The sequence below is a fragment of the Anarhichas minor genome, unplaced genomic scaffold, assembly GCF_050575085.1.
Source record: "Anarhichas minor isolate MPS153535 unplaced genomic scaffold, ASM5057508v1 ptg000003l, whole genome shotgun sequence".
Taxonomy (NCBI): Eukaryota; Metazoa; Chordata; class Actinopteri; order Perciformes; family Anarhichadidae; genus Anarhichas; species Anarhichas minor.
Window position 1 is genome coordinate 8943505 of NW_027466449.1, and position 71394 is coordinate 9014898.

Sequence of the window (71394 nt, forward strand, 5' to 3'; positions counted from 1 at the left end):
TCCTATTTGGTTTTTTATCCCAAATCCAAGGAAATTGACTTGTTGAAAATACTTTTTTTTAATTGTTGATTACATTATTTTTGTGTAATTTTGCATCTTCGCCTCGTAAGGCTTTCTGTGCCACAGTCACATGTCAGTCAAGCATTTTAAGTCACATATTTTTCAAAATATCTTTTCAAATTCAACAGCCACTTTGTATTTGCTATTATCTTGTGTTATACACGTTAAATGCATGCTTTTACCTTCAGAACAACACGTATTATCAGGGAAAAAATTATCTATTTGTGAGAAAGAGGTGATGTTTAAACGTCCCGAACAAAACTTCTCTTTTTGGGAAAAATGAGGAGATGATGATTCATGGTTCAAATTGTAAACCCAGACCCTGCTTCGGTTATCTTTTGGGTCACTAGAGCTGTGGTCTGGTACAGGCCAGTGCACAGACTTGGCTGACAACATCTGGTGTAAAGTGAACCAGCTGAAGTGTTCTGTCTGAAACCAGTGGGAGAGGTAAGAGGTCAGAGTTTGGACTAGGGGGTTACGTCTGTGTTTGTGGAGGAAAACGGGGACCTGCAGGTCGCTGCAGGTCAGGATCCTAAACCGTGTGGCACTGGAGCAACGTGGAAAACAGAAACCTGACGTCACCCCCAGAGCTGCAGTAATTTTTGTTGATGTTTCCTTTACAAACATCTTCTCACAATGTTTGGGGGAAAATTTATTCAACAGAAATCACAACTAACTTTGTTTGACATTTGCAATTTACGGGGGTTTGAACAGAATTGTTGTCAGACATGAGCAGATTCTTTTGTCCCAGCACCTTTTCCCTCCATATGGACCTAGTTTTCAGCACTATACAAAATCAAGATAATGCACTCCTGTGTTTGGACTTCTCTATACATTGAAAACTGAATCCAGGACTGTTAATGCAAGTCAGTCTTTGTGTTGCAGATCTGATTTCCACAGGTGCTCCATCAAAGGGTTATGTTTGCCTGTGTCTGCCTGTTTCTATGTCTCCACTCGTGTGTGTGTGTGTGTGTGTACACTGTGTATAGATACAAAAAATTACAACTAAATGTACAGACATGCCTGCTCATTCCACATTAAATGCCTCTGTGACTTTCAGTTATGGCTCGCTTTCCTCTCATGCATGTGCACGCAGCCCAAACACACAGTAGCTGGTAAATCACCAAATTACCAGCGCTGTTCTTACAGTAAGAATAACAGTGTTGTGGTCTTAATCTGTTGATTTAGTGCCCGTCTGGTGTTTTGAACTGTTTCACTGAAACCACTTTTTATGTGCACGTGTGTGTACTTTTCGATGATGACACGTCTCACTCTCACTTTCCTTCCCCTTTATCCCCATTGGTAGGTTTGTCTATAGCTTGTCCGAACATGAAACTCTCCCTCGTTGCCATCAACAGAACAAGAATACTTGATCCTTTCAAATGTTTGAATTCACTCCAAAGCCTCACAATTAGCAGCTGCTATCAGATGCTTTGTTTTAAAAAAAACATTTGTTTCAGCCATGTAATAATCTGTACTTACAATTTCCCAGAGTGATCAAGTTTACTCCAACAAATAAATTATGTGTATATGTATACATGTGTTTATGTTGGATACTCAAACACCCACATGCCCCAAGGATACAAGCAAAATCACTTATTGGTATTTTGCTGCTTTGGGAATGCACAGTGTGCAGGAGAAAGAGCCACTGGCTAGTCATAACAGACTGGTCTCCCACACAATGAGCAGAAATTAATAAGGAGCCATTCTTCTTATAGTTGTTTTAGCCAAGACAGTATCTGAAAAACTAAGCAGTTTTCTACACCTCTGCTTTCAAACAATCTGATATATCTGTCATCGTGTTATTTTTTAAATCTCGAGGATTAATGGTGTGTCATGAGGAGTTTTGGGGAGGATGACGCCATAGGAAGCCATTTCTCTTTGCTGGATTAAGCCTGCGCATCCAACTCCACAGCAAATATTAATTCATATAAAGCCCCGCCGCAGGTCACATACACACAAACACACATGCAGTCTTGCTGGAAAGTAGCCTCTACATCTCTTTCACCATAACTCTGCTCACACGCTGAACATGGCATGCTGCTAACAGACAGAGGATGGGCCTGGGAGGTCCCAAGCAGACAGGTGGTTGACATCAGCTAGAGGGGTAAAAGAGGGAGGGGAGGGAGATATGGACTGAAGGAGATAGGGAGGCAGAGAGACACAGAAGCCGAGAGAGAGAGAAATGACGGAAGGATTTTTCAGACCACACAGAATATAAAAAAGGCCAAGGGGTCAAGTCTTCAGTGAGAGGGGTGAGACTGTAATCAAACAAATGCTAGAAGCGACGACAAGATCATATTTTTTCCACTCTTTAGAGGATTCAGTACAGTCCTGACAAGGCCCTCTATAGCAAGAAGTGGATTGCACTAGTTTGATTAAATGGAGAACACAACTTCAGACTCCAAGTGGTTTCAGTAATGGTAGCATGCTCACCATGACAATGGTAACATGCAGATATGCTTACCATGTTAGCGTCAAGATATGAGCATGCTAAGAGTCCCTAATCAGCAGTAATCTCAAAGTGCAGCAGAGGCCAAAGGAAATGGCATTTATTTTACTGGCATTTAGTTATAAATTTTAGCATAGATATGTGTCACATAAAAGATCGTTCTTCCTCTGAATACCATACATGTCTGCTCAAAATGTTAAGGCAATCTAACCAATAGATGTTGAGATATTGTAGTCCCAACCAACACTGCTATTCACTGAGCCACGCATGGCTTAAATATAACGGTAAAATCAGGATTTGAGGTTACTGCAAAGAGGCTGACAGTTATGCATGATTGCTCTTTAAGGCCACATGGCAGCAGGATGTAGTCATGCAAGTGAGGTCTTTACCTATTTTACTTCGGTATCCTGGAGTGAGATACTTAATCTCTACATGCTTCAGAGACTCTTTGCCCCCAAACAACCGGGCCAAAAGAAAATTGAATTAAGTTTAACAAATCAAATCCATGTTACACCAATTTAAATTGAAAGGCAAAGCTCAACATTAGCCTGCAGCCGAGCACTTTAACTATTCCTCTCAAATACAGTCGAGACTTTCATCTTAAATTTAGCCCGTTATCGTCACAGAACTTCTCTCATTGATTAGCTCTCCACCCTAGCTACCCGTCAGATGTGGAGAATATTTATATGCTTATTGTGTAGCGCAAGACAATAGTAATACTGTACATGCGTATCTTAATGTCTGACGCAACATAAACCCAATTTGCGTCTATGGGCCAACACCCATGCTCATGGCATCACGCAAGTGGGGCGTAATGGAAAAATTTGGGTGTCTGAGTGAGTGCATCTGTCTATTTACGCCCACGTTTTACTTCATGTACTCCAGCGAATTTACCTGGGTGACTCACTCACAATCGCTTTGTTTTGCTGTTGTGACAGCGTGCAGTCAAAGTGTAAAATGAAAATCTATACGCTCGATTTTGTCGAGGTTACGAGCTGTGAAAGACGCATTCAGAGCATATACCAGATCGTAAAATGAGTCAAATTAAACTCAAGATGATGAATTTAATGACTCACTCTAACATTATTCAGTGATCTTTATCAGACACACAACTGAGATTTATTTCACCTGATCAGTGTTTCAATCACTTGCATGCTGATACTCTCCGTGTGGATTAGTATGAACATGAGTGAACCTCTGCTTGGACAACATAGAATCTTTTGAAGTTCTGCTTCGGTGGATGCCCTGGGAGAAAATAACCAACATGAGCTAAAAGACCTCTGAGACAGATGGTTTTCTGCCTGCTGGAGCAGAAAGGGGAGAAATGTCGGTTTCTGTTAAAGTTATTGAGAGTAAAGACACAGCAATGAAACTCCATGCGCCTCTTACTCCTCAACTCTTTGCAACTCCCCAGAGCCTTAATTCCTCCCTCCCTCCTTCCCAGTCCTTGAACTCCTCTTTGTCTCAATTTCTGCTCCCCGACAACCTTGTACTTCCATGCTCTGCTTCTTTGTATCACATCCTTCTTTATTTGCCAAATTCCCAAGGCATCTCATTGCCCATATGTGCCCCGCCCTCCATAACTTGTTGCCTCTCCCCATCCCTTGATGTCTCTGATTCCTTCCTCTCCATCCCCGCTCCCCTCTGTCTACATCTCCGTCCGTGGCCAGACAGGCATTCCTGCCTCTGGTCCTCCTCGTCTCAGTGCTCCACTGTGGGATGTTAGATTCTCACAAGGAAAGGGGAGTTATTACCACGGCCATGCCAAAAGATTAAACACTTGTCATGAGAAGATTGTTGAATGTCAAGGTCATAAAAAGTAGGGGTCTGGAAAACATGTAAATCATTGTGTTCAGCGTGCATTCAAGGCCTGGAGGACTGTCCTCCCACGTCTGTTGGTCCAAGACAGGGAGAGGGTGGGTTGACTGGGGATGGGCCCGGTTGTAGGATGGGGGGGGGGGGGGGGGGGTTCTGGCTGCGGTTTTGCCTTATTGCCAAAATAAGAAACCTCAGACAGAGTTAATTATAAAAGAAAATTATACAGCATCATACCACTAAAATTCATTGTTTGTGACAAACTTTTGAAAGTAGAATCAAGACACAAAGCTCAAAGTTCACATTATTGCAGAAAAACGCCTCCTCCAATATGTGGTGTGTTGCGATGGCTCTGCGGATGCACCAAAAGTTAAAATATGTTAGGCATTGACCTGAGTTGTGCTGACCTTTGTGTGGGCACAGCCAATCGTTGTTGACCACTACTTGGACTGAAAGATGGCCGAAAAACGTATTTGAATTTTCAGAACTGTACAAAGACAAAAGACCTCATATCAAGACTAGACAAAAATAAGCTTTTAGCTTGGCAAAATATTTGTTACAAAAACACTGAGTCTCTGAAACAGACTGATCTACTGCTAGCAACATTAGCATTGTAACATTAAAGCATCAATTAGTACAGCTGGGAGTACCGACCAACGTGGAACACGAAGTACAATATCCTTAATTTTCCACTGCAATGTGAATATATATCCACATTACAGAGAGGAAAGGGCTCATTCATATTGCCATTGAGCCTTTGTACTAAATAGTATGTACTTAATTATTTGCTATGCAAGCCACAACATATTGCCCCCCTGTTCATGAACATCTACAAAAAGATCTATATTACATAACAGGCAGTTTCTTTTTCTGGGAATGAGCTAGAAACCACATTATTAAACAAAACAAAACAAAAAACAGTGATATGTATCTATGTACAAATCACTGCATTGTCTTGTCCTGCATTGTTTAAATTTTATATCTGTTACTCATCCCTTTCTTCCAAATGCAATTATTGCTGAATTTCGCCATCAGCAAAAACGCTGTTTATTTTGGATTCCATTCACAAACACCACAAGGATTCAATCTTTCTATTATGATGAATCAGTGTTTGACTTACTGTCGGACAATGTGTGACAACTGGGAAAATACTGGGGTTACATTGTAGTCACGTCTCTGCTTTGTCTCAGGGTTGCCCTAGCAAATAAGAAAAAACTCTGGAACACATACTGTGCCAAGAGCCGACTTAAAGGTTTTACCACATGTAGCACTAATGCATATCTGAAGACGTGCAAAGTCTCAGCTGAAAAGAAGATAAAGCCCAGAGAGATACAGTATATGCCAAACTTAAAGCCTGTGGTTCCTGGAACTGTGGTTCAGTATCTTGGAAAGGAATCGGAGCCTCGTCAATGTTGAAGTTCCTCTGAGCCTTGCTACATCTAAGAGAAAGCAAGACATTAGGAGTGTATGTTGACTTAAAATACACATACGTACATGATGCATATTATTGCACCTATTGTCTGACAGGTATGTGGGACAAATTTAGAAGGCATATAATACCAAGCTAAACTGCATTGGCACAGTTTTCCCCTCTTGACTTTGTGCATTAGTGAAAAAAAAGAGTAAAAGTGGAGTCATGCAGACATCCAAGTCCAACAGTTTGAATTATGCCAAGACAAATTCCTTCTATGCTAATCGAAATCCCATTGTTTTGGTTTTTGGCATGTCTTTAGAGAAATTATTTTACAGCTTCTGAAGCAGTAGCTAATTATTTGTAGCCCACGACACAAAAAACAAACCCACACAGTCTTGGATTGATACGGCAAAGGTCGAATACCGGTTTTGTTGTGTAATTTTCCCAAAACACAAGGAAATGATAGTAGATAATCCACAAGAGCAGTGCTTTGCACCTGCACACAGTTGCAATACACAGACATGGCCATCCAGGAAGTTACCTCTGGCTTTTAAGCGTGAGAGAAAAGAAGAACAATAGGTCAGATTCCGGGAGCAGAAAGGGAGAGCCGGCATAAATGAGAGACAGACTGTCAGACAGAAAGAACCATAGAAAGTCACAAAACAGCAGGATGAAGACACTGGCTCATTGCCAAAGTCTGTTCCTTTTAGTTTCCACACCTTGGCTCCCTGCTTCCCTGATATTGTCAAGATGCCCTGAACACACATATATATATATATAGATATATATCTATAGATACCTATAGATATATATAATGTTTGTTAAAGTACCATACACCAGAAAAACTGCATTACAAACTCCCTGTAATTTGGGTGTTAAAGTTGATGATGGCATATTATTATATGCGAACGATGTAGTTTTACTTGCTGAACAGGAAAAAGATCTGCAGACTTTGCTGAACGTTGTTGTGGAGTGGTGCTGGAAATGGAGGCTAGTGGTAAATCAAGACAAAACACGAATAGTACATTTTATAGATGAAAATCATTAGAGAGAAGTTAAGTTGTTTTTAACTTTGGTTCAACAGTGCTATCATACACTGACCAGTATAAATATCTTGGCATTACTCTTGACGAGCACATGACATTTAATCGCTCAGTCAGTGGGAAGAGCACTTGGATCTGTACTGAACAAAGCTAAACATTGGGATTAATCTAGGACTCCACACAACTCTATAATTCATGTGTATGGCCTGTGTCTAGGTTTCTGGTGTTTGTGGTTTCCGCGACCACACAAGTTGTAACACTGTGCATCACAGAGCTATTAGATCCTTCTTGGGAGTTCACAAATCTACTTCGGTTTTGGAAATTATTGGGGAGATATAGGTTGAGAACCTCCAAACATCAGACATAAGTCCCAAATGCTTCGTCTTCGGAATAGACTTGTGAAGATGTTTGATCAGAGACTAACTGACAAAAAGATATTTCATTGGGATATATTATGCACGGTCATCCCTGGGCTAAAGGTTTGAAATCTCTGTTTAATATGAACAAGTCCTCATTCATTTTCCAGACCATATTACTTTGTGATATTCAGGAGATTAGGGCCAAACTGTTTGTTATGAATAGAGAAAAGCGGTCTGTTGATATATGGTGTAAACAAAAGTTACGAACTTTTTGTCTCATAAAGAATAACTATAGTGCAGAACTTTATGTAAAGTATAACTTAAACAAAAGACAAAGATCCCGATGTGCACAGTTATGCTCAGGAACATTACCTCGTGGGAAATTGAGAATGAGGTGCACTTTTTGTTTTACATAGGACATAAGGGACTAGTACTCTTTAGTAAAATTACTTCCATTTATGTTGATTTGTTTTGGCTGGATGACTATGAAAACTTTGAGTTGTGCTTCAGCAAAGGAACCTTTTTTGTAGCACATTGTATTTGCCAGGCCTGGGAGAGAAGGCAGAATGTGTGTATGTATGTATGCCAGTATCAGCCAGCTAAGTTTAATATAAGGTCAGTCTTTTGAAAGATTGTTCTTAGAGAAAGTTGGAAACACATTTTAGCTTTGTGTTGAACACGCCAGGCACATTTTATTGCAGCACCCAGTAAAAATATTGAGCTGAAGCTAATACAAGCTGATGTCAAAAACTGTACATGCGTTCTTTTTTCCCCCACATTGTAGGAGTTGGTTAGTTCATGCCATAACAGTTTGTACAGTAAATGTTATTTTATTCTGCATATCTTGCATCATTTGTCATTGCACTGTGGAGCCAAGTGCTTTAACAGGTTGTGTGTGCCCATCACTCTCTTCCTGTATCCTGAGGCCAGAGCAGCAGAGTTTTACTGTTTGAAATATCCTTGATGGACAACAGTTGCATTGGTTCTCACAGCAAATGTCTTTTAAACATGAAGACGAGGGGAAGGGACAGGGCAAAGGCTGATCTCCATCTCTGCTACTCACATTTCTAAAGTCTGATAGCTTTCACTTTTTGTAATTTTTCCGCCAGCCTGGAATTAAAACTACGGGCTGGTTTTGAACAGTACCACTTCATAGTAGCACTTTATCTGCCATGTTTTGATGTGATATGGAACAATACGTCGTTACCATCCTCACTTAAAGCCACACTCAGTTGCACCATGGCAAAGTGAAGTTGGATTTAAGGAAATATAAGAATAACCCATAGACTGTATATAAGAAGTGGACATAGTCATTGCGATGTCACCCATCGGTTTGTGGACTGGCGTTTTTGAAGCCTTGAGTTTACCGATTTGTTTGTCCCCATCTTGGATTACGGCCGTCGCCATCTTGGCTTTTTGCAACCAGTGAACAGAATTTACCATATTTGGACTGCGGAGGAATGACGTAGAGATGCTGTATATACGGCTCTGGTAGTGGCAGCGGGCATCAGGCGTCCTTGGTTTGATTTTCACAATTTGACTGCTGTGTATTTGTATTAAAAAATGCAATTATATTGAATTGTTCTTTTAACCACAGAATGACTGAAATGTACTGCTCATGGTGGCAAAGAAATACTTTTAAAAACTGTTTCTTTAAATGGTTATGTAATGGTTGCTTAACATAAAATCAAGCAGAATTATAAGCAACATTTAAATGTTGATATTTACAGATTTTTTAAAAGGTAGAATTTTCTGACTGTCCAACCGGTGCTGCGTATCAAACATACAAGACTTTTAAAGTGTTTCCAAGAATAGCCAGCCTCACTGACAGCTTCTCAAGAGTGTAACTTCATTGCACTTTTAACAGACGCCGCATGACATCATTTCACGTGACAAAAAAAAACTTGATTCATGGCAGTGTTTTGGCAGTTGTATTAGTAGGTGGCTTGTCTGACCTGTAACGAGCAGATTGTTTTTCAGTGGTTGACAAGCTTCAATTACAACAGTGAATGAAACAGTGACTAGATGACAAATGGAGGAAATTGCAATTATGAATATGGCTCTAATGTAAAAAGGAATCTGATACACACACGAGTTCTGTTGCAACCCTCAAGAGTTTCAATTCAAGTGAAACACTCTCCAAACGTAGGAGTTACTCAAAGACCGATCCTTTTAAGTCCTTGCAATGATCAAGCATTGATTAACGAGTTTACACACCATTTCATTAGAGGAAATAAATATCTTCAAACATTTGGATGCGGTTAAAAAGGAAAAGAGAGCAAGTTGACCTGGCAGTGCTCCGTCTTTGATAATCATTTCCCGTGGATGACAGCAGGAGGAACTGCACTACACTGACATGATGAGAGACACTGTTTACCTTGCTCTCTTTTCCTCTGCATCACCTTTCTCTCCATCTCTGCAGCTGTCAAGTCTCTCTTTCTCACCCCCTCATAATCTGATGCTGTTGTCATCGCTCCGATAGAGAGATGTGAGTTTGTTCGAGAGAACTGTTGACGTGCCGCTCCTGCACATCTTTTAACAAGGACTTGTATCTAATGATTCATGTGCCGCACAGACAGGAAGAAGCCCCCGCTAAATGTAAACTAATCTCGGATTGATGGCAGGCAACACTCTCCTGAACTGCTCATGATTTGTCCCACCTGCCTTGTTGTCATTGTATCACACTCAACACACTGCACTGTAACCACAGGCTGTAATTTGGCAGCTTGTAGGTACCAGAGTCTGATCAATGGAGCATCTTGTGGACTGGCACACTAAATGAAAATGTGTTACTGGCAAACACTGCTTTGTCAGTACCAGTAAATGTGTGGCTGGGCTCCACTGCCTTGGGCTAAGTAATTAGTCTCTGGCTGAGGTATTTTCCTCTCGTGCTGCCCAATGATTGGTTTTCCAGGTCACGACCTTGCAGCTGTGTGACGCATCTTTTCATTCCACATACTGTCATCAACTTTAGCAATCTTGTCCAGCAATCTTGTCCAGGTAGTGCCACGTGGTGCCTTGAACGCTCATGCCTTTGTAGCATTTGAAAGTGATGCATGACTCAACGGAGATGGTGTTGATTTACAGTTTGGCAAAGCTGGGGAATCAGCGGGTTGAAGGGAACCTTCTTAGAGCAGGGGGACGCTGCAGCAAGCCACATGAGGCCGTTTTACAAAGTCTGTTCTCATAAACATCCTCCTTGGTGCAAACTGTACAAGGCATGAATGATAAAAGGATATCCAACAACTGCTTTGTTTATGCCAGTGTGTATTAATACAGTATGTTCAGTGTCTGGAAATATGAACCATATTGTGTCTGTCATTTCTGTGGTATTTGCTTCAATAGTTTGGAATACCTTTGTCATTATTTGGCTGGTACATGTGAGCAGAACTGTCTCCAACTCATCAGGGCATCTCCCATGTGCATTTGTGAGATTCTTTTTTTTCTGCCCTGCACACTAAAGAGGAAAACAGCTTACTGTCCTGTGTACGTCAAAGTGCGGGGAGCCTCACACAGAACTCAGACTTCCTGTTTTATCAGTACCATATGGATTCCCCCCCCCCCCCCCCCCCCCCACTTTGATGTGGGATGTACGCTTGCATGTAAAATCCAGTGCACCATTTCATCTAACATTTCCTATTCCAGGCCTTCACCCGAAAAATGTGACTGAAATTTCTAACTTTTACACAATTTATGGAGCAGAAACCGCAAAACCATATGACAAACAAACAACATTCGGAGGATGTCTAAGCACTGTTCACTGAAAGCCACGGGAGCATCTCACAAGCTCGTAAGGCGGTGCGTGTGTGCGCATTTGTTATTTTGCATACAGTATTTGTGTGAGGGGGTCGGAGGGATAGCCAGACAGATTGTGATCCAGCGCTGAAGTAATCCCATAAGTCAAAAGGTTCTTTCTAAACCGCTCTGACCCCTGTGCTCCTACGCTGCAGTGTTTACGCTGGCTCCACTGGCATTAAACACAAGCCACATATTTTTAACATTAGGATCCTCCAGGCTCACCCTGGGCCATGTAAATAGTGAGCGGCCAGTCAGCCGGGATCAATCAACTCACTGCCTGTTTGGACCAGCTCCATATGTGTGTGTGAGTGTGTAGGCGTGCATGTGTACGATTGTGTTTATTGAAACCAAAAGATATCATTCGAAAGTCTAAAACGATGGCTTTCTCCATCTCCCAAAACTATTTTTGAGATACCCGTGCACATATATCACATACAGTATAATCACAATAGGATGTATGTGAAAATCTGAAGCCTGTCTTATATACCATAGTTATATTTAAATGTGGTGGTGTAAAAGTAAGGTATAGTGGAAAAGAAGCATAAACAAAAATACTCAAGTAGAAGTTTCTTAAAATACAATACTAGAGTATATGTAGACATTACTATAGTTTCTCTCTACCGCTGCCATATAGACTAACAAGTACTCTTGGTTTGTTGGAAAATAACTGAAAAGTGAGACAAGATAAATTTCTCTCATGCATCAGAGTTTCTATTTCGGATGGGAACGGTGACATCCTGTGACATCCTGATATTTCTCATCTGCCTGTCCGTTGTCTTTGATTTGTGGTCTATGCAGACAACACTGCCCTCTTCTGGTTGTTATATGCTACACTCTGAGGATTTCAATGCAAGTAAATCTAGAAGACCCAAGTGCCACAAAAGATTAAATAAAAAACTAGATGTTTCATCTTTGCAAACATAATCATGATTCACTTCTCCGATGTTTATATATATATATATATATATATATATATCCAGGACATCTTTTTCTCATAACAAGGTTGTAAAATTAAACATGTTAAACTAAACACCAATAAACTTGTTAGTATTCCAACAACGTACCAGCAAGGTGGGTTTTACAGAACATTGGAGATAAGTCACTGACATTCCAATTTCAACACCTCAGTAACCTTCTGAGTGTTTGTGAGAGAGCAGGTGTGTGTATTCATACACATCAATGCAAACTATTCATACAAACATCCTTACATGCATTCATACATGCGCATGCATGGCACGTGTGTCTGAGGAAGAAACTGTTTGCATGTGTTAACATCCCCCATTAAGGATCCATGTTGAAGGGCTATACGGTCAAAAAAAGTGTATATATATATATATATATATTTTTTTTTTATAAACGGAGGTGTGAAATGCCACACATTCCAATGTATGGCAAGTCTAAACTCTTAGAGTTAAACATGATGAGTGTGTGTGTACGAGATAAGGTCAGACAAAGGTAAATTCTGTATGCCTGTGAGAGCAGTGGTTGTCTATGAGTTTTGACAGGAGTGAGTACTTTACTCACTATTTTACTACTTGTTCTAACTGGTAACTGTATGTCAGTATAAAAAGAAAGCTTTACATATACTATATGTCCAATGGGCCATCTCAAGGATAGCAAATTTGTTACATTTTTGTTTTCTTGTCAGTAACCAGTTTCAGTAAAATATGGATCCCACAACATATAATTCACTGCTGCACATAAAAGGCTAAATCGTGAAGCAATGTGTTTAAGTTAAGTCTTTTGTCTGTATTTGTGTGTTACAGAACTGAAGCTCAGGGGGTCCAGATGGCAGGCATGAGGGGCCCGGCCTGCACTGGAGTCTGGCTCTAGAGTCCACAGGGGCTCCCACTTCAACTGGACACATTCCACAGGTAGGCTACACATAAACACTCAGCACAGCAACAAACAAAACAAGTCATGTTCTGTTACGAGGAACAAAGACGTCCCTGTGATGCAGAAAATGGACAAAAGGATTCAGCAGCTAATTTAGTTGTAACGAATACTCTTGTGATCATCAAAAACACGTGCTTTAAGTAAAAGACATCAACAGTAACAAACAATTACAAACCGCCAGGGAGAAATGTGCCCAAAACAAGTTGAGCCCATGCAGACGTAAACAAATGTATTTATTAGGACATTCACAGCAAGTCATTCACTTATTACGAATTGACTCTTGACCAGCACCAGCACCAACCAGCCAGCCAGCCAGGCTCAACTGAGAAATAACCAACAACGATGCAGCTGCATCTTATTGGCATCGCCAAGCAAACACAACCTGGCAACACATGCAATGTCACTGACCGGCTGTGAGTGAAAACACAAGAAGTGCAGCAGCAGGTACTTAGGTTAGGCCCCGGCATAATGGTGAGTGGAAATCCGACGAAGAGTCCCCTGACGGACACTGCCTCGGTCCGACAGCAAATCCAGGAAACTTCCCAGGGTTTTTATCCTGGTATCAAGTAATCCAATACGAGAAGCAGGACTGTGTCAGGCCATGAATGTAGGCTCAAACCAACAGACATTGATAGTAACAGGTTGTAATGCCCGCGCTGTGCACCTGCATGAACATGATTGGATGTCAGTAGTGTCTTAGTCGATGTGTGAATGAGCCAATCATTGAGACGCATATTGAAAACACCTGATGCTAATCAGCCAGTACAAGCACGACTGGATAAAGATAAATGACAGAGCCATAAGAAATGCCATCAAATTGCTTATTGTACCTGACAAAGTGTCAAAAATGTATATAGCAAATCCTCACATTTGAGCTTCCAAAAATGTTTGATATACTCACTTTTTAGTCAATGCGTAAAAACATAAACAAAAAAAACAAAAAACATTAAGATTTAGAGACAAATATATATTTTTTCTCCTTTCAATGTAAGCAAGACATATAGGCACAATATCTGAACTTTTTCTCCCCCTTGTGCTTGGCTCAGGACGTGTGCCCATGAGGTCGTCACCACTGGTCCTGCTCCTCCTGATCGGCGTCCAGGCTGTACAGAACATGGGAGGTGGATTGGCCCGGTGCGCCGGGGCAGCCAACCACAAAGTCGGACAGCAGACGGCAGCCAATCACAGAGCAGGACAGCAGCAGACCACAGCGGGGGACCACCTCTCTGAACACCATTCTTCACAAGAGCATCATAGGACCAGCCACCACAGGACCAAGAGGCCCCATCGGGCAGCTTCATACACCCAGGATAGGAGCCCTGTCGTCAGGCAATCTACGTCAGACTCCCCCTCAGACCCCTTCAACCCAGTAGTGGACCCCAAGCTCTTCTCCAAGAGACGTTACCGCTCCTCGCCCCGTGTTGTCTTCAGCGAGGTGGCCCCATCACATGATGCCCTGGAAGGTGAGGGCTATGACATTGAAGGGGTGAGTGGGGTGAGGGTAAGGCGCAGAGCAGGGTCGCATACCATGCACCGAGGAGAGTACTCAGTATGTGACAGCATGAATACCTGGGTGGGCAACCTGACACAAGCCACAGACATAGCTGGGTATGAGGTGACAGTGCTGCCCAACGTTACAATCAACAACGTGGTGAAGAAACAGTTCTTCTACCAGACTACATGCCGGTCCCCAACGCACAGAGGCTCCGGGACTGCAAACGGGGGAAGGCCAGGTGGACGGGGTGGCAAACAGGGCACCAGATCAGGCACCTCGGGCTGTCTCGGCATCGACAGTCGCCACTGGAACTCCTACTGCACCAACACACACATATTCGTGAGCGCCCTGACCATCTTCAAGGAACGGACAGCCTGGCGTTTCATCCGCATCAATGCTGCATGTGTGTGTGTTCTCAGCAGGAAGTCTTGGGCGGGACGACTGGGGCACTGACTGGGGACCGACGACTCCTGACCACTGAACTATGAACCAAGCACACACATTTCTACTAAACAGCCACTGCAGCTTTATTGCCAATACTGTAATCCTCTTCCCCACCTCCAAACATACACACACACTTACACACACACACACACACACACACACACACACACACACACACACACACACACACACACAGAAACAGCTTCATTTATCCAACCCTCTGGCCCCTGACCCTACCTCAGTCTGAGAAGTCCTGGTTGTTTTAAGTTATGAGGACTGCATGTCATATTTATAGTTTATACAGTCAAATATGAAAATATACTGTATACAGTATGTGTATATATACAAAATGAATTCAAGCTTTTAATGTTGTTGTTATTGTTGTGTTGTTCATCCTGTTATTTATTAAACACCTCAGTACTTGCCTGGTTTCTTGTGTCAGTTTAATGTTGATGTTCATATTTTGGTCTTATTCATATTTTCATATTAATAATGAATTAAATGACCATTTGAAATATGAAAAAGGGTCGGTCGCAGTGACAGTGAAAAGGTCTGATAGAGCCACTGTACAATACCTGAGCACCAAACAGCGTAAACAAAGTTAGCTACTAGCTGGTGAACATAGTGGAGCATTTAGCAGCTAAAGAGCCACATATTTCCCCAAAGTAGAGAGTAGAGTATTGGACTTACATTCATCAGAGACACAAATCAAGTTAATGCCAAGGCTGCTCTGTGTCTGCTCAATGTGTAAATGGGCAACTGCTTGTTCACAAGCTCTCCATGTCAACCTGATGAGGTGATAATATGTGATTGTGTTTCACGACCCCAAGAAACCAAAACAAAAAGGACTTTAAAGAATTGCACCAGAATACTAGCTAGTTAGTTATCTCTCAAGGGTTGCAAGTTTGCTTTTTAACATTTAACAAACACAAAAGGTTGTCAAATCTCACATAGGTGTTGAATTGGGTTGAGAACTGGTGACCAAATCCGGGTGAAAACACCTCCGCATCACTCCGCTGTTCTCCGCCAAAAATGCACTCTTCCAGGCCCAGTTATCAAGGCTGCTATACCTCCGCTAAGGGCTGTGAGCATATGATTCACATATTTATATATATATATATATATATATACTCCACTAGAGCGTCCCATTGACAACAATTAGCTGTGGGCCTCTATTGACTCCCTTTTAGTGGTAATTTAATAATCAACAGTACATTTAGGAACATGCACAAAATATGCCAATTCTAACACCAGGCTCCTCTGTATGACAGCAGAAGCTCTCACAAACCAACTGACACAGTGAATATGAGGCTCTCAGGGTCTCGTCTTTACCAACACACAATTCATCTCAGTTATATATCATATACATATTTTGGATGTCTGTGACAGGTTTCACAAGAATATGCTACCCTCTTGTGGTGAAGTTGAAAACTATACCTTATACATGTTGAAATGAACCGAAGACGAGGACTGATAAGACTGACAGAGCTCTCTCTCTCTCTCTCTCTCTCTCTCTCTCTCTCTCTCTCTCACACACATCATCACATTCCCCAGGTTCCTGGCTGTGCTCTCACCTTCACTAATGCTGCAGCTGAAGATGAAGCAAAATCTGCCTCCCATCTCTTATACTTTCTAAATTGTTTGCAGGTCAAGTAGGCAAACAGGGGCGTGGATATATAAACAGTGAATGCATAGCACTCACTGTCAAAGAGCCTTCAAACAAGTCACAGCTTCTCATTTGGAAAACCCTGCATTTGTACCACTCAGCTCTAAATGAACCAAGAGCACAACTGCTCAGACGACTTTCACTGAAAATAAATTGCCACACAGTCAATGTTTGCAGTGTGACCAGTAGATGGTGGTATGCTGCCACAGATAGAAACCTCTTCCACAGCTAAAGGCTCCTGCCACTTTGTTGTTGTATTAAGTAATCAAAGCAAAATGATCAAGGCATTATCAATATTATTTTCAACAACTAATATAGCGTAACAATTCTATTAAATTCCCCTCCTGACATAGTGAGACTATCACCGACCCTCGCAGCCAAAGGATATCGCAGTCTGTCATCAACAATGACCACAGAGCCGGGGAAAAGGGTCCAGGCCCTGACGGATGTATCAGACAAACAACACAATAACAAGAGCTGTTACTGATGCCACCCATTCGAGAGAGGAGTAAAACCAGGACTTTATTCAAATTCTTAACATGCTTAGAGTAGTAAATTTGTCCGGGTCACTAGTAAGAGCAGAGCTACCACGCCAGCCCCAAGATGAACCTGTTTAAACATCATGTTGAGCTGTAATTCAATCCAGGCAGCCGTTTACTGGCTTTCTTCATGGGGGTTATGACCTGCAGCAATTTTTCTTGTTCACATATGTTTGGAGCCACATAGCAACTGAGCCACCGGCGGCCAACAACAACCAACAAGCGGGGACACAGTGCTCTTGTCCCAGTCTTATCTGCCTTTCCTTTTATGGCACTGCTATGTTTAACGTCCTAACTAAACCTCATCTGTTTTCCCTCTGTCCCGCACAATTCCCTCAACAAGTGTCACAGCACAAACTTTGCTGTTCTGAGAGTCTAAGACGGCTCGGTTCATGTGTGTGAAAAGAGCCACATGTTGATGATTATTCACGTAAATTCATCATCTAAGCGTTTACACTAGTCCTTCTCTCCTTCTCTCTCTCTCTCTCTCTCTCTGTCGTGTCATTCCTGTCTGACTCTTTCTTCCCTCTAGCATTAAGCTTGCCAGCCCATTTTTTTCCTCTATATGGACATTTTCTAACCAGTGCCTAATTACCCGGTGATAAAATGAACTACTCTTTGGACGTTCCCCCTGCTCTCCATGGTTGTGGGGAAAATATTTATGTTGAACATGGCGTTGCTGCTGAGTTTCATGCTCCCAGTCACTGATGACACTGAGGGAAGACATCAGGGGCTACTCTTTCCATTCCACTAATAGTAGAATTAGGTTGTACTTAGCTGATGCTTTGCACAAGGTCGGGCAATGTATTTAAGAATAAGAGGTCAATTGTGCTTCAAATTAAGTGAAATGTAAATAATTCAAATGAGCGGGTCAAGTGATTTTTAGTGAGCTTTCTTGTAAACTTTGACTTCTGTTGTGATTCAAATTCTGACCTTTTCCAGCGCAGTTACTTATTCGAACCCATTTTCATTCGATTTTTAGAGATTTAGTTGAAAGAGGATGAAAGTGGATGAAAAACTCATCTTTTACTCATCACTCCAGGACTAAATTTAGTGCCACGGGGAGAAAAACAGAAAGAAGTGGAAACTACTGTAGCTCTCAATATTCATCCGTTGAGAATTGGTCAACTCTCTTATTGATGAATGATTAGGCAGCTTGCGTTTTTAAAGTCTTTGACACCTTTATAATGCAACACCGACACCCGGTTTGTAGGAACAGGAAAGGCTTGGGTAAGGTTATTGTTCTGTTTTCAGTTATGAAATGCCTCAACATCTTAAAAGGAAATTGAGTAAATCCTGTTGTCAAATGATGTGATTACAACACAAACCACCTTTCTTCATAGAGGCTGGGCTTTCCCTTGTTTAGATGCTGTCTTTATAACTATTTTCTTTGTGCACGAGTTTCTTTGACTTTGCAGTAGTTCTGGTCATAAAAATAGGCTGGTTTCCATACTTCATATGTGCAGGATGACATTTATTATTATTAGCCTGATATGTCTGATATGCATGCGAAAAATAGGCCACTATACATCACAGTAAAAGAGATGCTATACGTGTATAGGAAACAAATCTCTCAAGGTTTAATGGGTAAACCTACCAAACTTGAACTACTTCTTTATCGTTGCCATGGAAGGTGTGTGAGGATAATGGGAGGGTGTGGTTCTACAAACACATTTTGATGGGAATATACTGATTATGAAACACTTGTTTACTTTACACTTATTATGGGATACATTTACTGTCAGCCAAAGGGATAACGGTATCCTTTGGCAAAGCATAGTTCAACCACAATGCCATAGTATGCAACATTACAAGTTGTATATTCAATATGCATAACATGAACAGAAATTGTGGTTTGTACTAACACTAATAACAACAATCAGCCCTGACAGTAACAAAAGTATGGTGATCTGTTGTTTTCTTCTTGTGTTGCTAATCTCTTTTTTTTCCGGTAAGATTTTACCACTTAAATACAATTCAAATACAAATTGTTGCTAAGTCTTCATCTTGTAGTCTCGGTACCCCCTTCAGCCCCCCTCTGCTTTGTTGAAAGGGGCGGTCTGGAAAGAGTCTGAGATCCTGCGGTGTGTGTGTGTGTGTGTGTGTGTGTGGGAGAGAGAGAGAGAGAGAGAGAGAGAGAGAGAGAGAGAGAGAGAGAGAGAGAGAGAGAGAGAGAGAGAACGCTTTGCGATACACAAGTGTTGAGACCGTTATTGTCACGCTGCGCGGAGCCAACACAACCGTCAGAGCATTTTGCGGGAATAAAGGCAAACAACATCCAGCCAAAATGTCGAAGGTGGAAGGAGGAATGAAATGTGTCAAATACCTTTTGTTCGTGTTCAACTTTATCTTCTGGGTAAGTGCGTGTGAGTGCGTGTGCGTGTGAGTGCGAGGCGATGTTATGCGGGGCGTGCGTAAACGAACACGGAGCAAGTGCAGCAGTGCAGACTACTCGCAGTACTGCACAGCTGGCGTTCACACCCCCACGTGTTATTTCAGTAACGATGCTTAGATTGTTTTCCGTCCTTGCTGTCATCTTCTTGTGTGCTTTATTTAGTTGCTGGCCGTCCGGCGTGGGTTTACCCAGCGTGGTGCGGAAACGGTGACAGCTAGAGGTTCCTAGTTTTGTCTCACCGGGTTCAAATCAGATTTTCCACAGAGGAAAAAAAAACCCGCCCTCGTTTTCCCGGCGAAGCGTGTTTTAGACTGAATGAAAAGACAAAGAGAAGGGGGAGAGATTGAGAGAAAGCAATGGAAAACAAACTCCGCAGTTGGCTCCCTGCGCCACATTAACAAACAGAGCTGATTGATAAAAAAAAAAGGGAAGTTACAACCAGGAGCACAAGATCAGCTCAACTGCTGATCTTTTTTTTAGAAAGCAGCACTTCTGCACTCAGATGGAGGCACAAGAGAGTCACTTTACTCAAGACAACTGTCTGGTGGATGTGAAAGGTGCGCGTGCGTTTGTGTGTCCTGCAGACATGCTTTGCGCATGTCCCTCCTTAATAAACCCTTGCCATCCTTGTTAAGTCCATTCACTGCATACTATAAATGAACATTCTAATTTAAGATCTACACCTAGTTACTGGATAACCTTGTGTGTTTGTGTGTGTATGCGTAAAAGTGCACTTTGGGATATGTTTTGTTCCACTGTTCTCACTCCACTGAGGGGGACGCTCTTTTGTGTGTGTGTGTGTGTGTGAGAGAGAGAGAGTGTGAGAGAGAGAAAGATTTTCCAACAAGCATCTGTGGAGTGGATCAGGCGCTGAGTGCAGCGTGAATGGATCCATTGTGACAGCGGGGACAATAGCAGCATAACTTCAGTGTGCTGCTCCTGCCTGGCGAAGCATCAGGCCTGCCGGAGCCCTTAATGCAGCGACCCCACCGGTCCAATCATCAAGTTATTCTATCTCCTCTTACCGGCTATCCCCACATCCAGGATGGGTGTGGCTGTTGCTGAAATCTGCTTTATTTTTATTTTTTTTCCAGTACATCTGACTGAATGTGGGCACTTGCAGAGACAGAGAGGTGAATTATGAGAGGTGACAGACAGGTGGAAAAAGAGGATGCGTGAGTGCCTGACAGACCTGTTCATGAAAAACAGAGACAGGAAGACAGCAAATGTGAGAGGAGGGAAAAGGGTCATTGGGAGATTGAGAGGGATATTAATGTGCGTGTGTGCGCGCTCACATGGCAAAAGAGGGACAGCTGACCCAGATAAAGATAGAAAGTCAGATCGGTATGAGGATAGCGGGATATTCTGTGGATGTCTGCGTGTGTGTTTTCCATGTCGCACAGAAACACCAATATGGGTGCTCCACTTTTTGGTGCCGACTGCATGCGTGTTCTGCACATTCCCTGCACTTTTTCAGCTGCCAATGAACAGTGGTCACTCTCTGTTCATAATCACTGCATCCCAATCCCCCCCTCTGTTGATGGTGGAGTGAGAGATGATGAGAGAAGAGTGTGTGTGGAGGAGGGGCAGATATGTTTCCCTTCAAATCCCCCCCCCCCCCCTCTCCATGAGCCCTGAGTGGACAGAAGAGCAGAGACAGGCCGGTGGCTCTTCAACACTTACTGTAGTGGGACACGCTGACACTCACACACTTAAAACACAAAATTAAGTTGTGTTTTACCAAAATAGTTGAGAGCGTCATCCAACCATCCTCATTTAGCACAAACAAAACATGCTCATCACTCGATACGTACAAAGTGGCTATGTGTTTATGCATCTCGATGACTCCCTGTCACAGCATGATGTAGTGAGATTCCTGCAGGGCTCCAATGCCAAACCGTCAATGTAATGCAGGCCACACTTGTATATGTTACGCTGATAGCTCCAAATACAACAGCTTACGACGGAACATCAATACCTTGCTGGCTTGTCTGGCCTGTGTTTGTGTGCTGTAGTTCACTGACTGCCCTATTTAGTCAAAAAGCGTGGGAGGTTAGCAGTGAGGGGCAAGCGCTACTTACTAGTGATGTGTGTGAAATATCCCAGTGTTCTTTCTACTAATCAACAACAACCGATATGACACACTTTGGGACTGACCCCTATATTGTCTGTATACCATTCAATTCTTTTGTCCAAGTAAAAAGGTAATTGTTTTTTCCTCATACAGCAATTGTAGAGCCAACATCTTACCTCTCTGGTGAGAGTTCAGAGGGCTGAAATGAGCAACCTCGTCTCCAAAATTACACTCTCAACTAAACAGCATTTTTTAAATTATCTTTCAAAGAAAACATTTTCTCCCGTAATACGGCCGCAGTTTGAAACAGTTTTGGGGCAAGTCCAAGTTCATGTCTTGGACTTTCCCAAATCAAACAGCTGAGATGTTTATTTTCGAGAAAATTAAGATTTGTTTTTAAACAATAAGGTAAGACGGGATTAAAAGATGGATTTATCTATTGTAAGAAAGAATTTCACTATCAAAATTGACACACATGTGTGGATGCTTATTGTGAAGAGGCGTCCAACATTTTGAAGATTTCTGGTAATTATATTATCCCAATATTCAGCCCTACAAACTGTCACGGCTGCTGGAGCAGAACAGGTCGGGAAGGAACCCAAATGCAGACGCAGAGACTCGCAGATTCAGCGATGATATTTTATCGCAACAAAAATAGCTTACAGACTAAGAGTACAAACGTCAGGCAGGAAAGGCGGCAGATAACAAGGGGCGGGTCACAGCAAGACTGACGAGGTGAAAGTCATAAGGGCGGGGGCGGACTACAACGGGAAACAAACTAAAACAAAAACCCTAGCACCACGACACAAACACACTGGTCTGTGTTGTGGAGGTTGATGTGTGCCACCACACTCCCCCACCCTCGCCCTGTGGCAGAGTACAATAGGATTTACTCCACCCATAATGATCCCCCTCCTATTTACACTTTCCCTCTGCCTATCTTTTTTTAATGTGCTCTTGCATATGTTTTCCTAAACATATGCCAGACAGATGTTTTGCTTTTGTAGACTGCTTTTTAGTTTTTTCCTGAAAATAAGGTCTAACCTAGAAAGTGGATAATGGCTCAGACTGTCTCTGACCAAGACCACAGTCCTGTGTCAGCTCAGCCCCTGTTTCATGGAAATTCCCCTCACAAAAACACTATTTAACTGCCCTGTTAAAAAAGTAGGCCTTGTTACTGTAAAAGAACCTCAATAAAGCTGCAACAGTGAGATTTCCGTCCCTGTCTAGAAATATCCAGTCACATAAACTATCTTCCAATATAGCATAGAGAGAGGCTGTAAGGTAACTCCGCGATTCTAACTTCCATCTGCGTTTTAGAGACACATACGCTATACAGGGCCTGTATAGGCCACAGGTTGGAGTTTCAACTTTGTCTCTGAATAAGATGCTTCTGTCTTCCATGTCCGCAGGCAAAGAAGAAAGATGATGGCTCGTCTGACGACTTACACTCTCTTTTCCTTTCTCTCTTCCCCTCTTTCATTCTCTCTTTCATTGTGTCCGTCTGTTTCCCTCCTATTGTGCGCCAAAACGTATAGTCACAGGGAGACAGTGGGTCTTTGTCCTTTGGGTGAGGTTTGGAGGGAGGGGGGGGGGGGCTAGATTAGGTGGGGTAGAGGAGGGGTATACATGGAGATAAATCAGGGGGCGGGCTGGTAGATTTGAGAGGCAGGGGGGCCGAGAGAAGGGAGGGGAGGGGTGTGTCTGGTGTCAGACGGGGTAATGATGGCAGATGAAGTGGTGGGGGGTAAAGCAGGGGGTATGTAAGCAGTGAGGGGGTTAATGGGACCTTTTGGGATGAGTGCCAGAGTTGAGAGCGTGTCAGCTACTGCCTGCAGTGTTGGATGCCTTTTTCTAAAATGAGAACTTTCAGCGTGGTAGCCGTTCAATGCATCTGGTTTTGAAAAGGCTTTTAAATGGCGCCGTCATAGTAATGAGGTTCGGCTGAGCTCTGAGCTCTTTGCAATTGTGAAACAGCCATCTGCTCCTCCTACACCACTAACACGACTTTAGCCTGGGGACAACAGCAACACTTAGCGCTGTGTGCATATCCACACGATTCAGTGGGCAGCAGTCCTCGCCTCACACCTCCAACCACGCCATCGCACCATCGGGTGCTCCGACAAATACCGGGGTTAAATAGATCCAGAGCCCCTCATACGCACTAATCCAGCCTGGTTCAGTAAGTCTACATATCTGCAGCCTTCACTTTAATGTGCTTTATCACTTTGGACCTGCTAATCCTGAAACCCCAAGAGCTCAGCTGTCCCATACATCACCACGCATGATGCTAAATCCTTAGTTTTGGAGGAAGCCTGCTTCCCAACACCTGTCTTATTCCGATGCTTTACAGCTAAGCTACTGGCTTTACTTCAGACCAACACTATAAAATATAACTTGAGGACCTGGAGTGGAGGAGGAGAGGAGTGTACTGTAGAACATGAGGGCTAGAAGATAAAGACTAAAAGAAGTGAAACTTGTGCAGACTTTTTAAGTGGATTTGAGTGGACGAACGTGGAGCAGTTTGTTTTTGTCTGAACTTTGGAATGGGGTTTGTTTCTCTAAATAAATTCACATAACAGAGCGAGAGGACACAGAAACAAATAGTCACACTACATCAATTCTGATATCTAGGACACAGAGAGACCATGTGACAAGCACTCCTTAATACTCTATTTAGACAAATCATTTTATTTCTCTGCACACACACACACACACTGTGTTGTTTTGAAGCTCGGCTCGGAAGGTTTTTAGACTCCATAATCCTCAGGGGGCATAGGCTCAGTGATCATTAGAACCTCTCAGTATTGATCCATCAGTGGTGCACCCACCACAGTCTCTGTCCTTGAGAGCATCTCAGATCTCTTGAAAACAAAGCGTTTACTTCAAGGTCTTCAACTTTTGACCACTTAAGAGAATAAAGGGTTTTTTGTTGCAGTGAGTTTGCAAGACCATTGCAGGGAGTAGGGTTTTGTTCAATGTATGCTGATGGTGGTTTAGATGAAGGAAACTATGAGCAACATGGAGCCACATTTCCAAACAAACAGCAGAGCCTGTTTAAGCTCAAGGTGCCACACTGCTCCCCACAGCCAAGCGGGTCATTTTCTCCCTACTGGGACGCCAAAAATCACTACGTTTTTGTTTTTTTTCAAAATTACAAAAGTTACATTTCGCTGGGGTCTAGACCACATAAATGATTCACCCATGATACTGACAAGTATTCATACCATTGGTTTGACAAAAAAAAACAACATTCCATTTTAGCCTAACAACTCTCACAGAGATTACGCTCCTGTTGCCGACGTGCAACGGGTGGAGGGTCGGAGTGGAAACTCCACAGCACCATTTGCTTTATGTGGAAAACCCCATTGAGGGAGAGCAAAAGAACAAGCCCTCTGAAGGCCTGAAAAATCATGCACTTACACTCCTGTGATGAATGCTGAAACCAAGAACATTGATTTTCTACTTTACTGACTGTATTGAGGACCGTCTGCAACCATGTGACATTTCAACGTTTATTACATCTGTAGTTGGTATTTATTAGGGTTCAGTTACAATTAAAGCCTGCATGAGTCTCGACAGCGCATGACTGTGGACTGCTTGTCTACAGAGGTCCTGTATTTGTTGTTCAATGTGTTTTGTCTGAAATAAGTGGTCATTATGTAGCTTATTACAAGTCCTTGTCTCTCTTCTCTCTCTGCAGTTGATGGGATCGTTTGTTCTGGCAGTGGGACTGTGGCTGCGCTTCGATCCAGAAACTGTGTCTCTTCTCAATGTTGACAAGGCTCCAGACACTTTCTTCATTGGTGAGTACCATAACACACCTCAGGTCATCTCTACAGTCAATGTACACACAGTGTAGGTGTGTAAGAACATGCTGTAAGTATTGTTGTTGCTGGTGATTATGTATTGTTTCGTTTTTTCAAAGTTTGTGTGTGTCTTTTTCATGTTGCTCAGAAACCACTCTAAATGGGTCACGGAAAGTCGTATCAGCCGTTAGACTTTTACGTTGACTGATATTAGGAATGGAAAATGAAAATCTCCTTATTTTTGCAGCATTGAAAACGTATCACATCATGACACTATTGTATCTTTTCAAATCAATCCATGAACTTTGCAAATAAGTAACATAATACCATTTTTAAATAGTATGCTAGACACACATTAGTACCATAAACATTGCAAAATGTCATGTTGTTTCACTTCTCTGGCTTTAAATATGTGTTTGCCGGTGAATGAAGGTCTGTTTCTATGGATCTTCCTTCCACAGGCCTCCATGCACATCACATACACACAAATACACACATATAAAAGCCCACGCACGCACAGAAATTGTGTTTAAGGGGGAAGTACTGAGTGCGTCTACGCAAGTCAGGCTTGTTGTGTGTGAATGCGAAAGTGTTTGCGAGTGTCATAGTTTGATGGGTGTCTCACTAAGTTTGCCACGCACGGTGAAATGTCAGAATGCAACCTGCTCTCATGCTTTTTTTGTATTATTAGTGCCTGCTTCTTTCGTGCTGGAGATGAGTGTGAATAACAGGAAATGACTGCTCTACATAGAGCTTAAAGGCATGAGAGAAACCACAGGGCTGCTAACCACCTTTCAATCAGACACCCTGCCCAGATGGAAAGAGACGGAGGAGGAGGAGGAGGAGGAGACACTGAGTGTTGGGACAGTTAAAAAAGCATTTGGAAGACGTCACTCATAGAAACAGATGGGGATCCATGGCAAAGATTTGAAGGAAAAACAACATGGGACGTCAATTGAAATGACAAAAAGGGAAAAGAAAGAGGTGCTTAGCTTTCTTGTGTAGGACTATTCTTCCACGTCCTCTCTGTGATCACAGCAATCAGTGTGATACTTATAATGTCCAGACTAAACCATCCTCCTCCTGATGTTTACTGTATTCTCTTCTCTGAAGGTTGTGTAATGTTGGTAAGAGTTTTTTTTCTTACAAAAGCCTGTAGTACCTTCAAGGTATTTCCTGTTTCTGTGCGTTTGTATGGGAACTAAGACTCAGGTGTCTATGTGGTTTGACTGAGGATGGGGGGGGGGGGGGGGGGGGGCTTCTTGAAGTGAGGTCCTCTCAGAGTATAGTGCTGCACATGGCTTTGACATTGAGTGCGCTGTCCCCACAGACACAGCTGAGAGCGCTCAACAGTTGCTATAAGAACACGACAAACAACTTCAGACTAAGCGCCGAAGGGAAAACCAAGTAGAGAAACAGCGTCTCTTTCAGTTTGTGAATGCAGCAGCATCACTTGTCACCAGCTGCGATAAGTTAAAAGCCGATCAACAGGCTAATTGATCGTCAGACACCTCAAAGATGGAGCCAAACAAAGTCCTCCGACCATATTTACTGTTCCTCTCGCTCCCACTGCCTTTCTCTTTACACATCCATGGACCACTACCCTGTCATGTGCACGACTATAAACGACCCTGACACCGGATTTTTGTTTTTCAGTGCACAAACAGAACAGACAGCTCGCAGACCGCAGGGAGAGCAAGTTTAAGGCGGCAGCTAAACTCTCCTTCCTAATAAACAAAACAAATGACGCACCCAACTCAATTATTGTGTCACATCAAGTCTTTTTGTTGACACATCAGGATCCTATAAACGGTCTTCCTCTCCTGTTTCCATCTAAGCACGTATCACCCAGGGGGCTGACGCGTCCTCACTCACCCCATCCTCTGCAGAGCTGTCGCCTGGCAACAGACCCCACCTGTATGAGTGCTGTTTTCCCAATGAGTGGGTTGATGGGAGATCAGGGAGGTCCCACTTAGAGCTTCTCTTGAATAAGGCTGTTGGCAACAAGGCTATTTACAAGGCATCTCAAATGAGGACACAATTAAAAGGCACAATAAGTGGGTCCACTCCTAAAAAAAAAAAAGGATCTAAGCACTAACCACTGAAAGAGCACATGTGAATACCATCGTCACCAGCTAGTCTGCTCAGCAATCTAGAATATAGTGACTTACATTTCTAGCTCTATGCTTCCCTCTGCTGGTGCTTCTATAGATCTTAATTGCCAGATGAACTAGATGGGGAAAGCTGAGCATGTTTTCTCTATGTTGATGAATAGAGTGTATCAAATTAAAAGGTATTCTGATGGTTGTTTACCTCATGACTTTAAAAAATATTTAACTTTATTTCCTGCATTTTTGTTTATAATTGCATCGGTGTCTTTTTCCGTGTTCCTCCAGGTGTCTATATCCTGATAGGTGCTGGCAGTCTGGTGATGTTGGTTGGTTTCTTTGGCTGTTGTGGAGCTGTTCGGGAATCTCAATGCCTGCTGGGTTCAGTGAGTACAAATGCATACGTACCACAAGAGCAAAAGCTTATCTTTAAGTTGACATATATTTCACCTTCCTATTTATTGTCCCTCTTTATTGTTTCTGTGGATTCCTTCAGTTCTTTGCGTGTCTGTTGATCATCTTTGGTGCGGAGTTGGCAGCAGGGGTGTTTGGATTCTTAAACAAGGACAAGGTACATTAAATATTTGATAGCTTAAGTAGTCCATTTAGTTCAATGAATCCTAATGGCACCACATCATGCACTGTCCACTATCACACAGATTATCAAAGACGTTCAGACCTTCTACACAACGACCTACAATGAAAACAATAACAGCACATTGATCATCTCATACCAGAAAGTAGTAAGTATTAAAATAAAACATTTAGAGCAACACTTTTTTCTTAATACATAGAAAATGCATTATGTTTGCTCATACATCATATTATGTTTATCTTTCCACTTTCAGCTGAAATGTTGTGGGACCATAGAAAGCCCCTGTACTGAACCCGCAACAGATACTAAGGTAAGATCTGACACCGGCTCCAGACTCAAGGAGGAAATAAAGTTCCGCCCCTCTAATGAGTCATGGCGTCATACAAATCATCCTGGTTCTTGACAACTTCACACTGCTTGATTCCTCTTATCTTTGGTCTGCAGGACTGTGAGACAGGCATCAAGGAGTTCTTCAACAGTAAACTCTTCATCATTGGATACGTGGGCATCGGCATCGCTGGAGTCATGGTGAGTCAGCATCTGAGAAGACTTGAAAACACACGCAAATACGCACGCATTGCGAGCGAGAACGATTTTGTTCAAACTCCGTTTCGTCCCAACAGATCATTGGGATGATCTTCAGTATGGTGCTCTGCTGTGCCATTCGCAACAGCAGGGAGGTCCTCTAAGCTGGACCCTCGACCTCTACCTCTTCTGCACCCAGCCCCAAAAGACTGTACAGCCTTCAGATCAAATGTCAACCGTAGTCCATCATCCATCCAGGGACCCGGGAAATAGATCATGTTCAAAAATATCCTTTCCACTATGATGCTAAAACCAGCTCTCCAGGCCTGATGTTCCACTATTTTCTCTTTTTTTTAATTATTTGTACTCACAAGCAAAGTAGCACCCTCTACCTTCTAGAACATTCTGATAAGACCAAAACAGCAGGATCAGTGTGATTTCTGATGTTGACCTGACAATCTGTCAAATTGTTTTCCTCCTCATGGCCATTTGGTCACCATTATAAATTTTAACCCACATACTGTCGCAGTAGTGTCAATTATTTTTCACACAGCCTTGACACTGACCCCTCGACTGTGGGAAACTTTAGCCCCGAGAGAGCAAACCCGAGAGGTAAAAGCAATGTTGTGTTACATGAGATCACAGCCTTTAAAAAAAAAAAAAAAAAAAGGTTGGCTGGAATCTCGTAGTGAATCCTGATTGGTGGAATCAGAGTGGGGTGTCGAGAGGGAATGGCCAGTGAATGTTTCGGGAATGCATCCATCATGCAGCCCCTGTGCCCTCACTCACACACATACAGTATACACTCTCTGTGTGAACTTAACAATCAACATAGATTTTTCTCTACAAGAAAAATCGGCAATTATTCACTGTGTTGTCGAGGATTAGCTTAGTTTAGCTGTAGTTCATATTTACTTCACAGACATGAGAGTGGTATTGATCTTCTCATCTCACTCTTGGCAAGAATGTGAATATACATTTTTCCCAACTCTTCCTTACGTTTTAGTCCATTTACAACAAACCGTGCATTCTATATTTTTCAAACAATGCAGGTATGTGGTGGATTTCACAACTCAAGCCAAGAGTCAAAAGCTGCCTGGAGCAGAAATGTGAATCCAAAAATCGAAAGCGCAAACCAGCTGAACTAAAACCCAAATTTTATTTTTCGTCCCGAAGGAAAAGCTCCTCTTATATGAGTGCTCTCTTACAGAAGAGAGTATCCTTGAGTCTATGTTGACTGTACGTCAAGATCATGTGGACGCATGTGGATGTTTACAGGCTAAATATAGGCTAGCCAGTCAACTGAGAATAGGCACTGGGGCTGGGAAATTGGGTTATTCAAACCAGTAGAATCTCTCCCCACCTCCCATCTTTCCCCCCCCTCTGTGCCTTAAAAGTACACCACCCACGACAAAACAAAAGCTGAGAAATAACCCCTGTATTCCTCTCATCTCTTCAACCTCAGCAGACAAAAAGGTTTGGACAGAAATGCCCGACTTCCAATAACTTGTATTTACCCAGGTTCACTCAGGCCACTGTTAATTCTGCAGGGTTTATTACAGGACTGTGGTATGTAAATATATATGTGACTTTTCTTGTAGTTGTACGTTATTTGTGGATGATTTGATAGTCACTATTTAACAAGCTGTGTGTAGATATGAGCTTGTAGTAGTTGTATGATGTTCATGTAGTCATGACAGTGTTTGCGATAGTCAAAGCAAATCCACACAACTAACAGCTTCTTAATGTGCCTTTCTTTAATAACGAGCTATTTGAACAACGGGCTGTCAGAACGTAGCAAAAGTGTACATATGTTTGTAGAGTTGGACTGCAAGGAATTGTCACGCACATTCGACTTGCCGTTATTGTTTTGGTGTGTGACACTTCTTCTCTGCCAAGAGATGGTGAAAGCAACAACTTCTCTGCCAACTATTTCAAAAGCCTCTTGGTCATTTTAGAACATTTCAGTGTAATGTGACACAAAAAAGGCTTTTTTTTTTTTTTCACTCCAGAAGGCGGCGTTTACTCTGAGTGACACAACAGAGTCACTCGACTGTTACTTCACAGGCTCTGTGAGGTTCAAATAGGATGAACTAGGAACAGCTAAGTGTGCCTCAATCCACAAAGCTGTTGCTGTTTCTCAGTTGTACTTGTTTGAACAAATCTGGAGATGTAATGTACTGTGCACATAAAAAGACACCGTGTACACAGCCGAGCCTTTCGTAGTTGATTGTGTGTTAATTTATTTTGATACCATTCCAGGCTTCTCAGGAAGATAGTTGTTTGAAGTTTAATAAAGCTTTTAAAGTTTACATTGTTTCCTGTGTCTTATTTCATCACAGGGGTTTACAATGTATGATAGTTTATATGCATTTCCTGCTATATTGAAATAAGTAGTAATCTTTGAAACAAGAACAGATCAGTTATTAGTAAAGTAATGCAGTTGTGTGCATGACTTTGGTAATAAAAAGACATAACAGCTCTTTGCATCAGTTGTTCCAGATTTAAGGGGTTTGTGTGTTTTTCTCAGCAAAGAAAAAGATAACTCAGGAAACCTGCTTTTGGGACAAGGTTGGAAGGTGGGGTTTGAGTATTTTGCATTTGTGTTTCTGATTCTGACATGTTGAATAACTTGTTAGAAATGTCTTCGGTAACGAGATCTAAGTCGTGATATCAAACCCCATTCCACACACGGACTTAGTCACGTACTCCACTGGTTAAATCTGCACTCAATACTGAAACATAACCTCCCCACCTTACCAAAAGTAATTTAAACAGGCCGATACTTTCATCAGATCTTATCTGAAAATGGTGCAGTGTTTTATTCACACTCAACATTAACGAAGAAAGGCCTAGTTTTTTCTTTCAATTATTGGTTACGGAAAATAAAAATGAATCTACATTAACACATTAAGTAGTAGATTTCCTAATGTAGGCTTACTTTATAGGTTTTTGAAGGAATCACGTAATCCCCAGATAAGCCAGTACTAATTCACTGTAGCAGATAGATATACATTAGGAGGAATAGTGTGCTATAGATGCAAGAATGAGTTATATTTAAACATGGCTTTAAAGCGGCTTGTAGTCAAAATGACCCATGTAGAAATTGAAAATGATGGTTGCAGAAACACATTCAAACAGATGGACTTATTCCATCAGAACGGGATTTTTTTTTTCCTTCCCAGCAGATAGGATTTTAAATCCCCTCCGATTAAATAAGTTTCCAGGTTTGGTCGCATGTGTTTCATGTCAGAGTTTCACCTTTCTGCGCTTGAGCTGAAAGGACAGCTGACTATTTAGTTACGCCTGTGATGCGGCAGAGGCTCCAGGACTCCCCGGGCTAGAGTTACCCCAACGCTGCAGCATGAGCATTTTTACAGCCTCAGACGTATCCATGCCAGTGATGCATGTGTAAATAAGCAGGGTAACACCCCTTAAGATTGCATCAGAAAAAGTACGACACTGTCTACAGTCAACCTGCCACTATTCCCTACAGCCCTACCTGAGAATACGTGACTGAATATGCAACTCTTCAGGCTGCACACACTCCATAAATACCACAAGTAAACACTGCATTCATACGTATTTATTCAGCATTTAGAAATCTATTTACATGTGTAATTCAATTAAGTTCATTACAATGAATTGTCCTCTTAAACTGGTTAAAACACTTTTGAACATATTGAAATGTTAAAAACTGCTCTCAGTTTGAGTTTAACTTGGCAACGTTTGAGACAAACGAAAAATACAAGATACATATTTACATAAAACGGTTTGACCAATGAAATTCTCCATAAGGGGGTGAGTGCAGCCCAAAATTGCACTCCGTTCTGCTTCTTAATACACGATACACTTGTGTGGGCTCCTGTATCTCTAACAGACAAGAACACCTGACCAGTCACGAACAACCACCGTCAACTAAGAGAAAGTGGCTGTTTATAGGTCACGATACACCTTTTCCAGAAGATTTGGTCCCAAAAGCATATCAAGTCACATAAATAAAGGCATGTCCATCATTAGACTACTTTACCACCATCTAGTCTGCCTCAGATGTAGATTGTGGGTATAAGCCAACCATTGGCCGCCTATTTCAGCCAGCATTCTCTTCTCCATCTATCTATCCATCCATCGCTGCATCCGGTGCTTCGTGCTGCCCAAGACAATTGGGAGGTGTTTAAAGAAATACAAGACAGGGCATTTTCCCCTATAGCAGAATATTAATGTGTGGAGCCAGACCACAGCGAAAGGTCTGGCGAGACTAACCATCAAACGCCATTTCTTTCTCTGCAAAAAGCAGGTCTCCATAGTTAAAAAAAAGAGTTTGATGGACCCACAGAGAGATTGCCCACAGTGTCCATTCAAAAACCCAAACACCTCCACAACATTGTCCTGAGAAATAAACACCAGAAAGCACCTACGAACAGTTTCAGTTTAGTGACCAACTGTAAAGCAGTGTAGATGAAGAGAATGGGCAAACAGTTTATAACACAGGGACTTTACTCCTTGCAACAGAAAGTAATTCAACACAGGATTCCTGTATCATACAGGTGAACAGGAAGTCCAAATGTTCATTCAGTCTAAAGCTATGACCTTTTAAATAATCAGTTTTCCAGACCAGGTTGTTCGGAGGAAAACACCTGACAATTATTTTGTCAGAAAAGTTATTTATCAAGTTATATCTGCTTTACACTACATACATAGACAGGGGTCAACATCCATGTTGTTTCACATGTAACACTTTAAAACAGGATTGAAGCTATTCAAGTAATGTTTAAACATTCGGCCTTTGTTGTTACACAGTAGACGCTCCCTTGCACTGTAAGGTCTCTTTTGCAACATCATGTAACCGTCGTTAGACCTAGTGGTCTCCAACATGGGGCAGTTGGAGGGGATGTACAGGTTAAGGTTACAGTGAAGGGCAATTGATATGGGGCATAATGAGGGATGGGGGCTGAATCTAGGAAAACATGGGAAGGGTTTGGTGTGACAGGTCTTGAGTCTGATCTGAGTGCAGTGGTGATCGATGTAGGTCCATCTAGTCCCTTAGTGAGGAAAGCAATTCTGCTCTCACAATATGCTCCACTGAGGCCCAGATAGAAATACAACTTTCAATCTCTTGAATTAGACCAAGTCATGCTAAAGGCATAATTTGAACCATTTTTTATTAAAATGGCATCTCTCTGGTCCCTTTAGCGTTTTTATCTGAAAGCCTCCAAAAATAAAGAAGGTACACAGTGGTAGAGAACTAGGTCCATGGCTATGCCCAGTGCATAGCTGCCTGTAATTTAATAAAGCGGTAGGCAGACTAGGAAAATGCTTGTTTATGTAGAGTAGATGTTGGAGGGCGTGTACCCAAGCAGGAACTCTCCAACTCCTACAAAGTACACAACCTGTACAATGCCAAAGAGTGGGGCAATAACTAGGGCCCGGCAACTGGCCCCCTTGAGGAACGCTCCAGGACCCTCCTTTCTCAGGATCTTTCTGCAATTGAGGAGAGTGTGCAGGGTTAGCATGCAACCTGTGCCATTCATGCAAACCCTGTGGAAGGAAAGGCATTCTGTTTGATGACTGTATGACTTATTTACCTGATGCAGTCCACCACTCCATTGTAGGTTTCCTCGTTAGCTCCTTTTTTGAGTGATTGTAGCCTTGTCTTGACCACTGCACCAGACATACCAAGCACATTAGTTGAGAATTTATAAAAATATTTGAAACAACTTTAAACTTTCAGTTAATAATGCTTATGTTTGGTGACCAGTTATCTTCATAGATTGAGTCACTGACCGTCACAAGGGCTGACAGTCACAGCAGCGATGGATCCAGCCAGGCAGCCAGACATGAAGGACCAATAAAAGGGCACGGATGGGTCTTCAGATGAGCGCTGGCCGAGCTGGTGCAGATGTGCGAAAAGAGGGAAATACACAACGGAGAACGGGATGTCCCTAAAAAGGCAACAAAAAAAATTGCATGTTAGCCACAATAACTGGAAAAGCAGTTGAAGCTTTGTTTGGTAACTTAACGTAATAAAAATTAATTTGTCACATTTACTCAAACTGTCACTATATCCTGACAGTAGTCCATGAAAGAGAGCATTTAGTGCTCCCAATGGCATTTGCAAGAATCAAGCGCCCGAAGAAAAACAACCAATCAGACCTGAGGAGTCTCTAACGCAACTGTCATTCGTTGCTCATGAACCAATCAAACTGTCAAACTAGCCAGCGCTGATCAAGAAGAATCAAGACTCTGTTACTGCATTGCCTATTTCTCTTCTCAAATGTTTTCAGGAACATATTTTAGTCTACGGTTTAGCTGCAAAATGAGAAGCGCTCTGTGGGCGGTGCTTGGTTTTGGCTCGACTGTTTTTAAACATGGCGGCCGGGTCGCAAACTCATTTTACAGCTCAACAGTACAAGTTAACATGTTTCTGAAAACATTTCAGGTAAGAAACACGCAATACAACAGAATCTTGATTCATATTTGATCTGCACTGCTTCGTTTCACAGTTTGATTGGAGTTCATGAGCAGTGAATGGCCGCTCCTTCAGGCAGAGGAACCTGATATTTTTTCACAGATTATCCGTCTCATGTACTACCGTCAGGATATACTGACAGTTTGAGCAAATATGACAAAACGTTATTTTTATTACAGTTATCAACTGTGGCTTTAAGCAAGAGCAAGCATGAAATCCCATCTCACCTCATCAACGTGGCTCCGAGTCCCCTGTACAGTCCCGACACTCCTTTGGTCCTCAGCAGCTCTCTGGTGATCTGTGTGGCGGACACTCGCGTGACTTGAGGCGCAGGGCTGGTGTTGTAGGAACGGCTAAGAACAGCCCTGGTCCCCCCCATCTTTAGAGTGGTCACTACACTAGGCACCACCCTCTGCTGGGCCGCTGGCAGAGAGAGGAAACATATTGTAACTGTTTTAGGGTAACTGTTGAGGATGTAAAGAGCACATCAAAGCATTATTTGCTGCTGCTGACTTCCTTGTAATTACCTAGCCTGCCAGCATCCTGCAACTGGATCTTGAGCATCTCCATGGGTGTGGTGATTATGACCTGGCACATTCCTGCACAGCATCCTGCCAACATCTCCTTAAACACCGTCAACCTGCCACTGAAGACACACGGACAGGGTTAAAAAAAAAAAATTAAAATAAAGAAAAGGGAATGACGTTGCCCTACAGGAGTCTGTCTTAATCCGTGGTATTACTCACCCATCTTTGCTCAACTGGTGGCGGAAGAAGTCATTAGCAGCCAGTTTGATGGCCTTCTCGGGGGTTACCAGGGTGAGATTTACTGCTGCGCCTGCAACAACAAGCACTGACAAACTTAATACTAATGAACCATTGATGCAGCAAGATGTCTGTTAAAGAAATTAATTCCACATCACAGAGGTTGTCAATCAGATAAAGCAACAATGATTTATGTGAGGCATAAAATGTCCAGTTGTGGTTATGTGATCACTGTCTTACAAGATGAACCACTGATTAATCTATTCTCATGGAATTTGATCCAAGCACTTGACACAGCATGGAGGATGAAAAAATAAATAAATTAAAGAAACTTGGCATAAGAAAAGCATCCTTCTTTGGGAGTCAGATGAAATTGGTAAGTTTGGTTCAGGCCAATCAAAGTGTATCACAGGTCTTGATATTCTATTCAAGGAGACTATTCAGGCACATCTTAAAACCGTCAGTATTTTACAAACAATGCGAATAGTGTTACCTCTGTACATGCCAAAGTAGCCCTCTGATTTAACTGTCTTTATTAGGCAATCCATCCTGAAGGAGAAAAAAAACACAGACATTGATAATTATTCAAATTATACATGAAGATACCCTCATGTTTATGCATATTAGAATTTAGTGAGTATTAATAAAATAGAGTCAGGGCTTGGAAAATGAAAACTTGGGAAGAGTCTTCATACAAATGATGTGTGGTAGGTAATTATTAAAAAGGTAAATACTAAATAGTGAGAAGGAGGCCATCTGTGATCTTTTCTTTTGGCTTGTGTGGCTCTTACATGTTCTTGTAGAGTTGCTGCCCGCTGCGCTGGTTCTGTAGGCGGGTCTTGGCCAGGTCGATTGGGAACACACAGGTGACTCCTACCATGCCTGCAATCCCTCCATTTATCAGTTTAGCTGGGAGGCTGTTTAACGACAAGTCAGCACAGACATGCGCGCACAACAATCATTCCCTTTCTCACAACATTCCTAGAAATTGAGTAAAGGTGTACAAGTACAAGGATTTGGTCGTCTAAAGCACAAAATTAAGGACACCATCTCCATTGGAAAGTAATTCATGTGTGTATTCTATTTGTGAGGCATTAGCTTTGCAACAGAACTGGGTACAGAGTGACTGCCTCTGGAAATCGGCTCATCCAAAAATAACTTGCCGACAGAGTAAATCACACAACATACACATACGTGCAGCAGGCATTACACACCCGAATGCTTCTATGATTTGCCATGTTAGTTCTAGAGAAACAGAGGGCAAACTACAACCGTTTTATATTACATTAATGCAGTTAAATAATCAAAGCATGCTTTATTCCTATTTTGCTCTTTGAGCAGCCTACACACTGTATCATGCTGGAGGGGTTTGGTGTATTGTCCTAATGGACAGAGCAGGTTCATACCTAATCTGCTGTTGCTGGGCCATGGTTCTTGGTTGTTGAGAGTGCAAAAGATGGTGCGCACAAAAGGAGGCAGCAGAGGGAGAGCAGGCTGAGAGTCCCTGGGAGACACTAAGCAAGGCAAGAGGAGAAAGAAAGTCAGTCTTATATAGAGAGAGAGAGAGAGGCAAGTCCAGCCCCGAAGATCCAGGGATAAATTTGACATTACTCTCCACCCACTGCACCGCCAGCCAGGAACTGGAGCCAGGCTCAGTCATCACGCTACCGAAATCAAACCACAAGTCAAATAGCTCCCAGGGATTCATCTCCCTATCTTGTGAGGGAAGTTGCCAACAAGTCCTCTGTCAATGAAAATAATGTATTAATATCTACCACCTTATTAAACTTGAAGCAGTCAAATGACTTGGGTTAAGGGAGTCAGACAAGTTAGATGATACGACATCTTGTTATTTTCAATTATTTTCAGAGATACATTCATTGTCATTGACAGTAACATGATTATCAAAAACACATGTACTCTAGAAATAATAAAGATCTTCAAGAAGAAACTTGAATGCTTGAAAACTGAAGTGAGAATCTTGCAACTTCTCTTTCAAACTTTTACCCTTTTGCTTATGACCTGTAATTTGGGGCCCTATGGTACTATGGCAAAACAGTCAAATAAATAAATTGAATAAAGGCCGTATGTTTGGACAATACGTTAAGTGCTAGTACCAATTTATGCAATCACATGTTAATTGAAAAGTGGTGGATGTAATATTATGATTATTATTTTCAGCTGGTAAAGCCTTTTGGTATTGTAGCCGACACTTTTAATCAGGACTTCCGATAAGATGTACCGCTAATTCTGATAAGGTACCGTGTCTGCTTTGACTATGTTCCGACGTTTCATGTTTATGGTTAATTTGCATTAGTTGTATACATCATGTATACATGATGTATACATGATGTATACATCATGTATACAACTAGGTCAACTAAACAAACTGAACAACTCGGTATTTTCTTTAACTGCCGAGAAGGATTTTGTTACATCAAGCATAAATGCGATTTTAAAATAATTATTTTACTGAATTTGTGCTTTGGGTTGTTAGTGTTGCTGAGAATTCATAGTTAAAAAGGAAAGTAGAGGAAGCACAACAGACTCGGATAAATAACCTGTGAGGAACTATTAAAAGTTTCTATTCATTTACCGTTCTCAATGTGCGAAGGAATCCTGTGATTCGACATGTATCCTCCAAAGAGACATCACTGTCTTCATCCTCATCCTCTGTTGGCCACTTTATCTTCTCCAAGACCATCTGACGGATTCATTTTATACGATCAGTAAACACTTGTGTTTCCAAACAAACAAGAGAATAGAAAGCACGATAAACGGCAGAAGAGAAAATGAGACATTTTCAATTCTAATAATCCAAATTGTAATTCGATCAGGGCATAGTTGTTATTTTAAAGAACCATACTGGAGGTTTTTGCATGGTAACATGCTTTTTTTTATTAGTTTCCTTCCTTTTAGGCAGCAATTAGTGTCAGTTCATTTCTATGAAACTCAACTTGCAAGGACTTCAGGACAACCATGTTTGAGCAGTACTTGTTCATGCAGTGATGTGATGTAGGTTTAACTTTGAAAAAAAAGAGATCAAATGCTGACTGTGATCATTTCAATGCAACATGTTTCAGATCTCACCAGGTTAATGTTTATTGTAATGAAGTGAAACCAATGGCTGCCAGAGGGTAGAAAACACATGTCATTTCTGAGAAAGTAATTTGTGTGAGTTCAGAGTGTTTTTGACTTGGCATCATGGGCTCACTTACCTGTGGTGTGCACTGTACATCAGATGCTCTTGTAAAGAGGAGGGGAATTGTGTCTTTACTCTCAGTTAGCAAAGGCCAGATCGGTGTCTCTTTTAACCCCTTCGTAACTGTTTCACTCGTCTTGAGGTTCTTCCAAGGACCTGCAAAACATTTGCATCACAACAGAAAAGCAAAGCAGCCTTACTAATCTTTAACTAGTAGTCTAATTAGCATTACTTAATAAACTCATCAACATCCATCTGTGTATGTCACAATAAAGACAAAATGTGAAAGACATAATGTTGTCCTACATCAGAACTTCAACTCTGATTAGTCGGTCTGGTTTGTATGATCTGTTAAGTACAGATCAGAATACTCACAGCATGGAGGAGCAGTTTGTCCAGCAGCCATCTTCTGTTGTCAGATGTGACTGCAGGCAAATCCCAGAACAGTGCCAACTCATTAATTAGGTTATTTTCTTCAGGTGACAAATCTGCTGTACCCTCCAGCTAATAATGACAATTAGAATTAGAATAGATTAGAATTCCTGATTTCTCAAGACTTGCATAATATTCAGATTTGATACAACAAATAGGGAAAGGACAACTTGTCAATAACTATCAATCACGTGGTTGACAACACCCACTGGTCTCAAACCACATCCCAAATAATGTCATTTTGTATCCCTTTCAAACAACATGTTGGGAACCTGTTAAAACTGCGTTTGCTCTAAAAACACATTTTACATGATGACATCAGTCACTATAATTACATGTTTTAAAGAAATGTACTTACGTTTATGGTTTTAATATTGCTTCAGCACCCACTGCTGGTTTAAATTAGTAAATGATGTGAATGTGGTATTATAAATATCTGAGAATTTTTTTTGACATCAGGTATTACTTTTATTGTCCTTTCCCCGAATTTTTATCATTAAAATCTTACAGGAAAAATGTATTTTACCACTTTGATTGTCTCACGGATGTCAAGGTCAGCACAGTCCTTAATATCTATTATGGCTTCTTCTGGGGTTCCACCAAAGAGCACATGCAGGATAGCTGGGCCGAGTCCTCCAAGACATGGCCCACTATGGAAGAATGAATGACCAATCATTGGGCCAGCAACAACAAAGAAGTCACTCTCCAAAAGGGAATGCCAAGTGGAGGGAATCAGATGATCTTGTTCCCCCTCAAAAAGTAGATTACCTCCTGGTACTTCAATTAAAAGAGAAAAGTGAAAGAACATTGATAGTGCAGAATGTAAAGGACATAGATATCCAAACTTTCATACAGAATTAGTAAGGAAATATCAATCAGCCACTGAATACTTTGGGTGACCCTGTAGAAACCTACAGGGCCACAGCAGCTGCGTCACATTTGTTTGTTTTTTAAGGTTTTAGGTATTCTCTGGGTAAGTAGAGACAGATCTGTTTTCAGCCTGGAACTGGTGCAAACCAAACACAGAGCCCGATAGCCGACAACCAGCCAAAGTGAATATTCACTTACCAAAATTCATCTCGAAACCATACTGAAGTTTGGACATGATGCTTGCAAAGAAACAGCGAGTCACGCCATCACCAATTGCTGGATCTCCTGAAAAAGCAAAATACACAGTACAGACATCAGTTAAATGAATATATGATCGTTTTTTATCTTTAGTTTTGCGTGTGTAACCAATTTACCCTTGAGTGTGTTTGTCAAGGGGCAAGCCCACTCAACATTAGCCCGCTTATGAAAAGAAAGGACTGTCCTCTGCACTGTCTCCAAGATCCATGGTAAGATAGAATGATTTTCCAGTTGCATGCCGGCTTAAAATGTCTTCTTTGAATCTCTTTGCTGCCTCACTGGGATTTGAAAGAATTTTCCAATCTAAAAAGAGTTTTTAAATGATTCCAATTAATACTGGATGAATTGATATGTAGAGAGCAACAATTTATTGCAATAAATGATGTAATGTTTAAATGATGTAACACACCTGGGAAGCCTCTCTCCTCAGTGGGATCTAGGTCAACTATCTCAGGAGCAGCATACATGTCCCTGAGAGGTGGCACGCAGTAGTTTGTGTTGCTGGCCCTTGTTGTCTCACTTGTAGCCTTGTCAACATGCTCACAAATCTACCTTCACTTTGGGAGGCACTTGTCTGTTGTCACCACAATTTCTACCTCACCACTGTTCTGTGATGGTCTTGGGTAAAGAGAAGCACGTTTTGTTATTGGGGCCAGTATATTTTATAGTACATTACACATTCACAAAAACACTGCAACTAGAAAAGAATGGTCATATAAATAGAATAGAATAAATCCATTCAAATTAAACTTTCCCTCAAGACCAATATTCAGGATCATCCACATTCAAAATGCTTTACATCTTTTGGCAGACTCCAGAGCCTAATGCTTAATGTCTGATGTACGACTACTTGAGTGCTTGACAAATGTGACGTTTTAGTTCTGTAGAGCAATACCTCACGCATTCATCACTGGGAGCCTTGATTCTTGTAAAAGGGAACTCCTCTCCACACGTCACACATTTCTGAGGTGGTCCAACGAGCTCATTACTGCATTCTGGTTGACATGCCTGTAAACAAGATCATTTTAAAATGTAACACGAGCTATACTTATGTAAATGTTCATACTCTTGCCATTTTCATATGGGAACACCAATTTAAAAGTGAGGATCTTACAGCGTTCCAGATTAAGCTTTCTTTGGAGTGGTCGGATGAAAATTGTAGCATGACCAATCTGTGTTTGTGGATCTTTTGAATGTCTCATATGGTAACCCTCATTGGGACATGGTATGATGATCAGTTGACGACCATGTTGTTCCAGAGATTTTGAGCAACTCAAATCCTCCCCCTTGTCTGAGTTTTGGATATGCCTCTAAAATAAATTCTCTAAAGTCATCTGGATCTGTATGACTACCTGAAAATAGAAGATAATAATCCAAACAACCGATCTAACTTGAAATATAATAACATTTCATGTTTTTGAAAGGTAACTTAATTCAAGAAAGATACGTCTGTCCATCATGATGCCTGACTTACCTTGGAATGTAAGACGTTTTCCCCTAGTCCTGCAGCAGCAAGTCTATCTTTGGCGTATCGATTGGGGACTAAGGCCGCATTTTTATCCTCAATACAACAGAAAGAGTGAGTGTACGAATGAAGTTGTGCGGGCGCAGCAACAGTTCGCCTCCTTGTAGTCCTTCTCCCTCCAAAGTATGGACCAGTCTTGAAACCTCGGCTAGAATCAAGTGAAGAGGATAAGCTATAATCAGTACAAGAACATAAGAACGTTGCAGACGAAACATGTTGGCTAACGATATCATCGCACACTTTACAGGAATCTGATCTGACGCACATCATGAATAAATAAATCACTCATCACCGGCGATAGTGATTTAGTCTACACGAGGGATTTAGCATGGAAAAGTGTTCCCTGCAGAAACCTACCGTCCACTGGGTGCCTGGGTGTTACGTTATGTGGCGGCCGCGGAGGTGAACTTAGCTCGTTTGCGGTCCTCGGTGCTGCACAAAAAAATAACAAAGCAGTGAACGCCACATGGCTGCCTAGTTCAGTTTAATAGAGTATATTGGCACTTTGACCAACAGTATTTAGCTAAACAACTGCTGTTGTTATGCTGCTTATACGTTTAAACAGAAGAAACTCACAGTTCTCAAGCTGGTCAGCCACATCCCGCAGGTCTGCCAGCGGCCGCCCGGTCGAAGCCACGAGTGCTGCTAGCTAGTTTTTTGACGTCGTCCACAGGGATGATTTTCTAGGAATCGGTTGCTTCTGTCTTGCTCCCCTACTCGACCAATCCTGCTTAAGAATGAGGTTCGGACCGCCTACCTCACTAACATACGGACACAGAAATAAATAAATGAAGGAATACAGAAATGTATTTATTTATTTACGTCCCGTTTAGGTATTGTAACCGAGCGTCTTGGGTTCGTGTATAAGGGCACTTATCATACAGTAATAACTGGAGTCGGGAGACCAGATATCTTGTGTCAGCCCACGGCTACTCTCTTTATTATTGTTTTCTCCTTTGGCCAGAGGCGGGAGTTGCGCCTTCGCTACGGCAACCCTCAAGGGACATATCATCGTCAACACCAGAACGACAAACATGAGACAGTCTGTTACAGTATCAACTTTCATTTATTCATCTCAGCATTTATTTACTATTATATTTATTTATTTCAGCATTTAAATATGTCTGTATTCATGGGACAGCCTCGTCGCAGCCGCGCATGCGCGGTAACGCATTCGGTTTCCAAACGGCCATAGCTGGCGCATAGAACGATAGTCAAGATCAAAGGCAAAACGCCAGTTCAGAAACAGACTCTATAGAACGGCATGACGTCACAAAGAGATGAGAGATCAAAGGCAAAGAAACTATATAGCCTACCTACCCCAGACTACTTCTCCACACTACTTATTGAGGACGTTCAAGAGACACCAGTACTACAGTGGGACGAAGAAAGATAAATCAGAGGCAAAGAAACTCTATACCCCAGACTTTAATTCTCCAAACTAGTTATTGAGGACTTTAAAGAGACACCAGTGGAAGGAAGAAAGATAAATATGCATAACCTAAACATGAAAAACTTTTGGAAGGGTCTAAGGAAGTCAAAGCATTGCAATGATGTCAAGTCGGCCCGAGTCAATGACATTGAACAGCAGCCAAAGGTGGCTGAGCATGACAATGTCGAGTCGGTCCCACTTTCAAGAGACACCAGTACAGTGGAAGGAAGAAAGATAAATATGTATAACCGAAACATGAAAAACTTTTGGAAGGGTCTAAGGAAGTCAAAGCATTGCAATGATGTCAAGTTGGCCCGAGTCAATGACATTGAACAGCAGCCAAAGGTGGCTGAGCATGACAATGTCGAGTCGGTCCCACTTTCAAGAGACACCAGTACAGTGGAAGGAAGAAAGATAAATATGTATAACCGAAACATGAAAAACTTTTGGAAGGGTCTAAGGAAGTCAAAGCATTGCAATGATGTCAAGTTGGCCCGAGTCAATGACATTGAACAGCAGCCAAAGGTGGCTGAGCATGATAATGTCAAGTCGGTCCCACTTTCAAGAGACACCAGTACAGTGGAAGGAAGAAAGATAAATATGGATGAGCTAAAAATCAAAGACCATGGGAAGCGTCTAAAGAAGTTAAAGCATTGCAATGATGTCAAGTCGGTCCAACTTAATGACCTTGAACAGCAGCCAAAGGTGGCTGAGCATGACAAAGATGTCAAGCTGGCCCGAATTAATGACCTTGAACAGCAGCTAAAGGTGGCTGAGCATGGTAAAGATGTCATGTTGGCCCGAATGAATGACCTTGAACAGCAGCTAAAGGTGGCTGAGCATTACAAAGATGTCAAGCTGGCCCGAATTAATGACCCTGAACAGCAGCTACAGGTGATTGATGTCAAGTTGGCCCAAATTAATGACGTTGGGCAACTTGATGAGGCTCCAGCTGCTGAGACTCAGACCAGAGGTTGGTGGTTTCTACTGAAAGCAGGAGCGTTTCTTGGCACCGCCGCTGTCGTTGGAGTGGGAATAGCGAGAATTTTAATGTATGAGACTGATATAGCCTACTCGCACAACCGCCCATGGTGATTAGCACAAAGATAACATGTTGTGAGTGTGATGCCCACCAATGTGTTAGCGGGACGTGAAGAGCAAAGCAGGATGTGAAATCTTTCTTTTCGAGTGACTAAGCGTTCAGGAGAGAACTGCAAGGCTAATAATGTTTAGCATTTTAAGACAATCCTAGTTATAGATTCTGTTATCCTTCATGTTCGAGAACATTTAATGTGCATGTACTGTACCGAAAATAATGTTTATTTTCGTTGTTTAGTGCTGTATGGAATTGGTGTCCGTCTGCGCTACATGTGCATTTGAACTCGCACAAAGATAACATGTTGTGAGTGTGATGCCCACCAATGTGTTGTCACATGTGTGTTATGTATTTTGTTTTCATGCACAGCCAATATGTTTTAAAGTGAGCACACTTGTTTATTCCAGCAATAGTTTTAGCAAACGTTTAGCATTTTAAGACCATCCTACAATTATAGATTCTGTTATCCTTCATGTTCGAGACTTTCTATCTATCTTTAACTTTTTATCTCATAACTTTCTGTCTCATTTAATGTGTTGTAATTCTGTTATGCTGTTCTACACATGACATCTATTGCACTTCTGTCCATCATGGGAGAGGGATCCCTCCTCTGTTGCTCTCCCTCAGGTCTCCTCCTTCTTTTACCCCGTTAAAAGGTTTTTTTGGGGGATGTTTTCCTGTTCTGATGTGAGGGTTCCGGGACAAGAGGATGTCAAATGTGTACATATTGTAAAGCCCTCTGAGGCAAATTTGTAATTTGTGATTTTGGGCTATACAAAAATTAATTGAATTGAATATCCATCTGTTTTACACCACTGGCATCACTCCTCAGTGTGTTTTTTAATTCGGAAATATTGGCAGACACAGAATACAGTACAGTAAGCATGTACTTCGACAAATATTTCCATTGTTTTTCAGCTTTTTGTTAACATATACAAGCAAACAACAAACCTGTCCCACCCACTGGTACACCCATCTCGAAGAACAGAAAAGTAAATAAATAAAAAGATCACCTCATTTTGCCGTGCTAGACGTCATTATATATATGTACATAAACACACACATACATGGTAAATCTGTAGACACGCCTGCATCACTCTACAAAGTAAATACATAATCATCACATCATACAAGCACAATATGCTCAAAAATCAAATGACAATAGGATTGGCCAGTAGGTAGAAACCAGAGTGCCCAAATTATTACTTGTCCAACAGAAAGAGAGTCAAATGAATCAAAAAAATAAATAAATCTGTTTTATACCACTGGCATCACTCTTCAGTGTGTTTTGCTGCAATCTTCTGATTGCCTTGCCATGTTAATGGCTTTTTCCAGGTCTAGATCTTTTTCCATGCATTCCGAGTATGGAGGACAGAAATGACTTAAGTATAAATAAATAAATGCATTAATAAATGTTTGAATACAGAAATAAAAGAATAATTAAATGCTGAAATAAATACTGAAATAAATAAATATTTTTGTGTCTGTATGCTATTGAGGTGGGCGGTCCTAACCTCTACGCAGGATTGGTCACAGGAGTGTGATCGCTTCTGGTCCACTACTTCTGTCTTACACAGTAACGTTGAAGTTGGCTAGCCCGCAGACAGCTGCCATCTTAATCTCCACCTACAGGCTCTACCAACAACCATCACTGCTGCCTCCACCTGCAGATCCTCGCAGACACCTGCCGCCTGAACCTTCACCTGCAGCCATCAACCTCGGCCTCCACCTGAAGACGCTGCCAGATGACTCCAGCTCCACCTGAAGCCTCCTCCATCAACCTGCACTGCTGCCTCCTCTCCTATCGCCATGTGAAGACCATAGCGGAACAGCAAGGACCAGAGACACACTCGTAAATATCACCTCTCAGATAACAAACAGAAACATAGCTGTGTCATAATAACATGTCTGGGCTGATGAAGTAAAGCTGCCTTTCTGTTTACATCCTTCTTCTCCTCACAGCTATTTCCACACATTGACTGACTGTGATGCTGAACTTCATGGAACAGAGAGAGCTCTTCTTCCTCCCACTCAACTCAAGGTAGAGTAGATCAGCCGGATGTTCAGCAGTGTGAGATATGTCTCAGTGTGTAGCTGTGCTTCTTCAGCTCATCTGATTTTTTTAATGGAGGGTTGGTGATGCGTGTTATTTCAATACAACACATGTTCTTTGTGGTTTCCTCCAGACCCTGTTGGACTTCACATCCAGATCCACCAGGAGCTGATAGAGAGCCGATGAGGACGATCCCTTCTTCCAGAGCTGTGTACCAGAGATGCTCCGTCCTCCTTCACATCCTGCACATTCGCCACCGACTCCTGCTGCTCCTCTCCCAAACTGAGAGCGCCCCTCCCTGTCTCAGTTCCACCACCGCCAGATTAGTGGAGGTCTGAAGAATGCAGAGACGGCCAGTTAGCTCACTCTGTTACTGTGCACGTGTAAACCTTTTCACTGTTGCTCAATAAATGTCCATCATTCTCTGCAGTCATCAGATCAGTCGTTTGTGTCCACAAGAGTTAACATAAAACAGACACGTTCATATTAGAGATCAGTCAGTTTTTTTATGTTTTTTACTTCAGTTTACCAGCAGATATTTTTATTTACTTTTTACTTTTTGATAAATGAGTTGATACAAATTATTTATTGGTTAAAAATGCTTACGTAGGTTTATCACTGTAAAATAATAAATCATCATCTCTTTCATCATCACCATGTCTTTCATATATGAAATTCATGTCTTTAATGCTTTATAAGCACAATCATAAGACATTATAATGTATCTGGCGGGCCGTGCATTTTATACCTGGGCCTTCACTGCTGTCTTACCACCTAATAGCCTCATGATGGCGCCACAGCTACGGTTATTTGTTTCTAGGTGTGCAACATCACGTATTCGTATTAAACCGTTCGGTACGAGGCTTATAAACCGAACAATAATACTAGTGCGTTTGGAAAATGCAGAAGCTTAAATTATGGTAAACATAATGTTTTTGGTGGAGACACCGGTCTGTCTGTCTGTTTAGTTTCCGGGTCAGCGTCTGACCCCGGAAGCAAAACAAAACACAGCTGAGGCTATGTTCTGCGAGGCTATGCTAAACTAGCTTAGTAAGGAAAACAACACGCTCAAACTCACGCCACATTCTCCCCGCAGCGTTTAGGCAGCTGTTCCCTACTGATTCAAACAGGGCTAAGCAATCGCCACACAATCCCCATTTCTCCAGACCATAATTATTGTTTGTAAAAGAAAACAGCCCAAAATGATTAAATTATCCAGACCCTAAACCCACGCAGGATGTATGCTTCGTAATTAACGGACAATGCATATGGTCAAAATCGATGTAATTAACACAATGACAAGAGCGAACATGTCTCACCTGCATTAACTTGTCACCTTTTTTTTTTCTGGCTGGTTTCAGTGAAGTTTCTTCATGTGTGAGTCCACAAAGATTTGAGACTTGAGATGAATCCTCATATGTTGAGTTCAACTTTTACTATTTCGTTTGGATACAACTTGTTGCATTTGTTATTTCAATCACAAGATGGTGCCATCATATGTAAAGCACAAACAGGTGACAAGTTTGTAAAGTGGGAGGGCCAACTCTGCTCAGGTACATATGTCACACAGGTGAGCATGATGCAACTTTTCCTAAAGCTTTCTCACAGGTTTGACAGACAATTTAATTTAATTTAGCCTAGGTAATTAGGCCACATTAAATGATGACATGGCATCAAATGTCGGTGTTTCTGCCAGGGCTCTGGCATACAACAGTATGCCCAACAGTGTTAGCAGTTACTCCTGTGGCTGTTTGTGAGACATGTGCATAAGGCTACTTTGTGCAAACAATGTGTAAAACCCTTTTAGTAAAGCCACTCAAATGAACAAAATCAGTCTCCTCCCAAATGTAGAATAAGCCTATCAGATTTGGCATTCTTTAATATGGAAATACACCTGTTATGCGCTTATTTATTTCCATAGCCTACAATTATTCTAATTTCTTTAATTTACACAATTTTCACAATGAAGTTACAATGCATGTTCAACACAGTGTTTTATTTAGATACTATAAAAATAAAAAACAACAACATGAGCAGCTGAGGAGCTTAGATGCACAACAATAACATCAACAAGCACTGCTGGTCCATCAGCTGTATCATTTGCCATGCATGTGCTTTGACTGTGTTAGCGTCAGGTTCCCACGGAGGGCTGGGTCTGGCTCTTCGCATCGCCAAGGGTCACGGTGCATCGGTTATTGGAGATATGGCTGGAGCGGACGCAGTGGTGTGTGCGCGTGTCGCAGCGCCTGCAGCTGCAACGTTGGGCAGCAGGATAATACAGGTATGGGTTGACGTCCTGGGGGCAGCCCGGCACATATGCGGCTCGGTACACCAGGGAGCGAGGCACACAGCTGCGCTGGATGACGAAATTCCTCCCAAAACGTCCCCTGAAGTTGGTGTCCTGTAAACATAGAGTTGAATTTGGCCAAACTTCTTCCCATATCACTTTCTCAATGTATAGACCTTACTGAGGTGTACTGAGGCAGGCCTACTTGTGCTTTACTTGAGTATTTTCATTTTATGATACTTTATACATTTACTTTACTACATTTCGGGGGGAAATATTGCACTTTTTTCCCTACTACATTTATTTGAAAGCTTTAGTTTCTAGTTACTTTGCAGATTTAGATAATAAATACAAACTATAATCTCAAATAATACATTGTAATATATTAGTATAGGTTATGCAGCCCAGCACTATACAAAGCAATTAAAATGATCTCCACCTTTACCAGCTGCAACATTAAAGTGATATATAACTACGTGTTGTGATCCAGTGATACAATTTACATTTTTCTTAAATGAGCCATTCTGCATAAACCTTTACTTTGGTTACTATAACTACATTTTATGCTAATACTTTTGTACTTTCACTTGAGTAATATTTTAAATGCAGGACTTTTAACAGAGTATTTCTACACAGTAGTATTACTATTTTTATTTTAGTAAAATATCTGTGTACCCCTTCCACCACGGTTGAATTTACAACTCAGCAAAATCATGTTTTAGAAGATTTAAAATGTTGAATCAAATATGTTGCATCAAGTATTCTCATCATGAGCATCGCCACATCAACATCACCTAATCATACACTTTGTTGAAATATCTACAAAATGCTCAGATGAAGAGCTTCCATGATCAGTGTGAGAGTGTGTAATCACCTGTGTGTAACAGTAGCCGTTGCAGATGGTAGTGTTGATGGCCACACACTGGCCACAGTCGCGCCTCTCAATCCATAAGGTGTGGTTTTTCAGCATACAGGCACACACCGCTCCATGCATCAGCGCACACAGCAGCATGCATTTCAACACTAACAAAGGCATGCTGATAGTGCAGATGGTGAGACAGTCACTTTGAAGATTGTAATTAAAAAGACAACGCCAAAGATGCACTCAGGAGGATATCCTTGCAACAATATTGATTTGATAAAGTTTATGAAATCCTAAATTGAAGAGAAAAAAAAAACCTTGACACATGACCCCATTGTTGTTCATGAAATTACAGAGATGTCCAATGACAACAGTGTGCATTTAAGTGCAAAGGATTTGATTGCACAGGAAATTGTTTCAGTTATCCAAAAATCGATATTCCCTTTTTAAAATGAGATGATCTCTCGGTGTCTGGATTCTTCCTCTCGCTGTGTCCACTCAGTTCCCCAACTCTGCCCTGTTCCTCTCCTTTGAGAATATATGAAAAGACCAAGGGTGTCCGTCCTCTTTTATCCACCCCGACTGCAACATCATTCCAGAAATCACATGTCAGCTCCAATGTTTAGAGTTAAGAGTAGTCTCAAAACACAGGGGTAGAGAGAGTATGTGTGTGTATGTGTGCGCGCGCGCATGAATGGGCAGTGTTCATTTCCACAGGTCATATTGAAGAATATGGGATGAACCATTTGGCATGCAGGTGAGGGTGGGGGTGGGGGTGTTACTCGATATCACTGCAGGTTGAGGATGCTGCTAGACATTATCTGTAAAAACCAGATACAACAACAAGATGTACAAAAAACGTGTGCGGCTGGTCCAACCTGATCCGTGTGGTTGATTCCACACATGCACCAAAAATGTTGGAAGTGAGTCTTTTTAAAAGAGACATCTTGAAGTATAATGAGTGTTGGCACATTTGGTAAATGTACAATACCTATCGGTAGTGCTATGAAGAATCAATTGAAAGATTAATAATACAAATATGAATCAGTTATAAAATGTGAAAATAAAACAACAGATACATCTGTAAATATCTCCATATTCAAAAAAAAAAAAATAATAAAAATCAAACACATGAGGAAATTGATTTAAAAACTCACATTTAGACAGAATTTAAAGTAGTAAATTATATATTATTTTTTTTTTTTACCCTCCGGGACAGAAGATGTGATCCAAACCATTAAAAGGGATTTAAGAAATGGCACAAAAGCTAAATTAAATTTACACATTTGACTGATGCTGGGTCAGCACGCACATGTTTCTGTCTCTACCTGAGGAAAAAGGTTATGCCCTCCTTTTTTAAGCCATTAATGCTCCCATTATTCCAATCTGTTCCTAATGTGAGTGGCCGTGCCCTGGATGCAGGCTTGTTTATATCAGTATTGTTTGGATATACTGGAATATGTTTTTAATTATCTAGAGGTCAATATATCTACAATTTACATGGTCAACAAAAATACAGATCAGGCTTCTTTTAGAAAACTGATTTAAATATATACTGAAATACAGAAAGTACAGTGACAGTTGAATTAGTACACATATACACACACCATATAACCTGATTAGTTTTGCAACTATTTTCTGCTTCTGACCTGACCCTTGTTTCTTTTATCTTGATGACTTTGTCATGTTGGGTCACATGTAACAAATCCATCAGATAATCTCAAAAAAAGTGGGTCGTGGTCAGTTCATCAACTATCTGCCCTGACACAGATCCAGCTTTTTTGTCGGACAGGTGGATTATTATTTGTGTGAGCTTCATGAAGCAAGACAGCTATTATGTTACAAATCATGATACCGTACTTCGTGGGTCATACCTGGATTTAAAGAAAAAAGAAAACAATCAAATCACTTGACTTGTCCCCAAAAGTCAACTGGTTGTGCAGAGACAGAGACACAGCATATAACACAAACCACACAGACACATCAGATGAATACAAATACAAAATGTGTGAAAGACATAGCATACACGGGTTAAACAGTTTTTTAGATCAATGATGTGTTCAACTTTATAATCACAATAAATCATAAAATATTCAACATTTATGTCCTGTGTGGGTTTAAGTACGTATCGTTTCCTTGCAGAGTTCATGTAAGAGATGGCACAGGGTATGAAATATATATTTTTTTAAAGACTGAAACTCTGCATGCAAGAGTGAACGTTATCAGTTTCCCCACTGAACTCTGATCCCCAACCACATAGCTAGAAAGGTCCCAAATTAGTTTAGCGATAGGAATTCTGTTCAACCCTTCCCTTGCCTTCCTTATCATCATGACATCTCCAGATGTTGTTTGAGGTTTTAATTCAGTGGCTCTCTGTTTCAGATTGTACAGTACGGGTAACTCTACATGCTCTGATAAGGGCCTGGAACTAGGTCAGACAGAAACATGAACCCCTTTTGCTCAGGGGTCTGCCCTGGCCATGCCCCCCAGGTCAACAGGTCACGCTGCACCACCACCAACTCCTTTTTCAGACAGTTTGCTTTCATTGACAGTTTTATTTGATTTGACTTCATTATTGAGATAAGATGTCCAGGGTCATGGATTCTCATCTCAAATAGCATGGGGTCAAATACGAATTCTTTGGTTTTATCAACATTAAAAATGAGGTTGTGGCTGTCACACCAGACACTAACGGTGGAAATCTCCATCTCCTTGTGATATAAGACTGATCTGTTTTAAGCATGTTAAAGTTGCCGGTCCAAAATTATTTTAGACACAGAAATGATTATGGACTTTTTTCCAAAGAACTGCTACAGTGTAACTGTCGAAGGACTGTTGAAAGAAATAGGACACCATGCAGCAGATAGTTGAGCAATTTTTTAGCAGGACAGGCAAGCCAACCGGCCGTTCATTTCTTATTTCAGCCAGTAAAAGACACCAATAGTGGTACAACACCGAACAGACGTGCACAATGAAGTAAAAATGTATTCATCCTGCATCCCAAATAAAGGAACATTCAAACAAAAAAGTAATAGCGACTACCAATAATTACCATATTTCCATGAATTAATCTTCCCAGTCTAGTTTTAATAATAATTATGTAACCTGTTCTATTTATATATTTATTTATATATATTTATATATATATTTATATTTATATATATATTTATATATGGAAGTGCAAATCTAGGCTAAAAAGTGGCAAAAGTAATAAAATATTTAATATTTTATTAAATTTAAAAAAAAATGTGGGAGGAGAGTAGTCTGAATTGGGTTCTGGAGCTGTGCCCCACCTCATACATCGCACTCATGCGCCAGCCGCGAGCGATTCCAAGCTAGTGAGCGCCACATCCGCTGCATGACGAGAAACTGCGTCATGTAGCTTCTCCTGCGACAGCTGCTCACATGGCCTATATTTTCTGTTCACTCGCTCACCCGTATCAGGTGATACCCTGCGAGGGTAACTATTGGCTCTTGTCTCAGACCTTCCCCGAGGTAATTGGTGGAGTGACAAGCACTCAGCATGTGACCTCTACAATGAGCTTCCTCCCACGGAAGAGAGAAGGGAAGACAAATCGCTTAAATATACTCCGTAATCGAAACGTAACCTCGATTGTGGTGCAAATAATACTGCACTTAAATGAAACGTGATAAAGAGGTTGCAGTAAACAAACATTGGTATCGTAATAAACGAACATTGGTATCGTACGATTGCTAGTTTTGTTTTGGTGGCTCTTTGAATTTAACATCTTGCTCGGTTAACAGTGAAATGGACCCCCGTTGCATGCTGGGAAACCGTTTTCATTGGCCGCTCTCTTTCACGTATATCGGGCTGCATTTTTGCACGTAACTTCTTATACTATGTTTCTAAATTACTTAAGAAAATCATACAGGAGCACAATAAAGAAGATGCTTTATGTGAGCTATAGCCGATCTTTGTTTCATAAACAATGCAGATCAAATCAGATATTTTCTTTCGACAACTAGACAGATTGTGTGGGATGTTTCCTGGTATTTTTACTCAAAGTTGGCCTAATATGAAAATCCTGTATGTTTGGTAAATGTCTTGGACAATAAGTAAATTCATGTTTTATTGTATCAGTAAAGGTAATAGAACAATTAAAAAAAAATGTAAAAAAGCTCCGAAGGCAACAAAGAAGAAGTAAAATAAAATAGATGACACAAAATTTGCTTTCACAAGACCTACCTCCACAATCACATCATTTTGTAATGTTTACTCTACTCTGAATTTGCTTAAAAACAGAAGGCTACTTCACATTAAAATGAGGTAGATGTACCACCATGCGTCCTGCCATGACTTAATTGTACCACTAGATGGTAGACAAACACTATCTCACATTTAGTGCCCAATCATGAGCGGGATGCTGTGTGCGTGCATCTTTTGATTTCATCAATTTCTTTTCCACAGGCGGCTGTAAACTGGACAGTGAAACTCACCCGAACAGCAATGTTTAATAACACTCCCTAAACCCCAAGGAGATGTCCTCAACTCAAGAATTAAACCTCAACGTGACAGGTGTAAAATGAACACAGTCAGATGTCACAGTTGGCGAGAAAAGATATTTGGTCCTCAGCCCACAGGTAAGATATGTATTGTCCTTTCATATCAGGGAATATATTCATTTTCAAACTGCACAGCTTTGTGAACACTTGCACACGACAGCTCTGTGGGCGGCAGTGAACATCTTGCTTCCTTGGTCATATAATAAGTTGCCACGGTGCTCTTCTTAGAGGGACAACAGCAAAGCAAGAGTGCACGTATGTTGTTGACAAAGGAACTAAATATTGATTTGAAATTAATTAAATCATAAAGTGTAGCATCTTCAAGGACCGTATTGTCAGTTTTCTCTTTGTGTCTTATAGGATTCTTCTCACAGCAGTTGCAGACACATTTGTTTTACCTGCCAATTACCTGAGAAAGGTGACAGCTCTTGTGTTTTATGAGCACATGAAAATGTTCTGTCATCAGGGTTATTCCTCCCTGCAAACAAAGGCAGCCTATTTCACGTTGTATTTCAAGGAGAGAGAGAGAGAGAGAGAGAGAGAGAGAGAGAGAGAGAGAGAGAGAGAGAGAGAGAGAGAGAGAGACAGAGAGAGCTTTCTGGGGGAATTTTTCTTTTTTGAGTGACCTTGGTACACCTCAGGAGGAGAAGGAAATAGTTTGACCCAAATCATCATTGGTGTCCTTGAAAACGCTCTTGTTAATAACCTCAGGAATCTGGAGACCACCTCTGCTCCTCCCCTTCCTCTCAGCTGTGATCTTCCCTGTCCTAACTTTTATTCCGTCTCCTTTTTTTGTCTGCGTGTACCTTCGCTTTTATCGCACAGACCTGCAAAGCCCCCCACAGGGCCTCAAAATCAATCTGACAGAGCTTAAAATAATCAACCTAGTTGTGAGAAGAGGGCTTACCAGTACCGTGTACAGTACCTCACTTCCTCACTCCCTCCTTTCACTGCTCCCTGTCTCCCTCTGAGTGTGAGGAATGCCAGCCGTCTCAGGACTCTGAGGTGTCTTTTTGTTTCAGTATTGGCCATACATTTAATTTATTTATATAATTAATGCAAATTCCTTCATTTTTCTTCTCTAATTTCAGGGGTTTCCTTCATTTTATTGTGTTTTTGTTTGTTGTCAAGGTGGTAACGAATTTGTGTTTAGGGGGCAACAGAACTGAATTAAACTGTAAGTACTTTAATGTAAAGGTACAAACAGGCTACCTTTCACAACTGCTATGTCATGAAAAGAAGCCAAACTAGGCACCGAAACTTAAAAACAATCAAAAAATGTCCATCATCATTTTGAAAGCATAAACACAATGTATAGAACTAAAACCTATTTGTATAGTTATAGCTGTAAATTCATACCCTTCTCTTCTAAGCCTAATGTTTCATTTCACATCAACACTGTGAAGCCATTGTTCCGGCCTTACTCTAAAGCAGCTGTTACCCCCTTAATCCTTATTTTGTCTCCTTTCCTTGCACTTACATAATGGTACTCAATAAGCATTATATTGATACCCAGCATACACTAAACAATTACACAGTAATAAGCGTGTATTTGAGCACAGGATGAGATTTTTTTCACACGTTTGTGTGTGTGTGTGTGTGTGTGTGTGTGTGTGTGTGTGTGTGTGTGTGTGTGTGTGAAAAACTGCCTATTTACTGAAAAAGGGTGGAATTAAAGGTTATCGGTGCTCCGTAATTGGTGACCCCTGTCTCAGTAAGTGGCGACCCCCAGACAGCTGGAGAAATATCATTGATCATCCAGGATAAGAATAGCATCTGGAAGCTGGCCTATGGTCAACGCTGAAAACAACTGATTTGGGTAATTAACGACAGCGTTCACAGTGATGCATCCAGCTGAAACTTCAAACAATCGCTATCTCTGTCTGTTACAACCTTTAACTAATGAGTTATCCTGCCAGTTAAACTGTCACTGTGAGAGAACAATTGGAAAACTGTAGCGTGACCCATGGTCTGATCTAAAAGACACATTGAATGAAAAACAATCCACTGAAGTCATGGTTCTTTCCTCTGTGTTCTTTTTCCTTTTCATGTTAAATCCATTTCATCTGGTGAAAATCTTTCCAGACTGCTATTTATTTTTAAAGGTATGCAAATATTTCCCAACCCAGTGTTGAAGTCAAGGAGGCATTGGTCGCTTTAAATCACAATTCAAATATAGCTGCACCAATTAAGGCCAACTGTCCTACGCTACATTGAGCATGTGGGAGAAATCATTCTACAGTACTGTATTATTTATCTCGTAATGTTGGACTATACAGAGATGCACCTTGTCAGTGGAAGAAATCAGGTAGAACTTCGGTGAGGCACAGCACCCTTAATTTGATCATGCATGAATGTGAAAAACATTGTTGGGATAACAGAAACGCATCTGATTGACATTCAGTTTTGTACTTTAGTGGTAAAAAATAAATAAATGGATCAGAGGGTTTAGTCCTTACAGTGGGAATAAATAACCAGTATTTTTCTTGATTCTATTTCTCTCTTTATCTCTTGCTTACTCTCTTTTCCTTCCTTCACTTTTGCTGTCAGAGGAGGAGTGAAGTAATTACAACCTGCCTCTGACCGGCACTGGCCTGCAGCCCAATGAGGAGGACCTGTGGAGGGCCACCAAAAGAGAAGAAGAAGCAGAAAAAAAAAAGTCTTATTATGAGACAGGCTGATAACGAAAAATGGGAGAAAAAGAGTGAAGAAGAGATAGCAGAGAGGAAGAAAAAATAGAGAAGAGAGGGACTGAGTGTGGGATGCTGATGAGTGACAGAAGGAGGTAGAAGAGGGCAGGCGAGATGAAAGGATGGGGGGCGAGCAGGATGGCAGAGGGAGAAAGGGAGGCTAAGCTTCCGACAAAAGGAAGTGGGAGACAATCCAGTAAAACCCATGGTGAGTGAGTACATTTGTGTGTGTGTGTGTTTGTGTGTGTGAGTGCATGCATCCCTGAACATGTTGGAGCAACAACGTGGTAAGGGAGTGCAAGCAGTCGATGGTCACAGCATTAATTGCATTATATTACTTGATGCCAAATTTGAAATACACTAGAAGGCTAGATTGCAGGCTGTTAGGGATTTAATTCTAAATTAAGCCTCTAAGTAGAAAATTTGCATGTAAATCCATGTACCAAACCATTACTGTATGTATGCACAACAATTAGAAGCATTTAAATCAGAGAGTCAAGACAACCGAGTGGGTGCCATGATAACTCGTAAAGATGAACCCAGATGCACACACACACGTAAGTGTGCTGGAGTCAGGATGGTAATTATTAAAACACATCAATTGTTTGTCAACCTCTATTCAAGCCTGTGAGAATTATAACAGCTGATAGGTTTCTAAACTGAGACATGTGCACACATTAACACACAGGCACACACACATTCGCTGAGTTGACGCCAAGTGTGACAAAAAGGGAGAGCAGAGACAGCAAAGGAATGGAGATAAAACTGTGTGAGGCGAGAGAGAGAGAGATAGAGAGAGATCGAGAGAGAGAGAGAGAGATAGAGAGAGAGAGAGAGAGAGAGAGAGAGAGAAAGGGGAAGCAGAATGTGACAAAAGTGAGTGAAGGAGAGCCAAGGCTCTGAGCCCTCCTTCTAGATGGCTGCCGGCCTTGAAGCCTGTCGACTCCGAATGGCACATTTGGCACAGGGATGTTTGCTCTGAGTCCTCAAAGCTACAGTGTGTTTTACTTTTATCCCAACAGCTGTGCTTTCTGCTCAGCTGACCTCTCCTCTGTGTCTCGCTATAAAACTGGCTCTGTGCAGCAGCGGAGGGGTCTTTGACAGTGAGTGTGTTTTCTAGCTTTTGATGCACTCGTGGAGGTGAAGGTCAGGGCTTATCATTACAAAATCAGTGACTCATGATGATGATGATTCATAATGAAACATAATGGTCATCTCACACCTCTGTGCCTGCCAGTTAGGAATTCTGCACGGATGCTGTCTTGGCCGTATCTGATCCTACCAGGTTGTTGAGAAGACAAATGGCCACTACTTGATGGCCACGCATGTTTGATCATTCAAATACCAGTGGTCAAAAGTAACTAGTATATTCAAGCACTGTTTTAAGTATAGTTTAGCATACTTTAGGGTAGTTGAGTATTTCCATTTTGTGCTACTTTATGCATTGATACACTATATTAGATGAACAGGCACAGCTGATAGTATAATGCAATCCAATCCAACCGACCCTGTCCCTGCATACAGATGTGCGTCTTAAATAAAGTGTGTATTTGTGGACTGTTAATGTTAATCCAACTTCATGGCAATCTTTGCCTCATACCCGCCCATACATGATATGACCTGATGTTTATCAGTCAAAATATTTTGATTACAATTTGCCTAAACATGCACTGTAATGGTGGGTGTAAGCAGTGCAGAACCACAAGAAATGACTGATAAGACTTTATGCTCATATTTTTATGATTTCTAGTTTCCTAAGACATACAAACGCACACACACACACACACACACACACACACACACACACACACACACATACACATACACACACTAACAAAGGGTTTTTCAGCAAATGGAAGCTGCAGCAGACTCAAGGTCTCTTGTGAATGTCTGTGGTGTGTGTGTGTGTGTTGTTGGTATAAGGCTGCTAGAACAGGAAATATATCTGTTGCCTCTGCATCAAACTATCTTTCTCTCTCAGACACACACACACACAGTCCACTAACAAGCATGTGCACAGGCATGCAACCTCACAGACACATAGAAACCCAGTAGTTAGTTCCTGCGTCATTACAGTAGCCATCTGTCAGTATGCAGGCACAAGTACACCGACTTGGCTGTGTGTATGCACCAACTACATAAACACACACACATTGCATATCCACAAGCACACACATTCACCAAGGAAATATTTCATCCCGGTGACCTTCTCTGCCCTGCACACCCTGCTGGTAGCCTGGTGCATTTTACATGAAGCATTAGATTCACGTGGATCAGTCTAAGAGGTGAAAGGTTTCCTCAGTGCTCTCATTTCTTCTTCTATTTTTCTCCTATTTCGCTTCATCCCTACCCACATGAATCTGTCTGTTGTTGTGCTGCATCTGCCAAAGACTGATGTCATTGTCCACCAGTGTGCATCAAGTGTGTGAGATGAAATGATGAATGTTGAGGTATAATCCCACGGTTTAATCCCGACCACTCCCAATCCGCTGCCTGCCAGCCGGAGGAACTCTTCTGACAGACACACAGACAGACAGTTTTGTTGAACCACACACATTTGGGCCTCCAGCAGCCTTTAATAATGATCTCACATTATTCAAATATGCCCACCTGCTAGGCACAGAGAGAGAGAGACAGAGAGAGAGAGAGACATAGAGAGAGAAAGAGATAGAGAGACAGACAGACAGAAAGAGAGAGAGACAGAGAGAGAGAGGGAGAGAGAGAGAGAGAGAGAGACATAGAGAGAGAAAGAGAGCGAGAGAGACAGACAGAAAGAGAGAGAGAGAGAGAGAGAGAGAGAGAGAGAGAGAGAGAGCAGGAGAGAGAGTGTGTGTGTGAGTGAGAGAGAGAGATGGAGGGAGGGGGAGAGAGAGAGATGAAAGATTATGTATTTCTCATGGGTGGGACACAGTGAGTGAGTGAGTGGGAGGGAGGGCGGCAGTCAGAAACAAGCAAACTAATTCTCACCGAAGAACAGACAGTCGTGCCAGAGCAGGAGCTGCGGTTAAATCACCTCTCTGACACTCTCTGCACATAAACAAAGGATCGCTATAAGTGTCCGTTTCTTCTGCTTCCTCGAGTCCAGGTATAGGCTACCAAGTGGGACCGGAGTTTCCATTTTGGATAGGGGGCTGCAAACACACGCACCCACACTTCTCCAAGCCGCGACAACTCAAGGTAAGGCACGTTGTATAAACTCAAAGCGTGGTGCATTATTAATTTCGCCTCACAGCTGGATTTAATCCCCGCTGGCGGTAGACAGCAGTCGACAAAAAAGAGATAAAAGAGACGTTTTGAGCCGTGATGCTCCTGCTGCTGCTGATGATGATGATGCGCGCGGTGCGACCAACGCGCGTAAAACAGCTGCAGTGAAAATATCATAACTGGCACAGAGAAAGCTGAAAAAGTGTGATCATCGTGCCAACACAAAGTTCAACGCGACACTGTCTGTAATAAGCCATGTAGAGAACTGACTTGTTGAATTTTTGAGTGCTTGAGTGTCTGCCTGGTAAAAACAGCCCGTAGTCATCAATGGAGCGAGTTACTGTAGACTTTTCTGTTTTTATTTTAATTACAGCCGAAACGGTAATTTTCTAATATCCCTTAAATATCCAGGCTTTCTGTGTAGCATTACAGCAAGAAGCAAATAAGGAGAAGATAGCCACTCACTCTTAAGTGGCAGTTTTTTGTTTTTTTTTGGAACCTCACTACAGTTCCTCATCAAATAGAGTCATTTTAAAATTACACTTAGTGCAGTGATTTTGTCCCATTAAGAAGTTTTCCCAACAGAGTTACTGTCTGTAATAGTTTTGAAGAAAAATGGGTCCTCTCTGAAGTAACAGCAAAGACAGGCTTTCACAGGTTCTTCCTCACACCTTCTCCTTATGCTTCCTGATTCCGTGAAGCTGCATTTAGCATCAGCTTTTCCAGTTATTCACTTGTTAATTATGCATTAACCAGTCAAGAAGCACCAGCCACGTTACTTTCTACTAAGCCAGAATATTGACTGCAGCCTTATGTTGAAGGCTTTTAGGTTTAAAGTGGACATTTGAAATAACTGACAGCACAGTGAGCCCAAGTGTTGAAAGAGAGGCTGTTGTTAATGTATCTTTAATGGTAGAGTGGCAGCAGCTGTAAATCTACAGTTTGAATAATTTTATATGAACACATCAAAAGTGATTAAGTGTTTATCAAAGCCACAACAGAGAGTATATCATATTGATTTTTGTTTTTTGCAGAGTCCACCCCCTACTGACCTCATTAACTTGCTTTATATGAACGTGTACAATTTGATGAACGAGGAGAGCAGCAGAGAGAAAAGAAAACATCACAGAAAGTCTAGGCTACTACTGCACCCCGGAGAGAGACTAAAGGAGGTTGCTGAACTAAGAAAGCGAACAAAGTGTCTGAGGAAAAGAGGCTAGGGATGACAAAAAGGGGGGCAGGCGAGGAAAAAACAGAGTGAAGAAAATACACTTTAGATGGGGAAGAAGAGCTCGCTCTGATTTTACGTCAGACACAACAGGGTGCAAAAGAACCTTCTATCAGACCACATTTCTCTCATAGTTCACACCTGTCTGCTGAGCTGTCAGTCTCGCAATATACACTGTTCACATAGTGGTTTCACCCGGATTAGTCCATCTATGTGTTACCTGTTCAGTAATCTGCCTCCCATCTTTCCAATTCTCCATTTAACCTCCATATCTGTCTATCAATCTATCTATATCTATCTATCTATCTATCTATCCATCCATCCACCTACCTACCCTACCTGTCTGTCTGTCTATCTATCTATCTGCCTGTCTATCTATTTTATAAGTCTCTCTCCCCGTCTTCTTCGTAGCCACTGTCCTTCAAGCGAACCTGTAAGCTGCAGTATTTTATGTTTGAACTCGTCTCTCGAGACCTCATTTAGAGAGTTTGTGAAAAGGCTGCAGCCTAAAGGACAAAAGGCTTTCAAATTATTTGCATGCTTTTTCATTGTGTACCGTTCATGGCGAACAAAAAAGATACAAAAAAAATCAGCTATACTTTGTATTTCTCTGGACAAGCCAGAAAACCAACAAGCCAACACAACATGCATAATTAAACACAGTTGGTTTCAGGGATATAATGTGTGTTCAGGTGTGTGTGATGCACATTGTTTTGTAGTCACCAATGTGCTCTTTTTGTGCGAATCGAAGATGCAACTCAGGTTACACAGTAACGGTCATACACACAGTAAAGCCTGCTGTCTTTTAAAAGTCTGGGATTCATGTTTGGAGATTTTCAGCTGACTGTGCACTCAGTCAGAAACATTTGGAGGATGAAGTATAACAGCAGGATATTAAATGGAGTTGTAAATCATCTTACAGTAGAATAATAACCTAGATATAACAATTTTGTAAATTGTATGTAACATATGTATTGTTGTTGAGCAAACATTTAAGCCACAAGTGAAATCTGCTTGTCCTTGACTTTCTTCTATGATTTGGTCACATTTGTTTGCTTGTGTGCTTGTCTCATTTTTAGATATCTTAAAAAAAACATCACAGATTTCAATTACTTTTGGGGGCAAGTCACTGTACGCCATGGGCCAAAGATTTATTTTGTTGGTCCTCTCCAGGTGTGAAACAACAATTCATTATTATTATTTTTCACTTTAGGCACTTTATGTTTTTAGATTTTTGCTATTTTGAACTACTGCACTTTCCTGAATCAGAAAAAATGTATCACGAATAGTTATACTGCTGTTGGAATAAAATATTTCGAGGAGATGCAGCTTTGGTGAAGGTATACTGATTGGTTATGCAAGTTGAACATCAATGACAAATGCTGAAATGGTCAAAAATCAAGATTTTAGACTGCCTTTTCACATTTCCAATTTCCAGTTTGAACAAAATTAAATGGAGGAGTTAGTTTTGACTGCTTACACCAGCCTCTCAACATCACTTCTATTGATTACCAAACAGTCAAGGCTGGAGTATAGTTATTACAACACAGATCCAATGCAAGTAGGTTTCAAATAATGACTTTATGATGTAAAAGCAGAAGAAGGCATGAGGATGGAGGAGACGAGTGGTGCTGATGTTTACAGTAAGATATCGATCAGCCCACATATTTCTCTGAGTTGACTCACTGCAGTCTGAACAGAGAGGTTGGAGGAAATGTACTATTTAGAACACCAAAAAAAAACAGGAACATGGACTGGAATAACTTGAATATTGCTGATTGTTAAGATTGTTTAATGTCAGAGAGAAAGAGGCCAGCATATACGGCCCAGGCCCAGAGGAAGGGCCGCATTCACAGATTTATAATTTCATCAATAGGAAGCCTAATACCAGGTTTGTGTAGATGCTGGTGCAATGCGGGCATCAATATCCCATTATAATGTAATGCAATGCCATAATAGCTGTTAACAGTGGATGCAGTCAACGCCCTCTGATTCTTCTGTGGTTGAATGTGGCTGTTTCCCACTGAGATTCTGCTGCTGAGGCACGGGGAACGGAGTCCCGGGCTTTGCTGCAGTCTGCAATCACCATGTCCACCACCACAGAGATTTTTGCATCACAGCAGCCAGGATAGGTTACAGATGGTGGCTGTAGGAGATTAAGATGTGCATTGATCCATCAACATTACTTTTCAACCCTCTGTGCAATGTGACACAGTGTTCCCTCCCTGCCGCCATATTTGGTGGCAAGTAATGATCCTTATGTGCCCCAGGGGCTCGGAGATAATGCTGTTATTGACAAGGACTTGGTAAATATGGCCCAAGCTGAAAGAATTAAGGTGGAGAGGTTGAAGAGTCAGACAAAAGTAGTAGTTGGGCCAGTGGAGCCAGCAGGGCCACGAGTAAAAAAAAGAAATCCAATCAAAACAGCTCCTTGCTTAGTTTCACACACATCACCTATTTTACATAAACATGAGCTTCAGTACACACTGCACACACAGCATATGTTTGGTTTTTTCCCTTAAATGAGTTTGGTGCCGGAGGTATCTCATGTCCTGTCCTCCTTGCTCATCTTCTGCCTTCCTGCTCTCGCACACTACACATCTCATCTGCTCCGTCTGCGCCAGCTGAGCCCTCAGTTCCCTGGTGAACCCCCAACATGCTTTCTGTCTGTCTGTCTATCTATCTTTATATCTATCTATCTTCAGTAGAGGTTTACAGTAGAGGTTTATGAGCATAATGCAAGAACGTTTTTATATTTTCATCAAAAAGGTGCTCTCAGGAAAATATTACTTTAATCTAGTGGTCTAATAATCTAGTGGCAGCCTTACAACAGCAGCATTGGCAAACGTGTTTCCTAGCATAGTGTACATTACATGTAAGTATGTAGTTTGGATATAAGACCTGCTTATGGAGGCATGGTAGGCCAACAACTGACTCAGTTGAGGTGGCGCCACTTGAGGTGTGAGGAAAAAGCTTAAGTTAGCATGTCATGTATTTAATTTCCTGCAAAGCACAAAAGGGGGTCTGAACACTGTTAAGCTTCAAATAAATAGTTTATTTCTCTTTTTCTCTTTTCAAGGCAACATTTCGATCTGTAAGATCTTCCTCAGGCAAGTTTGAAATAGATCTACTCTAATCAATCAGCAAACAGCAGGGAAAAACAAAACACCACAAGTACTCCAGAATAATATAAGCAGAACAGATAAGCTATATAGAATGCAAGTTAATATAATTGAACCTGAAAAATGTTTGATAGTAGTAAAAAGAAGGTAGTAAAAAAATGACAATGGTCTCGTTATCAATAGATTTACAGACAGATGCCACAAAGGCTTCTATACAAATGTTCATTTCCCCCAGTGATTTAGGCTATCATTGTGCTTCATTATGTAAAAAGCCAAAAAAATTGCTTTTTCTTACTTTGCATGAAACATGTTTATGGCATCATTTACCAGATTATTATTTCAGAATGATGTGCTGAATGACTTGCTGAACATAATGAATGTGAGAGGCTCTAGAATTGTAAAATAGCAGAATCATTCTCTAGTAATAGAGACCAGAAATTCCACTACAGTTGTGTGGAAGTGTGATTTATAAAAATGGTATCCCAACCAATAAGCAATTGAAAACACTAGGTAGCTGTAGTTAGACTATAGAAGGTACAGTGCACACATGGAGACATTTCTGGAAGACACCAAGTTGTAAAAGAAATACTAAAGCTATCATTGCTAGCTTCATCATTCAGTCAGACTCGCTCATCTGTTTATCTCTGATGCAGCACCACTGCTTGCCTGACCTTGCGTTCACCAACACCAACAGCAAGGAGATGTTGGGGCTACCAGGGGCTACCAGGGGCTTATACCAGATCAAGTTCAGAAAGGAGACACCCCACTGAGAGTTGATTTCCTGAATCTGTGTCACGTGGGTTTCACCACTGCCCCGCCTCTTTAGGAGACGAGCGGCAGGGAACCTGAACACAGATTATGACCATTCTTTTGATGCATAGTCACCAAAGTAAATATTGGATCTATTTTCAAGAGCCACCCATAAGAAAATGTACTTTGTTCGAGACCTTTAGCGGTCTCAGTAACACACTCTCTGGCCAGATCTGGCAAGTAATGTTTGCAAACGCCCCAGCGTTCCCAAGTGTATAACATTTCAATCATTGGTGGAGCTTGTAATGCAGTATCTTTGCTATAGATCATCTTTGCTTACACCCACTATTTAGCCAACGGTTGTTGCAGAAGCGAGCTAGTAGCGGTTAGTAGCTATTGTAACTATTTTTTTTAAACAGTTTAACAGTTAGTAGTTGATTGTAAGTCTAAGTGGGAAGCTGCTAACCGGCTAACAGTAGCAGAATAAAACAGTAGCTTATACGTCCAATGTTTTGCTTGATCTTCCCCAGCTGCTCAAAAAAGCAGCCATTGTATAGCTGTATCGCAATTGGAGACTGCAATATTTTGTTCTACATTTGTAAGCCAAACTCTTTCCAGTTGTTGCACTTTCCCATTATTACATAAAACAATAACAAAGCTACAAAACATTTACAATGGCAGGAATCCCAGATCCAGGTCACTGCCAAAACGTATCAACTGTGCCTTGGGCCAGGGATCTGTTCACCAAATTACAGCCAAATTCATTTGTAACTTTTTGAAATATTTTGCAGACAGAGATGGGAGAACACATGTACCAACCAACTTCACTGGCAGAAGCAATGAAAGAACTTCAGCATGTGTTACTACACTGACACACGGGGACGTCAGCGGCTCTCTTTCACAAGCACACACTAAAAGACACACTAAAAGACACAGTAAATGTGTTTTTTAACTTGTATTGGGACAATAAAAAACCAGAGCCAAACTGTTGAGGAACCGCAAAACTGCAAACTCTGATTAAAGCAATGAATTAAATAGAATCTGGTACCTCCAAGCAACATGTACCAACACAACACAGCAAGGGAGGAATGAAACCCGGGAAATCTTCATTTTCTCAGCTGAGGCAGGTTTAAGATGTTTCTTCACAAAGCATTGGATACACACGGGTATGCACTCACATAAACGCAACCACAATTTACTCCCAACTCTACGTTCAATAAAAAATATGTTTCCAATCATTTTTGCACAAACTAATGGAGAGGGTGAATGGAGAAAGCAAATGTCAATGAAATCTCCACAATATTGCTTTCAGTCCACTTGAAAGGTTGTAGCACATGAAATAAATAACACAAAGTTCCCCCTGCATGTCATTTGCATTTGCAGCTTTTTAAAAGTTTGCCTCCTTGACAGACGGATAAGAAATAGCTATTGATTGCTGACCTTTGCTCAATGTTGTCAGACTTTTAAAACCTACCGAGTACAATAGTAGGATACGAAAGGCAGACGAGAGACTCTTCCATAGCTTGGAGTCTGGAGGCAGCTTAATCACACAGATAAAAAAAGATGAGCAGTTTTTTACCGCACTTTGTTGTAGGATACTGAATTAACCAGTATTCAAGGCCTTGTAAATACATGTGGGGAGAAACAATGAATTAATAATGAGTTATCCTATCCCCACGGTTCTCTAGTGATAGAGGAAAGAGAGAGAGAGAGAGAGACTGGAAGTGACAGAGAAACAGAGAGGGAATAGAAAGACAAGATAGATTAGAGGCAAAAAAGACCAATGGAGAGCAAGAGTACTTCATTAAAGTGGCATTTACTACTAGAGCCTGTATATACTGTCCTCTCTGTCTCTACCTCCTCATCTGTCATGTCTCAATGTTCCCATCCCATTTTCCCCTTTCCACTTTCTTAATGCTTTATTTCTTAGCCTCTGTCACCGTTTTCCTTCCTCTCAGGCCATCTCTTGCTTTCTTCCGTTTTGTCATCTTTTCTCCACCTCTCCTTATTTATCTCTGGCATTAGTCTGTTGTGCGAGTGACTGCAGTTGCCTTTTGTAGGGGGGGAATTGTGAACAGAAAGAGGACACAGTGAAACTGTCCTGGCATAGTTTTCTTTCCTGCAAATAGACCTCTGGAGCCGAAGCTCCTCTAACATACTCCACATGGCCCAATTTCCCGTTATCTGAGTCCACTCACCTGTTAATTGTGGTTTTTCGTCATGCCGGTCCAGACTGAACAGAGCTAAATTTGGAGCTCTTGGCTGTCCTGGCTCACTGTTTCTTTGAGTTCAGCAAAAAAGTGTGTCTAAAACTGGGCTAGATTCTGGGCCAGCAAACAGTAGCTAGGACACAGATCAGACAAAATGACATAAAAGGTAGAAATGAAACCCATAAATACTATACACATAAATGGCTGAAGTCAGAATGATGAAGTAAAAAAAAAATAGAAGGGCAGAAGTAATTATAACTGAAGCATCAACGCTTTATGAGTAATAATAATACAAGTAATAATAATAATACATTCATTTTGTATAGCGCTTTTAAAGGTACTCAAAGGCATTTTACATGATGAAGACAGAAACAAGGCAAATAGATGACATTATAACAGTATGAAACGAAACAAACACATACATAACTAGCATCACAGTTTAAACGCAGATTTAAATTGATGAGTTTTAAGTGCAGAATAGAGTAGCAGCCACTTATTGCTTGCCCGTTATATTCGTCATCGGGATTTATCATTTGCTCTTCCTCCACCAGCCCCGGCAACATCACCCCTTACGTAACACCCCAAGCTGTTGTAAAGATGGATCCAACAAGCCACTGCTTTATCAGGCCTTCAACTGTGGCTCCCCATCGCATCATAACGATGGCTGCCAAAACTACTACCCCTCAACTTCTGGAAGCCGTTCCCCTGAACAGCGATATAATGTAGCTAAGGCAAGCTAAGGACATCTGCGGCGCAGCATTTTTTTTAATTAAAAACAATTATGGTAGGGACTTTGCACAAGAGGGAATTGTTAGTGTTGAAAGAGACATATACAGGCAAAGAAACATACTGGGATAATAAGGTACATTTGAAATGCTTTTTTTCATTGGACCAGCGGGGAAGCGCTAAGTGTCAAGGTTCTTCACTTTTTCCTCCTTGGTTGAATGCATGGATGGATTCAAGAGATGAATAAGGTCTTTACTGTTGCGATGTTGCTTCAAGAATCAAAGACAGAAATAGGAATCAGGAAGAGTTTTTGGGCTGTAGAGAGTTCAACAGCTGAAACTATCTGTCTGCTCTATAGCAAAGACAACCACAGAGAGGAGGAGATGAATGGGGGAAAGAAAAGGAGGTCAGAACTGAGCCGGATTTATTGGCTCAGCTGGTCATAAAGGAGGCTTTATCCTCACATTGCATTATGCAAGCCAAGATCTCGCTAGCTACAGGTGAAGGATGACTGCTCTGCAGACACAGATTCTCTCAGTCTCTCTCTCATCTTCCTCCCGCCTCCTTCCTCTCTGTATATTTCTTTCTCTCTCAGGATGGATGAGTTTAATACTGAGGTGGTTAGAAACAAAGGCAGATTTCTTCACTGAAGTGCATTTTTTACTAGGTCTGACTCCTGGTATAAAAACCAGCCTCCCCTCCTTGTCCTCCTCCGATCCTGCCACACCTCCCCCAATTCTTTACCCTCTGGCCTTTGCCTTCTCTCTACTTCCCCTTTTCTTCTCCCTGCGGTCTCTTTCTCACTACCATTACAGGAACATCCCCTTGATTGCTTCAATGGATCTAGCCATTTATAAGAGATACCTTTTGAAATATATGGGCACTAATAGATATGCTCAGTCTTAATGTCTTTCACTTATTCCTTAACTTATTATTTCACTTTATACCAGATGCTCACACAGACAGTACCAGCCCAGCCGAGGCACCGCAGGCAGGATCTAAAAAGTGTCCAGTGCGGAAAACATGGTCTTATCTGAAGATCCTGTCGTTTAAGAAAAGCACCAAATAGTATTGTTGGTTTTACTCATTCATGAAGCACAAACTCATAAGTTTACAGTTTTATTGCTGTCAAATTGGCAACATCCAACTTACACATTTTTGTCAGAGGCAGCATGCATTGTTTTTTTTGTAAAATCTTCATTATATACACACTAGTTTTCACTGGTAGTTGAGTAATTGAATATATCAGCTTGCTTGATAGATCATCTGCTCACAAAATTCAAAACAGAAATACTGACAGGCGATCTCTGCTCGCCTTTGAAGAGACTTGGTACTGAGAAGTTGAGAAACAAGTGTCGGTGGGGGAGCAGGATTATGTGAGGTTGGAGGAGATAACCATTTCAGTCTACCTCGTCAAAAAAAGCTTGAAAAGCAATAGAAAGAAGAAAAATAGTAGAGAAAAAGCAGCAAAATAGAAAAAAAGCTAGAGCATGTTCTGCCATTGCTCTGACCTGGTTCCAGTTAATCCGCCTACTTTGCACGATGAACATTACCTCCACACTGTATTTATAGAGCCTTTTGCTGTGTGTTTTTGTGTGTAAGCTGATGTGCAGGCCTATATGAATCTGACTGTTTTTAATGTGTGACCACAATTGTAGAGTAAATGCATTTGTCCATGTCATATAGGGGCAGGGGGTCTGATAGCACAGTTTGAGGCGGAAAAAGACCCATTTTAAACCCCTTAATGCAACAAGCAGCAATCCTTAAGCCTGACTTTTGGAACCATTGTTGAAGCACCATATGTTACAGTTCCTCCGACAGCCACGCCATGCTTTTTCCAAGAAAGCTCCAAAAGAGGGCCAAACTTTTGCAATGCAATGCGACATCATACAGAAAAGTGTTACATAAGCCAATCAAATAGTATTTCTACTGTTTGTCATCGCGACAAGTGTTATCATAAACCGTCCTTTCCATGTCAAATGAAGCATGACTGATGTGGTGCTTTGAGCTAGTGCTTACATCAGCATGTTGAGAGTTGCTAATTAGCAACACACATACTTTAGTATTAGAAATAATTAGTTTTAGAGGTATTTGGTCATAAACCAAAGTATAGGAGAAATAAAAAAAGCACAGAGAAAGTTGATACAGTTCATTGTGAGTCTGACATTATTGTGTGCACCAAATTTAATGGCAAATAGTTGTCGAGACATTTCACTCAAAACTGTCAACCTCATAATGATGTTAGAGGAAAAATCAGGAGATAACAAAATCAGTAGTAGGAGAACCATCAGTGTCTGTAATGTTGTGCCAATCTATTGAATAGTTGCTGAGATAGCTGACAGACCAACATTGTTGTACAGACTTATGCCGCCAGTCAACACCTACTTGAATCACAAGACGTGGACTTTTTGAGAATATTTCCCAAAACCACATTTGTAACCTAACCTTAACTAAGTTTTCCTTGCACAAGTCTAAAAGGTCTTCAATGTCAAAAGTCCTGTGCTTCACTGTTAATCACCGCACATTCCTCAGCCACCTTCCTCGGATTTCTGTGCAGTATAAAGACGGCACTGTTAGAGTATTGGCAATAAATGTAATGCTAAAAAAAGCTGTTACTTGTATTTAGCAAAGCAACTGGGTAGTATATAAACCCGGTTTCCCAGTTTCCAAATGTGTATTTTCTCCCTTTAAAATCTGCAAGTAGTAAAACTAAATCAAGGCTTTGAGGCGGTGAAGACACCAGCTCCATGGATACTGAACTGTAGTTGCACATGCACCTTTGACTCGAATGGGGCATATTCCAGGGAATAGACAATCTCCATTTCAGCACCAAAAATTCAATTTATCATTATTTAACAACCAGAGACCGGTGCTCTCCTACTAAAATAGTAACCCAGAAGATGATTCTACATAAGCTCACCTTCAGCAAGCTTCACAGGTATACTGGATGCTATAAGGTGTGAGCAGTATACCCACACACTGTTTAAAAATAGAGAAGGCCCTGACAGTCCTACACAAACCCTCCCAGCAGAGACCTCTCTGTTGAAATGGTCTCCAGCCTTATGACTCTTATCCAAAACTTCAATCACTGCTCCTTTCTCCTCCTCTTCTCTGTTCCTCCTCCCTCTTCCTCCTCTCTTCTCTCTCTCCAGGGAGGGGATTTTGCTTCTATAAGTCTTCCATCACACTGAATATTTCACAAA

General features: G+C 41.4%; 4 protein-coding genes and 2 long non-coding RNA genes across 15 annotated transcripts; 4 read left to right on the top strand and 2 right to left on the bottom strand.

Annotated features, from left to right (window-relative positions):
• The first annotated feature begins 12698 nt into the window (after positions 1-12698).
• ngfa (nerve growth factor a (beta polypeptide)) lies at positions 12699-14785 on the top strand. Its single transcript, XM_076091325.1, has 3 exons — positions 12699-12815; position 13384; positions 13884-14785. The coding sequence occupies exon 3, from the start codon at positions 13895-13897 to the stop codon at positions 14783-14785; it is 891 nt and encodes a 296-aa protein (XP_075947440.1). The 5' UTR covers positions 12699-12815; position 13384; positions 13884-13894.
• A 4306-nt stretch (positions 14786-19091) lies between these two features.
• Positions 19092-30799, top strand: LOC142955174 (CD9 antigen-like). Its single transcript, XM_076096618.1, has 8 exons — positions 19092-19337; positions 25154-25256; positions 27656-27753; positions 27864-27938; positions 28027-28110; positions 28216-28272; positions 28407-28490; positions 28586-30799. The coding sequence occupies exons 1-8, from the start codon at positions 19269-19271 to the stop codon at positions 28649-28651; spliced, it is 636 nt and encodes a 211-aa protein (XP_075952733.1). The 5' UTR covers positions 19092-19268; the 3' UTR covers positions 28652-30799.
• Positions 30800-32058: 1259 nt separating this feature from the next.
• LOC142955181 (mitochondrial glutamate carrier 1-like) lies at positions 32059-43462 on the bottom strand. Of its 10 annotated transcripts, none has more exons than XM_076096630.1 (21): positions 42584-43462; positions 42365-42439; positions 41957-42155; positions 41597-41834; positions 41378-41490; positions 40892-41100; positions 40599-40785; positions 40423-40509; positions 39881-40004; positions 39298-39426; positions 38939-39078; positions 38317-38424; positions 37127-37234; positions 36512-36602; positions 36214-36269; positions 35703-35793; positions 35484-35602; positions 35184-35379; positions 34272-34429; positions 34073-34148; positions 32059-33968 (listed from the first exon to the last, which is right to left on the bottom strand). In XM_076096630.1, exons 12-21 carry the CDS (start codon positions 38351-38353, stop codon positions 33809-33811), a joined length of 1092 nt encoding a protein of 363 aa, XP_075952745.1. In that variant the 5' UTR covers positions 38354-38424; positions 38939-39078; positions 39298-39426; positions 39881-40004; positions 40423-40509; positions 40599-40785; positions 40892-41100; positions 41378-41490; positions 41597-41834; positions 41957-42155; positions 42365-42439; positions 42584-43462; the 3' UTR covers positions 32059-33808. The 10 variants fall into 10 exon arrangements, with proteins under 10 accessions (XP_075952745.1, XP_075952759.1, XP_075952751.1 ...); XM_076096644.1 differs by having other exon boundaries at positions 39863-40004; XM_076096636.1 differs by having other exon boundaries at positions 39881-40131.
• On the top strand, positions 42798-47012 carry LOC142955238 (uncharacterized). The gene is made up of 3 exons (XR_012955824.1): positions 42798-46387; positions 46498-46576; positions 46722-47012. It is a non-coding gene; the product is annotated as an uncharacterized LOC142955238 (long non-coding RNA).
• A 1625-nt stretch (positions 47013-48637) lies between these two features.
• Positions 48638-49926, bottom strand: LOC142949602 (follitropin subunit beta-like). Its single transcript, XM_076091335.1, has 2 exons — positions 49750-49926; positions 48638-48989 (listed from the first exon to the last, which is right to left on the bottom strand). Exons 1-2 carry the CDS (start codon positions 49909-49911, stop codon positions 48720-48722), a joined length of 432 nt encoding a protein of 143 aa, XP_075947450.1. The 5' UTR covers positions 49912-49926; the 3' UTR covers positions 48638-48719.
• A 3359-nt stretch (positions 49927-53285) lies between these two features.
• LOC142949612 (uncharacterized) lies at positions 53286-58517 on the top strand. The gene is made up of 3 exons (XR_012954053.1): positions 53286-53655; positions 54167-54339; positions 56812-58517. It is a non-coding gene; the product is annotated as an uncharacterized LOC142949612 (long non-coding RNA).
• The last annotated feature ends 12877 nt before the right edge of the window (positions 58518-71394 follow it).

What these genes read in the sequence shown, in the direction of transcription:
- LOC142949602 (XM_076091335.1), bottom strand. Translation starts at nt 49,911, where the DNA reads ATGCCTTTGTTAGTGTTGAAATGCATGCTGCTGTGTGCGCTGATGCAT. An exon ending in ACGGCTACTGTTACACACAG is followed by an intron (nt 48,990 to 49,749) that starts GTGATTACACAC and finishes CTATGTTTACAG; the next exon opens with GACACCAACTTCAGGGGACG.
- ngfa (XM_076091325.1), top strand. Translation starts at nt 13,895, where the DNA reads ATGAGGTCGTCACCACTGGTCCTGCTCCTCCTGATCGGCGTCCAGGCT.
- LOC142955174 (XM_076096618.1), top strand. Translation starts at nt 19,269, where the DNA reads ATGTCGAAGGTGGAAGGAGGAATGAAATGTGTCAAATACCTTTTGTTC. An exon ending in TCCAGACACTTTCTTCATTG is followed by an intron (nt 25,257 to 27,655) that starts GTGAGTACCATA and finishes GTGTTCCTCCAG; the next exon opens with GTGTCTATATCCTGATAGGT. An exon ending in CTCAATGCCTGCTGGGTTCA is followed by an intron (nt 27,754 to 27,863) that starts GTGAGTACAAAT and finishes GGATTCCTTCAG; the next exon opens with TTCTTTGCGTGTCTGTTGAT.
- LOC142955181 (XM_076096683.1), bottom strand. Translation starts at nt 38,353, where the DNA reads ATGTCGAATCACAGGATTCCTTCGCACATTGAGAACG. An exon ending in TCCTTCGCACATTGAGAACG is followed by an intron (nt 37,235 to 38,316) that starts GTAAATGAATAG and finishes TGCCTTGCTTAG; the next exon opens with TGTCTCCCAGGGACTCTCAG. An exon ending in GCAGGATGCTGGCAGGCTAG is followed by an intron (nt 35,380 to 35,483) that starts GTAATTACAAGG and finishes TCTCTCTGCCAG; the next exon opens with CGGCCCAGCAGAGGGTGGTG.